This window comes from Melopsittacus undulatus, chromosome 1 (assembly GCF_012275295.1).
Source record: "Melopsittacus undulatus isolate bMelUnd1 chromosome 1, bMelUnd1.mat.Z, whole genome shotgun sequence".
NCBI lineage: Eukaryota > Metazoa > Chordata > Aves > Psittaciformes > Psittaculidae > Melopsittacus > Melopsittacus undulatus.
The window spans coordinates 23987278-24058416 of record NC_047527.1 but is presented as its reverse complement, the minus strand read 5'-3'; the positions used below and the strand labels follow the sequence as shown (position 1 = coordinate 24058416).

The 71139-nt window shown below is 41.3% G+C and overlaps 2 protein-coding genes across 4 annotated transcripts; both read left to right on the top strand.

Moving 5' to 3' along the window:
- Positions 1-18140: 18140 nt before the first annotated feature.
- Positions 18141-36133, top strand: NDUFAF6 (NADH:ubiquinone oxidoreductase complex assembly factor 6). Of its 3 annotated transcripts, none has more exons than XM_031050575.2 (9): positions 18141-18277; positions 21657-21760; positions 22988-23110; positions 27362-27418; positions 28890-28992; positions 30517-30650; positions 32340-32441; positions 35427-35483; positions 35987-36133. In XM_031050575.2, exons 2-9 carry the CDS (start codon positions 21740-21742, stop codon positions 36113-36115), a joined length of 726 nt encoding a protein of 241 aa, XP_030906435.2. In that variant the 5' UTR covers positions 18141-18277; positions 21657-21739; the 3' UTR covers positions 36116-36133. The 3 variants fall into 3 exon arrangements, with proteins under 3 accessions (XP_030906435.2, XP_033922183.1, XP_033922187.1); XM_034066296.1 differs by having other exon boundaries at positions 18232-18251; positions 21657-21756; XM_034066292.1 differs by lacking the exon at positions 35427-35483.
- Positions 36134-45294: 9161 nt separating this feature from the next.
- On the top strand, positions 45295-67630 carry PLEKHF2 (pleckstrin homology and FYVE domain containing 2). Its single transcript, XM_005150873.3, has 3 exons — positions 45295-45365; positions 52839-52936; positions 64271-67630. The coding sequence occupies exon 3, from the start codon at positions 64285-64287 to the stop codon at positions 65032-65034; it is 750 nt and encodes a 249-aa protein (XP_005150930.1). The 5' UTR covers positions 45295-45365; positions 52839-52936; positions 64271-64284; the 3' UTR covers positions 65035-67630.
- Positions 67631-71139: the final 3509 nt, after the last annotated feature.

Below are 71139 nucleotides of genomic sequence, written 5' to 3'. Positions count from 1 at the left end.
AGCCACTCTCCAGATTTCTTCTAGGCCCCCCTTAGGCACTGGAAGGTGCTATGAGGTCTTCCCAGAGCCTTCTTTTCTCCAGGCTGAACAACCCCAGCTCTCTAAGCCTGTCTTCATAAGTAAAGTTGCAGCTCCTCTGATCATCCTTGTGGCCTCCTCTGGGCTCACTCCTACAGGTCAATGTCGTTCTTGTGTTGGCTCCCTAGAGCTGGTCTCAGGACTGCAGGTCCAGTAGACTGTAGCCTGTTAGCTGACCTGTAAAGATTCCAAGTCAGACGTCTGAAGTCCTAGAAGACTTGTGCATTAGGTCACTTACCCCATCCACTCCCTGTTTTTCTTTAAGGAAAAGACAACAGGCAATGAACAATGAACATAAATGCAGCACTCTTTGGAGTGTTGAGCAGCTAATAAGGAAGGAATTTCCAGGCAGTGAAATTACAGTCCAGAAGAGCTGGTGTAGCTGTGCTGCACACTTTCAGTTGCTTAATATAACTCTGAATACATCAGAATGTTAATATTGTTGCTTCAGACTGCAGTAAATGCTGTTTGGGAAAATATCTGTGTCCTCTGGAACAAATGGGTGCTGTGTAGCCAAACAGCAGTTTACATGCAACACATCTTAACAATTTAGGAATTTTCGTGGTTTCAGTAGTGCTGAGTAACATGATTTGTAAAAGGCAAGAACATTTTCTACTAAAATACAAGGTGTACAGCCTGAATGTGTTGTAGCTGTGGGAGTCCAGATAAACTTCTTGACCTTTTATCCTCAGTGTTTAATAACATCTTCTTTTGTACACTTTTTTTCCCTCCCTTGTAAGGACAAAGCTTTTCTATGTAAAATAAAATTGAGAAAGTACACTTTGGGAGAACGCTCCAAAGTGGCTTCCTGTGCTTGGGAACAGGCTGTGGAACTCGGCTGACAAACTGCCCAGCTGGACAACTTGCAGTATTTTTGCAAAGCCTTTCAAATGTCTGGTGTTTGGTGATACTTCTTTAGGCTGAGCTGACCCTTCCTGAATGATGAGATACATAACCGGCACTATCAGTGGGTGTAAACTGACTGAATGTCTGATTGAACTTTCAGTTTATAAGTTGAAGCAACTCATAAAAGAGCCTACAAAGTCTTTTTGATTTTCAGTGATAGCAGCTCCACGGCTGGAGGGGGCTGGGAGATGGCAGAGGCAGCACGTCTGCGAATTCAAGATAGGCAAGACAGAAAATTAAATGTACAGAATAAATGCCCCAAAGGATTTCTCTGTATTGCAGAATTACACTGTGTTAGAACACGTTAATTAAGGCGATACAAAGCAATTAGTGCAGACAAGAACTGTCATGTTTGGCAGCTGTGTTAGCTTGGGTCAACAACAACAACTAGTGTTAAACATAGTAATCTTTGTTTATGTTGACTGTTATATTAAGCACTACGTGTTAATCAATTAACATAATGTACTTTTCCAGTGTAGGCAAGCCCTGTGAAGGCTCGGGTTGTATTTGAGTCATAGCCTCCTAATGAAGTTAAAAAGCCAGTCTTTATATTTTTTAAAGTCCCCTGAGAAGGAAATAAAGGGACAGAAGCTATCCTCTTTCTGTGGCATCTATTTCTGTTGTGCTGTTGATTGCATTCCTCTTCATTTCACTTATCTTATGCCTTAATTCCCTTTTATTACAAAATGGTGGGAACAATGGACTTCCTTACTTTTTCCTCCAAATCACATCACTGTTGGCAGGAGAGGGGCAGATCTAAAAGCTGCTCCTCTGCCCCTGGAAACCAGCGTGCTTTTGTTCCAGATCTGACAAGTATTTAGGAATATGAATGGTTTAAAATGAAATAAATTACATATGTGGACTTAAATACCTGCTGACCAAGAGTGTGTTTCATCATGCACTCACTGAGGTCAACGACAAATTTTCTGGTGATTGCAGTGGTGCAGGTTGTGACCTTAGCTGCTTTATCCAAGGTCTTTCAAATCAATTAGCCTTTCTATTGATTCTAGTGGTTGTTACATCAGGCCCTCAGACAGCAAAAGAAATACAGTCACTTTGGTCTGAGGCTTGCTGGACACGAAGGCTGACTGAGAGACTGGCCTTCCGTTGAGGATTCTGACTTTTAGATTTGTATTACAGGACAAAAAGAAGATTAAGAGATCTCTGGAGCAAGGGAACCATTCGAAGGGAACCATTTGTGTTTCCAACAATGTGTGCCCTTGCACGATTCTGAATTACTGTTAGGAGTTAGCAGAGAGTCTGTTGTACTGTGTGCTCAGTGGCAGCTTAATGGCACATTAAGCTCTGTGCATCCAGAGTGCTCTGAGTGTCACAGGGATAGTAAGCCCCTGGGCAGCAGTCCTCTGTTATTTGAACTGTATTGATTTTTCAACATCCTATACATTAATGCAAGGCATGACCTATTGTCTGGGTTCCCACTGCGATGAAATACTACAGCAGCATTTAGCAGGCACAATGTATGTCTAGCCATGGAGTACAGAAACACTGACCTTCCTATGACAAGACCTGCGAGTTACAATGAGCACATTGAACTTATAACAAAGCACTGCCATGTGTTGTGCCTCTTGAAGAGGCCCTACTCTGCAGACATGCCTGTTTAAATGGTAGGTGAGAATGCAGATCTTTGCATTAGAAACACTGAGTAGCAGGAGGGAGAATGATGTCAAACAGAGCTTGCACAGACTGAAAAAATAATCTCCTAGTAAACTTTGGAGAAGAACGATCTCCAGACAAAGATAAATACAAATTCTTTCCAAACTATGTGTAACAAATCACTTGCTATCACCCTGAGTTATTTACATGAACAAATCCACCGTTTCCACTCAGCATGAACCTGGTATATCTGTACAGGAACCTCCACACCATTCACCTTTTCTGATAAGCGTGTCATTAGTTTAAGGTCACTGAAAACCAAAGTTTCAGTTTCATGTTCAAGTAAAACCTGATGTCCTGAACCTAACTGTGATGAAGACCAAGTCTGATGCCTTTTGCCCCATGGCTTCCATCTGGCTGTGGCAGAAAGTCCAGTGCTGCATGGGAAGAGACTGAACAAGGTCACTACTGTCAGATAGGTTTTGGTCTGTCCTCCTCAATGCAATATGCAGAAATGGGGGGGGTTGGAGGGTATAATTTAAAAAATATCTGAAGTTTATGATTAACCACAATGAAACAGTTTTGGCTTTTGTTTGGTTTTTTTTTGTTTGTTTGGTTTTTTTCTCCTATGGAAAAGATACTAACTGCTGTTTGAAAGTGTCCAAGCTTTTCTGCCCAAATTTAGGTACAAACACTTGAAACCTGTTGTTTAAAGCACAAGCAGTCGCAACAGACCCAAGCTTAAAAAAGCACAGTCTCACATTTGTGTCGCTGCACAAATGTCAGTCCCTTTTCTGAAGTGGACTTCTACATTTAAACATCAGTCTCAATGAAAACAGGCACTTCCTTTTCTGCTCTTCTTCCCCTTACTGTAGTTAGTGCAAAGGTTTCTGCAACATTGGCTTAAAGATACCAGATTGATTGTTCCTGCTGTGAGTCACAAGTTTCTAGTGCTGTTTTCCCAAACAGCAAGTTAAGATTTTGAGTAAGAGCAGGTCTTTCCAGACTTTTATGCAAAACAAGTGTTTGAGACCTGATGCTTTATTTCTAGAGCATGAGCTCAGCAAATTCAAGATTCCAATTTTGACATGACTAGGAGCCTCATGATTTGGCTGAGCGAGATCCAAGGAGTCAGACATTACTGGATATGATCCTCCAAACCAGACTGAAAAAGTTGAGGGATTTGGTTTTCTGTGGAAGAGCTATTATCTTAAAAGATTCAACCTGTTGTCCTTTTCAGCAGAGTCCTTGTTAGGAAAAAAACCCTCTTTTTCCTAGAAGCTGTCAAAATGCAATCCCTGCTTTTCATATTGTTCAACAACAAAACCAGGTATAACTCTGTCTTCAAACTGTAATTGGCGAGAAGCCATTGTAAATCATAGCCAGATTTAAAAAATAATGGTAAGCTTTAGCCACAGTTTGAGCTCTTTTCCTTCACTCTGTCAAAATATAAATCCTCTTGGAAGCCAGCAGAGATTTCTGTGTTCTGAACAACTCTGCTTTTCACCAGAGCACCTTCAGTGACAGCACCTGGACCGTTAGCTTGGTCTGCAGTGTGTCGGGTGACTCAGCCCACCGTGCCAGCCAGGAGAGAGGCAGATGCCTCTTCTTGTGTTATTACATGAACGATTTTTCTCCTGAGCCCAAAGGCACTTGTCAGACATTTTCCATTGGGATTGCCTGTCCTTGCTCATATTTTTCCCTTGCGCTAGAAAAAGTCTGGCATATTATCACCACTCTTGCCTGAACCTGTCCTCTCCTTTGGCACCTGGTAATAAAAGACCCTATTGTACCTCTTGGTACAACCAAGAATCATGCTTTTCTGCTGTTTTCTTCTTTGCCTTGAGATTACAGAGGCTTTCCAAAGGCACATCTCCCACCTAAGAAAGTTAAATGTTCTTATCATTCAAAGGAGTAATGACCTGTGATTTTTTGACTATGGCATTGAACATGCATTTGTTACATTTATGACATTCCTACATGCTTAGGATGTTTAATGGGTTATTACCATGGTCCTTAACCCCTCAAGTTTTTTGTTCTTTATTTCAGTGGTGACGTTAGCATGATGGGCACCCTACAAAGCATAGGCAAGTCTGCTTGATCAACTACTACAGGCTGAGTTTAGGAGGAACTTACCTTGGTGCCATAATTTATTTTCCTATGCTGGATTTATCTTTGTAATGACTGTCAGTTAACGTTGAGTGAAGTAAGTGGGGTTTTCTGTCTGTAGCTAATCTGTGGTTTACCCCATGTGGGAATTATAGTGTGCAAGGCAGCTTCTTCCTTAAATTGTCAGCCCAAAGTGTGCTTTGTTGTGTGGCTAGCCATGCTTAAAACTCCACCTTGAATTTTGCTGCACAACAGCAGAGTCAGCAGTTCACATCTCTGAAACATTTTTAGTCTCAGCAGCGATCCATTTGTTTCCATTCAGCTCTGCCACTGATTCATCTGCTTCCTCAAATAGCACTATCTTTGTTCTGTTATGAGGAGTTACAAAAGAAACGGCATCAGAACTTTAGCACCAAGAAATATGAATCACATCATATGCTTGGATGTGCTTAGATTTCAGCTCTAAGACTCCATCCAATTCCAAATTACTATTATTTTTCAAAGGCCTCTTAGTCTTCGCAGAGTACAAAGCTACACACCATGATTCTGTGTTATTTTTTAGCCATGGATGTTTCTTGCAAACACTGAGTCCAGCATTTCTCAGCATAACATAGATCAGTCCCAATACATTAAAAAACATAGCCAAGTACTTCTGAGAAGACCAAACAACATCTACAGCAGTAGAGACTGAGGTGATCACAGTGGATAAAAAAAGATTCCTGTTCTTAGGTCTCAGGCACTGCATTAGTAACAAAGCAAATCAATACTTCAAAATGGCTTTAGCTTGCATATTCAACCCTAATTTTAGCATGGTATATATACAAGTATACATGGGGTGTTTCTGTATATTTTATAAATTATTTATACAGTGTATTACAGTATCTATGTGTGTATATGTAGTTCATATATGGAGGAATTGACTTGGGATCCCAAGAACTTACTGATAGGTTTCCTTTCTTGCTTAGGCTGGGTGTGATGAACACCAGCACTCTGTGCCAGCTGAGCTCTGCTGAATGAATAAATCCTGTGGGAGGACTCCCTTCTTCTGTGGGCTGAGCATTTCATAGAAGCCAGGTGCAAGCATCATCCTAGTGTTCTGAATTGCTGCAACTCATAATCTGGCATTACAGACATCTGAAGAGTTCTTTTCAGATAGCATTTTAAGACTGGCTCTGTGCAATAATGAATTAATGAGGTCTCAGTCTCTGCAAGACTTGTGCTAATGAAGCCTCCAGGCAAGAGGCAGATCCTGCCACATGCCCTTCTAGTCTGGGAAAGTTCACAACAAGGATTAGCTTCCCTGCATAACAATATAACTCCCCAGATGACAGCAAAGATTTTAGTAAAACCTGCCACCAAGATTGTCTTGTCCAGCCATTAAAGCAGGAGACCTGTAGTTCCAGATTTAGTAGTTAACCTGTTGCATGGTTGTGGGCAGACTACATAACTCTGCCTAAGTTCCTCATAGGTAGGATGTGGTCAGGTAGTCAGGCACTCCACTGGGATGATGCAAGAGAGTTGTTTGTGCTTAACCCTTTTTACTATAGGCTGTCTAAGAACTTTCCAAATAGCTGTAAGCTGTTGGAAAGGTGCTTGGATAAGGTGAAGCAGAGCTGCTCCCAGGGTATTCTTCCAGCTGATGGTTCAGCTGGTTTGAAGGCCAAAACAAAGTAACTTAGTATGCTTCAATTCCTAAACGTATACAACAAACCAGCACTTTCTTGGCTGTGAGTGACAGTGCGAGAGAATGTGACAGCTTGACAGTGATGCCCTCAGTATCCAAGCACATGGTATCCCCCAGGGCTCAAACCCAACAGCTGATGTACTAACAGCTATTTGCCTCACCCGTGCTAGTGCTCCAAAACACGCTACCTGAGGTATTTTAAAGATACATCTTTCATTCTGTTGTGGTGGAAGTGCTCACGTATTAGAAATGTTTTTCATAAAAGAATTCCTGGCAGAAGAAGGGCCTTAGAGTGTCTTCCAGGGGCTTTGGAAAAACATAATGACTGGTTGTGACATAGTGAGGAATGTGTTGTGAGAGAACAGGCAGCTCAAGAGAAGAGCTAAATAAAAGACACTGAAGTTGAAAGAACTGTTTTTCTCTGTGCCTGAATTTTAGACACATTATCACTCAAATGTCAGTTCCTGAATAATTAAGCTGTTGTAATGAGATGTAATTGCAGAGCTGCAAGGACAGTAAACATAGCTGCAGTATTATCAGGACAAGCTGAGCTTCCAATGGTGCAACAGGTCAAACAGCTATAATCATACCACTGTACCTGGAATAGGATAAGTGAAGGGGCCACATGCAGCCTGCACATGAACATACTGTACCTGGGCTCCAAAACTATAATTAGAGCAAAGCTGAAGGTTTATAGATCCCAGGCACAAAACAGCATGATGCAACTTACAGAAATTTGAAAGTAGGATGAAAGATAAGCTCAATACTGAAGCGGGCAATGTCATGTCACGTTCATTAACTACACAGCTGGGATTGCTAGTGAAGAAAAAAAGAAGATGCTATTCAAGAATAGGAAATCCAAGATTTCATGTCTGGTCAATAATCCGCTGCAAAAATACAGACTGAGGAGCAAATGAGTAGGGAGCAGCCCTGCAGAAATAATCTGGAGGTTGCATACTCCTACAAAAAAAGCAAACTACATACTGAAAGGTTAAAATATAAATAGAGGCTATAAAATACATGAAGTAATTCTTCCACTTTTCTCAGTACTGGCAAAGCTCAGCAGGCCTGGCTTGGGGCGCCATGCTCCAGAGAGATAAAACACACATCAGGCTACAGAGGAGAGGAATGTGTACGATCCAAGCTCTAGAAAAACACAAGAAGATCGGAGAAATACAGCGTGCTGGCTCTAGTGAAGAGAAACCTGACAGAAATTTGAGAGCAGTCTTCAAAAATAAAGATATTGCAGATTAATAAGACATTCCATTGCAACAGAAATAGACTTCGGTTAGACATGAGGAAAAACTTTCTAAAAATAAGGCTAGTGCTGCATTAAGCTAGATTGCCTGGGGATTAGAAATCTTTTTAAAAAGAGATCAGATAAAATTTAGTCAGGAATGACAGAGATAAAATTCATCCATCTATGGAGAGTGGGATGGTACAGATAACTTCTTGAGATCCCTTTTCATCTGTATATTCCATGATCATCCAGAAGATGAGTGTTTGTTTTGTTTCAGACTTGTTTGTTTATTCATGCTGTTCACTTGCTTCTTCACCTTGAAAATGGAAATCCTTTTATTCAGTCCTAGTCAGCACCAACTTCAGGTTTTTCTTGTACTCTGTAGCAACACAATGTGACTGTTCAAAGTGCAAAGAGATCAAGACAAATTTTAAAATGGTATTAGTTAAAATAATAACTTTGAAGGCACAATCATACCAGTCAAAATACTTATCATTGGCTTCAAATCAAAGAACTTCATGAGAACAAGTCCTAGGTTGTGAGTCTTGGGCAATTCGTGTGGTCCCTTTGCCACTTCAAAGAGACCATGCTGTTTGGATGAAATGTGCAGGTTCACCGAGACCCGCAACACAGAGTCAGGAACAGATCCACTTGGATCTATTCTGCAAAGCAGCTATTCCCTCTTTGATGTACTATAGGGGGAACAGGAGACATGTCACCATTCCACCATGCTGCTGGTACCCATCAACACTTGCATGCATTTCAACATCACCAAGACCATAGACTGACTTGGAGTCTCTCAACACAAAGGAGGTGGCATGTGGATTTAAAGTCTGCCCACATTGCTCTCACTGGATGACTGGGCCCTTCAGCATGACAAGCCTGAGACAAGCTCAGCAATTTAGGCCTTCTCCTGCTCCTACGGATGACTTTGGTGTTTTATTTCTCCCAGTGTTCCTATGGTGGCAGAATCAAAGCCTTGAACAGCTAAGCTTCCTGCCTAAGTCCTGGGAGATTTGGGCACCATTTGACTGTGTTTCAGTCTCCATGCAATTTTGGTTATTACTGAGAGAGTTTTAGCTTGTCTTCAAATTATTTCAACTCCATTTCAGTGATCCTTGTTGCATCATGCTAAGCCCCTTGGCTCCTGAGCAAGTGCCTTACAAAATGGATAAAGTGCTTCTACCTATTATGATTAATATTATTTTGCTAAATATGGAGGGCATTTTGGCTGCCCTCCTCCCAGGTTGCTACAGCAACACACATCTGTAAGGAGTCATTCTTCTAATTGTGTCAATTAGGCTTAAATAAGAGTATTTCAACTACCCAAACTCTGTGAGAAGCACGGTCTGAGGTCTGGCTGAAGATGAACCTCAAGCTCCAAACCCTAACAAAATTATATTAAGCTTCCTTCTGGTGTAGCTGCGTTAGTCATGGCAAGCAGGAAGCAGTGCAGTGGCTCTCTGAGCTGGGCTGGGCAGGCTTGCTTGCTTCTCTGATAGAAAAAAGCACAACAGGCAGCTCCTGAAATGCATCTCTGGAACAAAGGACTCAAAAAGTGAGCTTGCATTTTGCTTGCAATACATTATTTTATGATCAAGCAAAGGAAATTAGAATGCGAACCATCTGATGCCAGATTAATGATTAATACTTTACACCTAAATGGTGCCAGATCAACTGCTAATGCTTTACAGCTATATATTGCTTTTCAAATAAAGCCAATCTGTGAAATACATATAGACATACAAATCACAACAGTGAAAGTGTAGCAAATGTCTGACTGACACCTTTGACTGGAGCAATCTGAAAGCTGCAGGGCCATATGGAAGCTTTCCAGACAACAGCAGTGCCTTGCTCATGCGAGAACACTGTGCTGCTTCCCACACAATAAAATTAAATGAAGTTTGTACTAACTAGCTGCTTATTTTATTAGTTCTATCCTCCAACAGTGGTTTTGCAACCCGGATCATTATGTGTGAATAACAAACACTTTCTGAAAACTCGGTCTACTTGAGACCTCTGTCATTAAAATATTAGCAGAAGACACCAACTTGCTGTTACATGACATTACACCACCACACTTGCCATGTTCTGCCAGTTCTGTGAATCATCATGGGAGTTTGCTAGAGTGGCTACTGAAATGCCATCCAATATGCAATAATTGCTGGCTGAAATCTCTTGAAACAAAGAAAATGGTATCTTTAAAGTAAAACAACTATGTTTAATTGCAGCCTGTGATGGCCATAAAATAACTGTCCAAACATAACAGGATGGTTGGTCACGTATGTAACTCCATTCATCCAAAAGAAATTTAAAAGCTTCAAAAATCAACACACTAACTCTTCCCAGATTCTCATCCTGTGTTGCAATGGAATTACCCATTGAGCTGGAATATTATGTCTTGTGTAGAATAGGGAGTGACAGTCTTTTCACACAATGTTTTCAGATTATGGGGAAGTGTAAAAACGGCACCTTGAATAAAAGTTTATTCTCACTTTGTTTTTAACAGTTACTGGGGGGCCATGAAGTAACTCCCAGTTGTATGTGTATGAGATTGACCTTGAAATGTTTTTATGTTAAAAGATGATAATGGCTTATACAGGATAAAAAATGAGAAAAAAAATCCTACACTCAGAGATACCACATCCCAGTGCTAGCCACATTTAATAGCTTGATAACTTTAGGCTAGTGTAAGAATCACCACAGTCAGAGCAACCTATTTTGTCTTTGCATGAGGATGCATAGCACTGGAGTCTTTGGTTAGGAATTAGACCATGTTGCTGAACGCTCAGTGTGTGAAATCTCAACACTGAAATGCACTGGCTTCCTTTTGTCAAAGAGGGGGTGGGGAGGAGGCAACATGGGAGAAGGAGGTGATTAGAGAAGTTCCCCAGCTCAGCATTTCCAGTGCAAGCATTGACCTACACTGACCTGCCTCCCAGGCTTCCAGAACTGAAACTTTGCCATACTGATGCAGAAAGGATTACTTCCCCATGGTTTCTAGCCGTCAATCTTCCAACCTAAAGCTCCTTTCTCCTTAAGGTTCTCAGTAATTCTTCTGTTTCGGAGAATTGCCATAAATCACTTTTCTGCATCAGCACTTTTCCCCTTTCTGTGCTCTCTAAGGGTGTTTTGTCATTGATTTCATCTGACCTGCAACCCTTTTCACTATCTTAGCTGCATTTAATTAGCATGACCATTTATAATGCTCAGAGCTGAACTCTGGACTGTTAGTGGATTTGAAAACAGTTGGTTTTTAAAAGGTGTTTTAGAAATGCTTTGAGATCCCACAGCACCAAAATGCTGTGGGGAAGTGAAAAGCAGGGCAGGAGGCATCGCATTTTTTCCCAACAACTGCTGTACTTCACTAGTTATTACGGTTGGCTGATAAGGGGCACTTTTCAGGGAGTGTTTCTACCTAACACTGCAGATTTCAGTATCAAAATTCCTACATGTGTTTGTGCCCTGAAGTCCTCTGCAGAGATCCTCCCAGTTCCTGCCTAAGTGTGTCCCCTCTTCTAGGCCCCCTGGATCTGAGAAACCACTCTGGCCAAGCAGAGCAGGGAGGGATTCTCTTCAGGGAGTAAGAACGCCATCTGTGAACCAACACAGATGCTAACTGCTGAACCATGTGAAGCTTCTCTACCTGTGATGGCTCTGCTTTGCAGATTCCTCGCATGCTCAGGGCCACAGGGTGAAAAAAACCCAACAACCTGAAAATAAATTTGACATTATTCCAGGATACATGGATATTTTACTATCTGTCCACTTCCCTGAAGCACTTCCTCCTTGTTTCAGGTTTCTTTAGTACTTTCAATTTCTACTACACTGTACATACTCTTCCCAAGAATACTCAAGTGCTTTCTGTTGACCCACTGAGGTCTGGTACTATTTACATTTTTCCCAGTCACAGAATGACAGAACCAGTGGATTCTGTCAGAGCTTGGGAGGTGTCTCTGGAGACCATTGAGTCCACCTTCCTGCTCAAAGCAGAGCCAACTAGAGCTATTCTCTGCCCCATGCTTGGGATTCCTTTTGTCAGGTAAGGGGAAAGGTGCAATCATGAATGCTCATGTGCACAGCTACCGTAGCAGGATCCTGATGTGAGATGGAGTAAACCAGTGTGACAGGGTAGAAGCACTCTGTGACCTCTGAGGAAATAATGCCTGACTTTCAGAAGGGGACATGATTGCCTAAAGACTAGGCAGAAAGCAGTTTGACTGGACACTCAGGTCTTGCTCACTGATCTGAGAAGCTCTAAGTGCCCAAGATTTTGTCAGAAAAATATTTAGACACCCTAGATCCTATTTCTGCATATGGCTATAGGTGCTATTATCTTGATAGAGCCGGCTGGCACAGCACCCCTTGCACAGCAGCATCCCTTATTCACTGCCGGGACCGACCTTGCATCCTCTCAACAACCATTTTAAAATTAGCATAAAAAACAACTGCTGCAGTGTTTCAGGGGCCTACACAGGTGTCTCTACACTGTATTCTGCAGTCCTTTTCCTACAAATGTTCCCTGTGTTCTGAGCTGTCATATCATTTAAGGATTTTTTTCTTTTTGAACCCCTCACAATGGGCTTCAAAAAGAAACTTTTTTCAAAATGAAGCTTGTAGGGATTTGGGCTGCAAAGCTCACTGCTCATTCTGCTCTCACTGGGACTGGCTGGCACCTGCCGTGAGTGGTTGGGATGAAGGAAGGAGACAGGAGAAGAAGCTAGTTTCATACCATGAGCAGGGAAGGAGGCTGCCACTGGGAGACAGAGCAAAAGTCAAGCGGAGTAAATCCATGCCTGTGTCCTTTCAGCTCTATAACTTTCGGACATGTTGCTGTCAGCCATTGGTTACAGGTGAGTTTCCCAAAGCATTGTCTCATCCCTGGCGACTGGCAGACTGCCTGGCCTACAACACCCTAGGAGTGCCTGTTCTGCACAGAAAGTTTTCTCTGAGTCCTTTTACAAGCTGTCAGAAGGGCCTTGGGGGCAGTGAGGGTGCCTGGGATGCTGTAGCACTGCCAGCAGATCTGTAATGTTTTGCTCAGCTGCCTGGCAGCACGTTCAACCCTGCAAGAGTCTGGAGCCTGGCTGAAGTTCCTGGACAGGTCACAGGTCAGGGTGAATTAACCATAATGAAGAGGGATCCCCTCAGGCCACCATTTTTTTAAATAGCAGGAGAGAGCAGAAGTTCCTGGCTTGTGTCTGGTGGAATGTAACCAAGGGCCAGAAGAGGCTGTCATCTTGAACTCTGCCAGGGTAACCAGTATGAATTATCCTCATTGACTGACAAGGCTTGGGCAGAGCAGGGTGCAGTATCCTTCCTAGTTTGTGCTCATACAGACCCCACATGGCAGGCAGTGAAAGGCACATGGGTCCTTCTGTCTCTTATGTTGGTGAAATGGCATTGGGCAAACTCCCTTACAGCTTGAGGTTTAGGACAAGCACTCCCAGCACCAAGTTCTACCCTTTACCTTGCTCCAACACACAAAAGCAGCAAGCAGCAGCATGCCTTCCAGGAAGCACAAGGCAGAGGATGAACAGCAGAAAAGGGAGTGGTCTATACCCAGCACAGTGAGTGATACCAGGCTCATCCCCTCCATCTCAGGTAGCAAAGCTGTGGATGTTTCCCCAGTGAGACAGGGCTGGTAACACCCCGTGTCCCCACCAGTACAGGGTAGTGATGTGTCCTGTGCACCCAGAAGGCCTTGAGATGGGAACACTAAAGATGTAAGTCACGTAAAATGACTTGGTCTGCGGACCAAGAAGTGTCAGCCACTCTCAGATGTGACCACTGCAGACAGTGCATGTGTTGCCACAGGAACTCAATGACAGGATTTCAGAAGCCAAGCTGCCAGCCTTGTGCTTTACTCAATAATGCTCCCTCCTGCAAGTCCCTAAAAAAAGAAAACAGGAAAATGTAGAGATCTCGGCAGAACATGATAAGGTTCTGGAACAAGTTGCTCTCTCCTACCTAGTTCTCTCTTTGCCAAAATGCCTGAGGGCTCTCTCACCTTGCACTATCTGTTGCTGCTTCTTTCCAGACTTGTCAGGGATAAGTCCTAGTGATGCAGTTTCCTATTATTCACCTTCTCTCCTTCTGAGTGCTAGTCTGCTCTGCAGGGATCAAAAAAAAAAGATATAAGCAAGAGCAACATTCACAACAAACACACTTGTCTCCAACACAACATTTAGCTCTATATTTTGGCTCTGGTAAAAAACATTCACTTGGTGGATTACATTGAAATCCTTGTTATATTTCCAGTTGACTTCACCCACATGCCAAAACCCAGTTTGCACACCCCCACCTTTCTCCCAACAACTTCATAAGAATTTCAAACAAGAAAAGGTTGGCAACTTGTTGAAAGAGCACAAAGACCTTGTCCTTACTAGCCAGAGAAAAAGCGCTGGTACCTGTCCGTCAAGAACTTGTGGCTTCTCAGTTTGCATGTTTCTTGCTAACACTGTTTATCCAGGTAGCACAGATGAGGTGTATCATCTGGCAAGCTTAACCCTAAGCTTTTTACAACAAAGATGATAACAGTGCAAGATAAGGGGTACATACAAAACCAAGAGTTCATTATAAATGCATTTGCATCCAAAGCAGCAGCAGAAGGACTTAGCTCTATGTTATCTTAAAAGCATACACTTTCTGATTTCCACTCAAATACTCACTGTGTTTGCATCTGATACTGTATGAGTGTCACCCCAGGCAACAACATGGAACTAAACTGTTTGCATGGGCCTGCGCTTCTGTGCAAGGGCAGCCAGATAGGTCATCTCATGACAGTATGGAGGTTTTAGGATGGCTCTTGAAAAACTACAAACAAAATTCTGAGGTGAATTCATTGTCCCTACAGAAAGCTGGATTTTCAAAGGAACTCCTTAGATTAACAGTGAAGGCTTCTAATTCTGGAGTTCTTATTTTGACCTCAGAGTGGAAGCTGGGCAGTTAGGATTTTTAAGGCCTCAAAAACTTAGTTCCAAGTTCTGCTTCTGCCTGTTCAAGTGTTCAAGGGATGTGGCATAGTTGTGGAGAGGCTCCTAGTCAGAGAGGGTCAGTAACCTACAACCAGTAGACAGATTAAGGTTAATTGGCATGATCTGAGTGCCAAAGCTATGTCCTTATTCTGAATTACTCTCTGTAGAAGTCCTATTTTAATCCACTTGCTAAAAAGAGGTAAGAGACTATCCTAACAAAAGATAGGCATCAAGAGGTATCATGCCATAGAAGCAGCATGACCTGAATACCCACTGTTTCACTCGCGAGTTGCCAGTCTGAATCAGAAGAAATTAAAAGTTGTTAATACCTGGCCTTTATGGGGTGGTGCATGTTAAGTGTGTTGATAGACCACCCCTTTCATGGGAGTAAAATCTGAATCTCAGGTAAAACCACAGGAGGCTTGAGAATATCAGATGAGCTGCAATTCCTGTTGAGTGCAGTGGTTTATGCCCATGGTTGCCAAAGTTGCCAGTGGAGAATGAAAAATTACTGTTTCCCTTTACTTGGAAGGATAGTCACTCCAGGTCAGTCCTGCAGCATGCAGCCAAGGAAGTATGCAGTGGTCCTCATCCTCCATAAACCACTGAGAACTTTGTTTCCTTCTGCTGTCTCAGCAGCTTTTACAACCTTGGTGCTCGAAACTGGTGAGTGAAAGAGCACAATGGTAACAAGAAATAAACAAAAGTTTACCAGCTATTTATCTACAGAGAAACCCACATAAAATAAACAAATGCAGCAGCAACAAAGATGAAACCCCTTTACTGCAACATCACTTGGGAGCTTTCCATCTATTTTGTAATTAAAGACCTAGCTGTTTAAACTAAGGAAAATGGGAAAATGGGAGTTTTAAAGTGGCCCAGTGCTTGTTACCACATGCATTAATGTATTATTCTGTAGCTAGGGCTCAAACAACCGCAGTTAAACATTTTTTTTTTGTGTACTCCTTTAAACAAAGATTACTGGTTGAATATTTTTAGTAGTCCAGGTAAAAATAACTGTATATGCCTGTTCACTGTGGCATGGAACTGGACAGGAAACACTATTGTTTCTACACAGATTTTTCCTTAACTCTGATACTGGACTTAATCCAGGATTATTCAAAAGAGGCAAAGGAGAGAAAGGGATAATATATTCTTGCTTATGTGAGTGCAGAGGACAGACCTGTCACATCACTGCTCATATTCCTGCTCTCATGACAAGGGATCGCAGTGCCAGTCCCCCAGAATCCAGTGAACTCCTCAGCCTCTAGTCAGTGGATATTCTGAGGTGGGACTCTCTCTCCCCCATTGTCTTCTGCATTGAGACTTTTTGGTACAAGCACATGAATATATGTAGTCCTCCAGAACTTCAGCCTCTGTTTAGCCATCATGGGTCAGCTGAGAGTCTTTTTTTTCCTCATTTATATGTTGTCAAATAATACCTGGATGTTATTTTAACAAGGATCAGCTATAACTGATCAGTGTTTCCTGGCACAAAACTTGTTTTTTTTTTTTCCCCAGAAATTCCAGGTTGGAGCAATAACTGAGTTATCTCAACTTAAGCCAGCCATTGCCTCCACTGGCATGGCTGCCCAAGGATTTCAGTTTCATCTGAGGAGTCAGAGGGACAAAATACTTTGGCAATAATACACATCAGAAAGACAGGCAATCATCTTTCAGCTTCTGAGAAAAATAGTGAACAAGGTGATGAAACGTGCTCTTTAACACAATGCAATCATTAAAAAAAGTGTTTCTAGATGTCCCTTACTAAGCCTAGATTTTCATATACAGTGTTAAAAACTCACTAAAACTTTAAGCCAAATCATTATTCCTACTGTGCATCAGCACAAAAGGCTAACTTACTACAATACAGACTTAAGAAGCTTTTCAATAACTACACATGATATGTGAAATATGAGTCTACAGAAAAAACCCTGTAATTTAGTGAGAACAGTAAAGGTAGAGAACAATAAGAAACAAATGTCAGCACAAGTTGACAGAGGTCAGAATTATTGGTTTTTATATGACACCTGGTTTATTCTTTTCTAAGGGTTTAAATCAGTTTAATACCATTTTAGTTCATTCAGTGATTAACAAAAGTTAATATTTTATAAGATTTATTTACAATACCCTTGAGGTTTAGAGTCTGTTTATGTAACCCTTCTGCCAGGAACTGGCAGCCACTGAAAGAAGTGGATTCGTTTATCTAGGGGTTCTCTCTGAAAACTTAAAACAACAGCAGTTTCAGCCTCCACCCAAAGCTGAATGACCTCCTTTGGGTGCCCTGACAAACAATAAATCCTGCTCAAGGCATAGCAAGGGTTTGAAACGAGGTCCAAAGACAAAGAGAACCTTAGAGACGGGGGAAAGGGAATAAGAAAGGCACAGGATAAACCCACAACAGCCACTAATCAACCCCTAACACTCCAGTGAGATCCCTAACCTCCCTCTCCAACTTTGTGACACAAAACAAAGGCTTGCTCTCATTTCCAAGCAGATGCCTTGTCACTTGAACATCACTACCCACTTAAAACTCTCCCCATACTGTTTGTGGGTTCACTTTACAGTTAAGCTAATGAACCTGTGCACTACTGTCCACAAAGAGGGAGGGACATCCTGTCCTCTCTTCAGCCCACAGCCCCTTGCTCGTGCTGATACCCACCTAACCATGCAGTGCACTGATTCAAGGCACCAAACTGGCACAAAATCAGCTCAGGAAACCCAAAAGTGAGCAGTGGATGGGTTTCTGCTGGTTCAACTCTCTCAAATCAACTTTCTGTACTATAAAATGAAAGTCAAAGCTGGTATCAGGGAAGAAGATGGCAAAGCTGGGAACAGAAAGCCAGACTGCTGTTGCTTCTAAAAACTGGGCTGGTGTAGTTTTAAGATGAAACTGCTCTTAAGCACTTTTGTATGAATGTTCTGACCTATCCCCATAAAGGCCAACCTTTGAGGCAGCATGGCCACTCTGTAGCTACAGGACTAACAGGACCATTGTGTCTCTAAGTAAACTCCACCCAGCCTGTACAGCTGGCCTGTACAGCCACCCAGCCAACAGGAGGAAACTGGGCCTTCCTGCAAAACATATTTTAGTGAGGACTAAGCCCTAGGGTGAGCTTTGCAGAGCTGCTGTCCTCCGCTCCCTCAAGCAGCAAACCAGCCCTGAGGCTTTCCCCAGTGCCACGGCCGCTCCTGCACACCTCCTGTGCCCATAGCTAGGCGATTTTTACAGCTCAACTTCCTCAGTTTCTCAGGGCACCCGGTTTAAAAGTGCCTGGTTTACTGGGGAGCGCAGAAATTCACCTCGAACCGCCCGCCTCGGGGGCTTGATGGGGGAAAACTGAGGCACAGAGGGCACATCGGGCGCCATTTGCAGGACAACAAAAGGCTTCCACCGCTCCACGGGCCGTACCCGGCCATTCTCGGGTGCCATCTACCGGTGCCTCCGCCGTGAGGCGCTGACAGCGCCCGGGTGGCTGCCGGGAGAGGCGGCGCGGCGGGCAGCATGGCGGCCGTAGCCATGGCGCGGAGCGGGCAGCGGCTGCCGCGGGGAGCGGGTTTCCGCAGGGGGGCCCCGCGGCCGGGGCTTGTCGGCGGGCGGGCAGCGGCGGCGGGCTGGAGCCGGCCGGAGCCCGGCGGAGAGGTGCAGTATTGCGCCGAGCTGGTGCGGTGAGTGCGGGGGGAGGCCTCAGGCGCGGGGGTTCCGCTCGGCGCAGGGGCCTTCCCGTGCTTCCTCCTGCGGAGATGGTGCCGAGTTCCCTGGAGCCTTGTCAGGAGTTTCCCCCGGCTGCCCTCGGGCACACGTAGCCGCGAAAATAACCCCTGCGGTTCCCATGTGCGTGGGGGCCGCGGTGGGTCCTGCCCGTACCTCGCCCCCTCCGTGGGGGGAGCAGCGGAGAGTACCCAAATGTGAAAGCAGCATGGATGATATAACCTGCAAACGGAGATCTCCTTCCCGCACCTGCCTTCGCAGCTGCTGTTACGGAATAACGTTTCCATTTCATTGTCTTGGCTTTTTGGAGAGAAAGATCACCGGTGATGGGTGTTTTCAGAGCCTGGCTACTGGGCAGTAGCCGGGCTCCCAAAGTGCTCCTTGGAAAAGTGAGCCAAAGCAGAGGAAATCCTCTGGACAGCTGGACAGACAGCTCATGTAGTTTCGCTGACCCGAATGCAGGACGGGGAGAAGTCTGTGTTGTCAAAAGCATACATTTTTTGTCAAATCCAAAATGCTTCAAGAGAAGCTAGAGTGCAGCTCAGACGTTCCCAAGGCAGGCAATGTTACCTGCTTGGCTTTGAGGCTGCAAACAACATACAAGGCCCCTTAGCTGCTTTCTAGTCCACAGTTCAGAGGTACAGAGTAAACAATTAAACAAGTCTATTTGTAAAGACTGGAGTAATTTATCTTTAGATACAGTTGTTCTATGTGGCCAACCAAAGCAGGCAGGAGGCTTCCAAGCGTGGGACAGGATTATCTTCTCCAAGCTGATGCTTGTAAAAGATATAAAGATGATCAGCAGTAGTGTTTGAAGTAGGAAAACCAATGGAAGAAATGGGACAATCTCAAATTTCCTGTGCAGCACCAAGCAGTAGGCCTTTACTGATGCATCTGAATGCATAGCCAGGTTGCATTTGCCATGATAAAACTTGAGATTACAGCTTTGTTTTCATTGTTACACTACCCTGTATTTGTTTACCTGTTACTGGGGAGATGAGAAGCTGTGTGTACAGTTAATACACAGGTAAAGTTAGTATGTACAGGTGAAATGTTTTCACAAACTGAGCAGAATAGTTAGGTTCCAAGGCACAGGAGCTGAGAATGGTTGAATTTGAACATTGTTATTGTTGTTATTTTTGTTAGATCACTACTTATAAAATACGTCTGCTTTCAAAAATAATACTATGAAAGGTGGTTATGCTTTTGGCATCATTTAATTAAAACTGCTGTTCAGAGTAGCTGATATATTGCATGGGAATCAAGTTATTAAAAGTAAGAGGAAGGACTTAACTATTCAAGCAGAAATAAACCACTTGAGGCTATGCAAGCATCAGTAACTCACCAGTCCTGAATCTGAGTCTCCCACATGTTAGGAGGGGCAACTGAGTTACAATTTAATGATGTAGATTTGAGCAACTTTTTTTCAATATGCAAGGTGTCCTTTCTCTTTGGTTTTCCTTTTTCTGCTGAACAATGCTTTTGGTGTAGCTTTAAGCTAGTTGGTTAAAAATACATTCCTCTGATAGGTAAGTTTTCTGTCTCTTGCTGCTTATGATGTCTGCTCTGGAAGACAAGCTTGTGGCATGATGGTACTGTGGAGTTTATAACATGGAAGAAACCAGTTACACTGGAAGTCCAGTAACGGTCATAGCCAACTTTTCTTCAACCTGTAGGTTTGTGTGTAAACTTGTGCTTTCTTGAGGGGAAAACTGAAAAATACTCGGAACCAGATTTAAGGTCTTTCTGTCGTTTCTTCATTTCTTACACAAAGAGATTTGGCATGAGCATGATCTGTGGTCATACCAATTCTATTTTACAGGCTGAGTCTTTAATGGATTTATTTTTCTGCTGTTATATCCAGGAGTGCAGTGTCAGCATTAAATTCATTTTTCTTTTTGCCTTTTTTTCTTAAGTATTTTTTGGCTATGTTTGATTTTTAAGCTTATAGTGATTGCAAACCAAAACAACAAACCAACATGCCAACATCATTACTAGAAGGAAGACAAATTTCTCTATTGTTCTGCTGTTTCTTTGTGTAATGTGTTCCTTTGTTTCCTTTCTGGAAGTAGTGGTGTTTTTGTGTTTGAACAACCCAGACAAAACAGACAGACAGAACAACCCAGACAGAACAACCCAGTTTGAACAAACTGGGACTTGGAGAATGTGGCAGTAAATGTTGCAGCTGTGCCCAGGGTGGTCAATACTGGGCATTACCGCAATCAGCCCTGAAAATACCACTAGGTTTGAGTTGATAATGCTTTTCAGAAAGTGTCTCGAGGAAGGTTTGATGTATGTGTTCTTTAATGAAGGTGACCTTTACAGCCTGCTAAAATTCACAAATGTTATGGTTTTGTTGATGCTTCTGTATTTGCATCAAGCTCTAAAAGAAGTTTCACAACTGTTGTGAAAACTCTAAAGCGTTTGCTGCTTGTCAGCTGCTGCATGTTGTAGGGGTAAGAACTTCTGTTAAATCTCAGATGCTTTTTATTTGATGCTAAAAGTAGCAACCCTAATAACCTGTGGTTTTAGTTTGGCCTTGCTATTTTAAGATCACGTTCAAAAGAAATATGAGTACATGCAAGAACAGCAGAAAACAAGTTTCATGAAAACAAGTAAATGTCTTTTACGTGGCACCTGCTTCTGCACTCTCAAAGTGAAACTTGGAGTTGCTGGTCTTGTTCTAATGATGAATCAGATTACAGGCTTATCAGAGTACACCAAAATGTTGTTCACAACAAGCAGTTCAGCTTTCCAGAGGTGACCAAGTGTCTTTGTTAGCTATGGTTATGATGATTTCACAATTTATGAGCTGTGCACTGTGATTGTTTTTAATTTAATGGCACACCCAAGTGGCCGAGCAAAGGCATACCACCCTCTACTGGCAACAATTTACCTGTGGTGAATCTGGCAAGACCTAGAGTTCTTATGCTTCGAATGTAGTTACCAATATATAAAACCTTACCGGTTAAGCAAATGCTCTTCTACCAAGCTCCAAAGCACAATCTTAAAGAAATGTGGTTTCATGCTTGGAACAGAAGTCTGGGAGTTGGGTAGTCTGGGTTCTGTTTGCAGATATGCCACAGCCTTGTTCCATGCCTTTAGCCAAATAGCTTGAGATCTGGATTTGAGAGATGCAGTGGGAGTTCAGGCAGCATCCCCTCCCTCTTGGAGTTTGTCTTATTTTAAAATAAGCTTAAAAGCTGCCACTTTTGCACAGTCAGAGTTTTGAACTGTAACTTTTTGCTACTATTTTAGGAGTTCAGTGCCAAGCCACAGCACACCCGATTTACACAGAGCTATAAATAATACATGTATTTTTTCATCCTTTCACAGAAAGCGTGACTATGAAGGGTTTCTGTGTTCTCTGCTGTTGCCTGCGGAATCTCGAACCTCTGCTTTTGCCTTGAGAGCCTTCAATGTGGAACTGGCCCAGGCAGGTATTAAAATAAATTTGTGAACTCTGGAAGTGTAAAATAAAGTTTCAATAGTGCAATACAAACCTCTAATTTTGAATGGCCCATGGAAAGTAGCCAGTCTCCCACAGTTTATTTTGCTTATGTACATGGTTTTGCTGACTTTCCTCTTCATTGTGCATTTTAAAATTGAATGACAATAAACAGGCTGTGATCCTTGATGCTGTTACATGATTGCATCTATGTCCTGGCTTCAAGTGCAGTGACTGAATCAATTAAGTGCAGCTAAATCCTATCTGTTGAAGGTCTGTAAAAAAAGTTGGATGATATAATCAGTTGGCAAAATCAGGTGATGCAAAGGCTGTGGGGAGGGATGTTTGTCATTAGGGAGTTGTGGGAGGGAGGTGGCTGCAGTCTTTCCCCTTTGCTAGGTGGCCAGAAACTGCCAGTGCAACCAGGAAAGTTGGTAATGCTTGCCAGAAAGGAGTGGTCCAAGAAATGTGCTGAACAAACAAAACCCTGAACAACTTCTACAGGCTGTGCTGGCAACCAGTTGCTCTGCCTGCCCTCACTGCTTTTATCACTGTTTCTTTTCCCTCTGGGAAAACAGCTAAGGTAAGGGTCACACAGGGCTTAATCTCCATGGATTTCAAAGTTAGGTAGAGTGAAGACTTTTTTGTATGCTTTATGAGGAAGACAGGGCCACAAGCATCATCAGAGGTCTGGAGCATCTCTTATAAGAAGAGATTGTGGGAGCCAGGCCTGTTTAGAGAAGACTGAGAGGGGATCTCATTAATGCATATAAATATCTCAAAGGTGGGTGCTAAGAAGATGGTGCCAGACTCCTCTCAGTGATGCCCAGCGACAGGATGAGGAGCAATGGCTGTGAACTAAAACACAAAAGGTTTTGCCTCAACATGAGGAAGAACTTCTCTATGTTGAGGGTGGCAGAGGACTGGAACAGGCTACCCAGGGAGGTTGTGGAGTCTCCCTTTCTGGAGACATTCACAACCCTCCTGGAAGCATTCCTGTGTAACCTGCTCTGGGTAGCCCTGCCTTGGCAGGGGGCTGGACTGGGTGATCTCCAGAAGTCTCTTCCAGACCTAATGATTCTGTGATTCTGTGGATAACTGAATTCAGAACTGATCACTTTCCCTACTGAGTTTGGCTATGTCCTGTGTCCGTCTTTTTGTGTAATTAGACCAAGTGTCTTAAAGACACTGAATTTCACTCCGAATGTATCCTTTCCAGATCAAAGACTCCGTAACTCAGAAGACTACAGGTCTGATGCGAATGCAGTTCTGGAGGGATGCTGTGGAAGGCATATACTGTGATAACCCGCCACATCAGCCGATTGCTACAGAACTGTGGAGGGTAAAATACATCTTTATTGCCCTACAGTTAACTGAAATATTACTGCAGAACATGATGACATCGTTTTGTGTGTGCCATGTTGTATCATTAATAGCATTATTTTATCTAAAACAGATAGTGTAAATTATTCGTGTGTCTGTGTCCGATATTGTAAGTTGCTGACAACCAAAGAGCAGAGTTGAAGAAGGATATTTAAGACCTAGTTGGAGGGTCAGACTTCTGTGAACCATCTGCTTTTTTCTCTTCTGTTTAGGTGAAAGTCAGAGTAAATTGTTGTAGGCTGTAAACTGATACAAAGTGAAGTGCATAAGTATACTGTCCTGAGCTAGTGCTAGTCCTGCCTGAAGAGATTAAGCTGTACAGAAGACAGGAGGCTAAGCACAGAGGTCTGCCTGAAGAGATTAAGCTGTATAAAAAGAAAGGAGGCTAAGCACAGAGGTTGAAATAGCAAGTAGGGTATGAGGAAAAGCTCAAGACCTTCATACACACTTACTGGGTAGTAGGGAGAATCTTAATACAGCCTTCTCCCATCAAGAGTTGCTTGATGACTTCTATTTGTGTACTGTGTTTTGCGCAGATCCTTTTGTATGCATTGTGTGACAGAGAATGTACTTGAGAACTTAACAATGCATTGAGTAACAGAATGTACTTGTGAACTGAACAGTTTGTTTTTACCAAGATGCCTGGGTTTTGCAGGCACTAGAAGAAGTTCATAAAGTACACTTGCAGATCTGTTCCTCTGCTGCTCATGACCAAAGAAAGAGAGTCTTTCTTCCAAAATTTTTGCTTCTAGTTAGTACCGTCATTGGTAAGTTTGATGAATGATTGAAGGTCTGATGGCAGTGTAAGTGGATTTTCCCTTGATGCTGATACAGAGCCACATAATAATGTAATTGGTTGGGTTCTCGTCATCTAGTCAAACTTGTCACTCAAAGGTAACATCAAACTTAGATCAGGTTGTCAGGGTCACATTGATTTAAGTTTTTAATTTCCTCATGGATGGAAATTCCATACATTGCTAACTTGTCATCTTGGTGCCCTGCAAGTCTTAGAATTTTCAAAATGAGCAGGTACCATAAGGCCTCTATAAGACCAGAACTTGCATCTAAACAAAGATCTGTGAGCTCCTGAACAGGAAAAGCTGCCTTTGTCTAGATCTCAATAGCTGAATACAGTTAACATAAATTTTGTAGGTAGGTTTATGAGCCTGCTGAAAAACAGGCAGTGAAATATCTAGTCTTCACCCAAGTATTCATCTGCATTGTTCCTGTTAAAATCCTGTGAAAAGCAGGACACTTACTGTAATGCTGGATTAGAACAACGCAGTTCCTGTGGGATTAGAACATTTCACATCCACTCTGCTGCACTTCTGAGACCACAAAAATGAAGCCTTTTCAAATCCTCTTTCAATGATTTTGGCAGTGCTGAAACTGTGGCCTCTCCCTGACTCTTCCGCCTTCAAATGTGAAATAAAGCATAAGTGAGCATTTGTTCCTGTCTGTCAACACACACGTTTAGATTAAATTGGGATTTAAACAAGATACACTTTGTTTGATTAAGAGAAAACCTCAGTAAAGCCAAGAAGTAAAATAAAACACCTGTTACAGTCACTTTTAGGAGGACCAGACCTATTCATAGGTGACTCCAGCTCATACAGTTAGAATGAAGACTCACAAATGTGAATGTTTTTATGGGATTATGGGAGTTGAAGATGCACCTAGGGTGATATTTTAATGCAGGCATTAAAATGCAGATTTGGTCATTTGGCATGTCAATCTTTCTGTGCCTTCGCTTTTTATTTCCTTCTTTCTGTCTCTCTTCCAGCATATGGCAAGCTTCCCAGGAAAAAGAATATTTTCTCCCAAAATGCTTTTGTCTTCTTTCCAAGGAGGAACTTGCTTTACTGTAGCTTAATTTAGTTTTATTTCTGAAGATATCTTGTCTTGTAGTTGTCTGATTGAGTGGATTAGGTACAAGTTAGTTTTGGATATGATTGTATATATTCTTTGGACCAGTTTTAATTTCAGGCTGCTTGTGTGTATATCCATGTTGGGGGGGTGTTTTTATGCCCACTCTCTGAGCAGACCATGACCAACCTCCCTCTGAGTTTAATTGCTGAGCATGATGTCATATGGTGTGGAATATACCTTTAGTCAGTCAGGATCAGCTGTCCCAACCGTGTTGCCTCCCAGATCCTTGTGCACCCCCAGCCTGCTCACTGATGGGGTGGTGTGAGCAACCCAAAAGGCCTTGAAGCTGTGTAAACGCTAACAAAAGCAGCAGTAACAAAAACGTCAGTGTGTTATCAACACCATTTTCAGCACAAATCCAGAACATTGCCCCATATAAGCTAGTATGAAGAAATGTAGTTCTATCCCAGCCAAAACCAGTACAAAATTTAGATAGGAACCATTCATATATTGAGGTATCAGCTGCAGCCCTTTCTAACAACTGACTGCCAGTCATATTCCTTTCTCACAACACAGAAAATTGATTTTGAAGTGGAAGAAAGAATTGGCCTATCTCTGGTAAGATTTCACTTCACATATGATTTCCCTAAAGGAAGACCAATATAAGGCAATCCAAACAGAACTGGTTGTGAAAGGAGATACTGGAAAATAATTCAGAAAGTGTTTCTAGGAGCTCTGGTAGCTTTGAATGCTGCAGTGCTGGACTGAACTAACAGTCCAACCTGAACTGATGACCTTTGCATTCTGGATGTGATTTTATTTCTACATATCAGCAAATACCCCAGGAATGACCGATTTGAAGAGTGTGGCTTTCCAAATGTTCCAGAGTGTTATTGCAGTTCTTAGAAAGAAGGGTTTGGAAAGACACCTGAGCTCACAAGTATTGCAGAGCTGTTAATAGAATTTAGCATGTCTTTTGCACAGCAGATTTTGTGTACACTGTTCTCATACTGTTGAGTTTGTGTGAGGATAATTTTGAATTTCCAGAATAAATACTGATTTATCACCTTAAGTATGTTCCTGAAGTTTTGTGTATATCAGAATACTCACATTCAGATTCCAAGAGTTTAATGCACTAGTAAAGTATATAAATAGTCTTCAATAGTATTTCTAGGATTATTAATAGTTCATCTCTCAATTACTTTAATATAAACTTACATAACAGCTGTATGATACTTGTTCTTACTTATCTGTCCATTTTTAACATACAAAGAATGAGGCCTAATTCTCCCATTTCTGTGGAAGAAGCCAATTTCCGAAACTTGAAAAATGAGGACCAGTGTGTTTGAATGAAGGTGACTCAAAATAGATGTAATGTACAAATCAGACAATTTAGGAGAACTCAGTCTGGTGCTTTAAGTCTTGACCTGTGACTGTTTCAAGGATTTCATTTACAAAATAATACTCAGGATGAACAAATGAGAAGCACAACTGACGTTTGTAGTGGCAACTTAGAATTTGCCTTTTCACCAAGTGCTTCTTCAGGCAGATTTTCTGGAATCAACAAGAAGATCTGTTCTGGATAAATCTTGAAAAAATATTTACAAACATAACGGATGTAAAGAAACAGTTGAAAGTGACATAAAGGCTGAGATTGTGAGAAATCTGCTTCATAAGTTTTGTTTATAAATACCGTGTGTGTGATTGCAGCCTTTCTGACAATGTGGTCTGCAAAATTCAGCCTGTGTAAGTAAGAGGATTGAAGGTGAATTGGATAGAATGAAGTGGTATAGGAAGAAAGTCAAATACAAGATAAGAGCTAGAAGAAGAGTGTGGAAATATGAGATGCTGTGGGATAGCTTTTTAATAAGCCCATAATATTGAATATTGTATGACTTGATTGAATGCTGTCTTTACAGTACATATTGGTACGTTGTACTGATGTTTTCTTGAACATTTACAAGGGAAGTCCTTTTATTGCTTGTCTCTCAAGGAACCTGTGTTCTCTTTGGAAAGTGAATGTAGTTATCTGCAAATATTTTGTGGGAATGTATGACTCCATAAAAGGATAAATTACTTTAAAAAAATATTTGAAAATGGATGCTCTCACTGCACTGGCTTGATGTCCAACATTGCGTTTTTTGTGTGCAACAGCTTGTAACAAAGCCAGTTGAAAATTTTTGTATCTGAAGAAGCTTCTAATTTTCCACTTGATCTAACCCAGTAAATATAATCCTGGTAAGAAAAGGCTTCTCTAAAATATATTTCAGCCTTCATTAAGAATGCAGTACTGCCATCATATTGTGTACATTAATACGGATGTTTTATTGGTAATTTTCAGGCTGTCAAGAGGCATAACTTGACTAAAATGTGGTTGATGAAGATCATTGATGAAAGAGTAAGTATTTACCATTCAAAGTGTGATTCTGGTTTTAGTCATAATAGGGGTTTTCCACCTTATTTTTGTTTGCTTGTGTGTAAAACAAAGGCTTAAATAATTACTCTTGTCCAGACAGTAGTGTTTCTCTTTAAGAATGGTACTGCTGTATTTCCTTTTTGATGCTTCCACTCATAATTTCTGTTTGTTTTTTTTTTTTTTCTGGCCAAAATGGCTAATAAAATCCTTTGTTTATTTTTTGCTTTAAAATAGATGTAGTTTTTGAGTCCACATTTTCTCGTCCTCTGGTCTGGTAACACCTGTGCTCATGTTTTCTGTTTGCTGGTCTCTGTTCCTGATTTGAAATGGTTACCCCTAGAAGTAATCCATTGGGAATTATACTTAGATACCTTTCTGTATGTAAGTGAGGGGAGTTCCATCCTATAGGATTAAGTAGGAAGGTCTCCACACAACTGTTAAGAATTTTGGAAAGTTACACTGCATTCACATTACCTTACTCTTCCTCACCTCTTTTCTCACCATGTCAATATTGCCCCTGAGTAGCCTTCTGTAGTGGTGAGCCATGGGTGTAAAACCCCACAGATTAAATGACCCATCTGCATCCTTCTGCCACACATTGCTGCTTCTCCTTAGTGTGGCTGTGGAAATTTTTCTAAGCAATGCTGTAAAGGAGATCATTCCAATCACATTCATTTTAAAATGTCCACCCTTTTTCTAGGAAAAAACTAAGAGGAACAGTTTCACTGGTACAGTGGTGCTTGCAAGGACAAGATTGAATAGCTGAGGGCAGGGATTTCTTAAGCTAGCTTTTCTGCTAAAGTTAGTGTCTCATGAAGATACACCTTGAGTCAGTTACTTGTGGAGTGTTGTTCCTATTTCAGAGGGGTTTTTTAATTGTAAGACTGGTGTGATTTAACAACAAAAGCCACTAGGGCAGGAAAAATGAGGGAGGATGTTATGGTTTTGGATGTATTTGCATATGACTTTGAAACGTGTATGTATTCTATGATTTATTTTAGTGCATGTTTTAAAAAATGAATCCCTACTTATCTACATTTCTTTGTGCTTCTCATGAAAATTAAGTATTAAAATTAGCAACCCCATAGTGTAAGAATATCATATGATGCTTTCTTCTGACTGTATCCTTTTTTATGAAGAATTCTGATTTCTTCTTATTGCAAAAAGTTAAATTTGTTCTAGTAACCAGACTTGGCTGCAGTTGCATGTAGTTACTAGTTATTTGATTATGTTAGACTCGCTATAACTACTTCTGTCTGTGTTTATGCTCTCTTTCTATCTCTTACTTCTGTCCTTTTATTTTTCTGATAGTGAATTAGGCTGACACGACTGTATTAATAAACTTGTGCAAACAGCAGTTCTGTTTACATTTCACTGAAGTTCTGTATTACAGAATGTAATATTAGCAAATATAATAATGTAATAACAATATGTAATATTGTTCATATTATAGGAGAAGAATTTGGATGACAGGGCATACCATAACATCCAGGAGCTTGAAAAGTATGCTGAGAACACTCAGAGTGCTCTCTTGTACCTCACCTTGGAAATGCTGGGTAGGCTTTTTTCCCTTTTAAATTTTGTTGGTGACTCTTGAGTACAGGTACAATATTTACTGGTTTTTACAAAACGCCCACTCCTTTTCCATTGGAGTTTAATTTCAGAAGTTGTTTTAGTTGATACTTCAGTTATCTTTTGAATGCTCAACCATAAATCTGGAATCGTACCACACCTGTCCTAGAACTCTATACTTTCCTTAGGAGCTGCACAGTGGAAAGTTCATTGAATTGCAACTTCCTACTGCTGTGTTGTTACTTTGTTTTCTCTTTTCTTGCTCCCTGTGGTAAATTCAGCCCCTCACTGTACTTTCTGATTGTCCCACTTGTCAGAACACCAAGTGCTGCGGTTTATTCTGCAGCTTTTCTTCTGTATTGCAGTGATATACACTAGTTATCTTGAAATGGCTGACTTCCCAACTTTCCTTGCTTATGATGTACATTTGGGTCTGAATCCTCTCCTCTTCCTGAAAGTAGGTTAACTCTTAATGAGTGAATAGCTAGGAAAAATGCAACAAAGATGATAGGACCCTTGTGATTAAGAGCTACTATTTCTGTCATGTCTAATAGTAGAGTCACAGAATGGGAAAGAACTGTTCATTTGCAGTGGGGAAAAGGATATTCTTTTAGGTGTCTGTTGCATTGTGGAAGTATTCTCTGTATGACTTCAGATGTAAAAGAAGGGTGAGAATTACTATTATTTAGTAGTATTTAGTATTGTAGTAGCAATATATTCCTCTTCCTTACCACACTAGTCTGATGGAAGGCCAATGCTGTGGTTAAAACAGCTTAAAAAGAAAAAAAGAGAGACAGAGATACAATGAGCACATTCTTCTTTGGAAGAAATGAGGAACCTCTCTCTTAATGTCTGATGTTCACTCAGTATGAAATCAGTTAAATGTTGCGTTTTTCTGAACATCTGACAGAAAAATGTTAATTTTCCGTTGCTTTGGAGATCCGATTAAATTTGCCATGCTACTGCCTCATTGCCCGTGACAGCACAAGGGAGACAGCAGAAATACAATATTGGGGCAGGGGACATAGCTGTAGGACCATTCTCTTGGGCTTCAGTATACTGCTGAATTGACTGCAGCTAATCATGAAACCATGCTGTAAGCATTAATGCTTGTCAGGAATCTTACACTTGAATTATTTTTCTGGCAGGAAAAGCAGTTCTTGGAATACTGTTATCCCAGGAAAACACATTACAATGTCTTTTCAATACATCAGTACGTGTACTGATGTATTGTATCTGAGTAGGTGCTACCCTGCTAACTATACCCTTTGCAGAAACTGCAACAAGCTAAGAGATAACTTGCTCCTGAATGTGGAATTCAGTGAATTTGCCTGCTGCTTTGCAACTCTGAGATGAGATCTCAAGGCATTTTATGAACATAGACAGTTTTAGCACAGACCAATGTGCTTAGCTTTCCTTAAATATGACTGTGATACACATCAGGAAAGACTATACTCCTCAGAAGTCCTGGCAGTATGTTTCTAAATATATTATTTCTGCAATTTCAGGTGTGAGGGACGTCCATGCTGACCACGCAGCCAGTCACATTGGGAAAGCACAAGGCATAGTTACCTGTTTAAGAGCAACTCCATATCACTGTACAAGACAAAAGGTCTTTCTTCCCATGGACATTTGTATGTTGGTAAGAGAAGCAAGTTGCCTGGAATTGCACAGGATAGTGTTTCTGACTGTGTCTCTCAATGCTAGATATGAGATCATAGATTATAAGGCCAGAAACAAGATGTGTAGAAAATTAATGTGTAGAAATGCGCATATGGAATGGTGCCTTTTTTTGTTGTTGCTGCTTTGCTTTAATTTGGATTTTTTACATTTTTTTCTTTTCCTATCTCCATGAAGGAAGCACTGTGAGAAATCTTACTTCTGAAACACATCCTTGGGTTTCTCTTTGCTATCTTTTCATAAATGTGCTGATGAATTTGGGGAGTTTTGGGGCTTGTTTTGTTTTTTTTTGTTACATATTTGAGAGCTTGAAGCATACATTCCATATATTGCTGTATGAGATGGTGTAGTCCTGTAAATTCTGCAGTTCAAACTGTATACTTAATTTGCATTGGAATTTGGCAGATCTTGCAATTTGGGTAAAATGGGATTAAAGATTAAAATGTTTAATTAACATTCTCTAGCTAGATCTGTAGGTATCTTAGCTGTTACTCCTTCATCCCCAGTCTTTAAACATTAATGCTGTTCTTTTTATTTTTAACCAAAATTTATATAATTATGGTGATGCTTAAGGCTGCTTAAGGCAGTTGTGTTAGTATTTTCTGACTATCGTTTCAATATTGAAAGTTTTAATTTGAAGTTTAGTAGTTTAGGCCACTGAAAAAACATAGATACTAATATGGGCCAGAGTTACAAGGCTGCAATAAGGACTCACACCCTGCTTTCAGCCCTTCTGGAGCTGGATGGTATGGAAGGCCTTCCAAGTATTTAGCTTTTCAAGCATAGCCTGAAAATTCAGTCATTGCTTGCCACGGAAGGTGTTTTACAGTGAAACTGTAAAACCAGCTTGCATCCCTTCTGTGCAGACCAAGCATCCTGCAAGCATTTCAGCTGCTGGCAAGTGTCACAGAGTTCTGCTGGAGTCACTACTTCCTTTGAGGCCTACGTATCTGCCTCTATACAGCTTTCATATGTCTGAGTGTGGTTGGGAACAGGCAACTGGTGCAGTTCTGATATACCAGATTATATCTTATATTGGTCAAAGATTGTGATCAAAGAATAAGTCTGGGGTTGGTTATTTTTTTGGGGGGGTGGGGTTTTTGGTGGTTCTGTTTTTTTGGTTTGGTTTTGACAGTGGGTTTGTTTGGATTTAGTCTTGGTTGGTTGGTTTTGTTCGGGTTTTTTGGGTTGGGTTTTTTTTGGCAGGCTTGGAGGTGCAGTGATCCCAAGATAATGACTTACCTCATAAGCCAGCATGGCTTCTGTGTTAGCTGTTACTTGCTTTTTCTGCCTAATACTAATTCTTGGATTCTGGTTTTAAATATTGAGCATCTAAACTGATCTAAATTCCTGAAACTTTAAAATCTGACTTGGTATTTGACTGACCACAGAGTCTTCAGGGGACGAACTCATGCAGAGAGAGTCTGTACCAACTGTTGTTCTCTTTGTTAACTTGATATTTTTTTCCCAAGTGACTGGCCAAAAAAAGCCTCATGGAATTAAAAAGGAAAGGGCAGTGGTAAAGCATTTAGGCTGTTTCAGTCTTGTGTCATTACTGCAGTTGCTGGGACAGGATTTTGAAAAACTAAAATGGAAACTTGGATATTTATCAAGGGGTTTTAATCTTTCTGATTTTCCTTCCTATGTCTAGCATGGAGTTTCACAAGAGGATTTCATAAGAGGCAAGCAAGAGAAAAATGTGAGAGATGTAATTTATGACATTGCCAGCCAGGCCCATATTCATCTAGAACATGTGAGCTTCTTTCCCTTTTATTTATTTAAGCACAATTGATGCTAGGCTTCACAAAGCATTGTGCATGTGGTGTTTGAAGACTTAGAGCTGCATATTGGACTTCAGATATTTTACTTTTAATTACTTTGAGGGTTTAAGTAAAAAAACCAAATCAAACCAGCAGAAACCACCACACAAACCCTTTAAATATTACAGCTACTTCTTGTTGGAATATCATACTTCTGTATGTACAGGAGGCAGTTTACTTACAGCCAGGTCCAGTTGCATGTGTATAAATAGTGCTTAGAAGCCTTATTACTGGGAGGTGAACTTCAAGCAGACTTCTCTAAATGCAGCTATGTGCCAGCAAGGAATCAGCACCATAGAAAGCACTTCTGAATATGGTGTTTCACAGCACAGGGGAATGGCTGCCAGGAAAGCGGAGCATGTTGCCTTTAACTGCTGGTTAGTGTCTGTGGGAGCAGGGATTTATTCTCTAACATGACCAGCCATGCTTCAAGCTATGCTGGGAAAGGTACTTTCTGTTTATTTCTTTCCTGGCTCACATCCATATGAATTAAGGAAAACTTTATTTGCTTGGAACAGTGGATAATGGTTCCTGGAGAACTGCAGAGTCCTGTTCTATTTTTCTTTTATGCTCTTATTTTAGCTATATTCTGAATTGCTTGTTGGTACATAATACAAAAGCAAAAGAATGTTGTGTCAGCAATCCTGTGTCTACTTTTATATGGAAAACTTGCAAGAAGTACTGTAGAGAGTTTATGTCTACAACTACATGTGCGCTTGATGCTTCCATTATGAAAAGATACCACTTCAAAGTAAAGAAATACCAGATTTATGTCTCCATTTACAGATTCAGTATAATCCTCAATTATAGGATTAAGCTGTGATCACAGTATTTTATGCAGTAGAGATGGAAGGGCCCTTCTTGATTTTTCTGAAGGTAAGATGAGGCAGGCATGGTTTCTTCAGTCAGCGATTAGTTAGTTGATGAATGTTTTTATTTTTTGATAATAATATGTAGCCTTGGGCTTTATTTTTAATGCAGATTATTTATAATTTGCATTTAATACATTCCTGTTCATGTAATTTCACTCGATGCCTCAGTTTTTGTTGTCACATGCTCAAGGAAACTGTTTATTCCACTTAGAAGCAGTGAACAGAGTTGAGAAAAATGCAGTGTCAGAACTGTCCACTATGTGTCTTTTCTTGCCCAGCCCTCAACCTGTAATGCACAGTGTATAAAACCCATTGACTTTGGCTGCAACTGCAGCTTTCAGAAATTCCAGTGCTTTGCCTGAAATACCTCATATCAGGGATAGGAGGCATGGAAAATGAGCCATGTGTATTTCTTGTCCAGATGTTTAAGATTTGGTTGATGGTACTGCATGGAAACTTTGGGCAGAAGCAGGGAGAGAATTTGGCTCTTCAGAGCCTTTCAGCTAATTTGATAATTCCTAGTGCGCTGGTGCCCTGGCTCCCAACATGCCAAACCAGCTTCTGAAGGGAACAGGCAGAGCCTTGCCCCCCTTTCTTCCCACTCCATTCCTACAGCCCTGCCCATGTTATGCACTGGGAGGGTCCCATGGAAAATATGCAGTGTGATCATGTAATTAGAGACTACACAGAAAAAGTATAAACACAAGGAAGGCAGATTAGGGCAGCATTAGCATTTTATTCAGCTGAATGTTGATCTTGGCAATCCCCCCCTTTCTTTTTTAATGGATGGGTTCTATCATCTTAGTTAGGGTTAGGGTTAGTTCTTAGTTAAAGTATGAAAACTTGTGTATGAATACATGCTTCCAGCCTCCAGCATCATCAGCGAAGAATAATTGACAGTGCAAGATCTCTAGAGTGTTCAAACCACTTGAACTGGCAGTAACTGGCAGTAATAACAGGGTATTAACCTCCTTGATAATCGGATGGTCTTTGTTAATGCAAGGATAAAGATACTTTCTCCCCTAATGGATGAAATAGGCTTTTGCTGGCGACATTTGCTGGGTATTTCAGGACTTTAGGTAAAGGTAATGGGCTGCTGCCTCTAAATGCATCTATTCTGTATAAATTCACTGTCTTGTTTTGCCTGAAGGTCTTTTCAGCCATTTACCCTCTGTCTTTGTTGGAATTTCAGGGTAGGGTAAAGTTTAAGCTTGCAGAGAGGTTTCAGCAATCTCAGCATTTGTTTCACAGACCACATAGTTTGGAGGTTGAGGGTAACAGTTACCAGCCCAATTTCACAGTCAGAAGAAATATAATCCTCACATGCTAAGTTAAGTCTCAGCAATATTATATGAAGTACATTGTAGTAATGTGGCACTAAGTGGAGGGAGGTAAGTTTCTGACGTATGGTCAGCTTTTCTTGATACTGCGACTGATGACCAGCAGAGGGCAAAGTAAGGTAAGGAAGATTGCCGCTTTCTTTAGGAAGTGTGTGGTTTATTAGAATAAAAGCATATAATAAAAGTGCTCTGTCAGTCCCACAGTGATCCCTTCAGAAGCCTGCATATACATTTACATGTTCCACCTCTTTCTTTTAAGCATCCCTCCTTTTGGCTTTTTACATTTATCTCAATTATATTCTAGACCATTATGGACTCAATTTACCAAGGGGGGGAGGGTTAAACTGTATTTATTAAATCAGATGCAACTTGGAACTTTGTTGGAATAAGGGATGCTAATTTACATTGGTTTATTATATGTAAACTGTAAGATTGGCAAACCATACAAGAATTTTAGCAGGCCTCTCCCAGTATTGCATATATTTGTAATTCCTTTTGTATGCAGTGAGGGATGGCGCTGGCTTGCACATAATGAAAAATTATAGTTTCAGTATGTCAAAATAAAGAGGGACAGAGCCTGTAATGCAGTCTGTTGCCTCTAACCATTATATATAGTACTTGATGTTTAATGTAACATGTTAAATTCTCCTTATAAGTATGTTTGGTTTTGTTTTTCTTTCTCCCACCTTACCCCATTTACCTCCAGGCTAGATCTTTCAGTAAGAAAGTTCCTGTGAAGGCATATCCTGCTTTTTTCTGTACGGTGGGTGTGATACAATGCACTCTTTAAGTGATGGACTCCTTTCTGTGCTAATATGTTTGTGAAGAGTATGAAATTGAGCATGGTTAACTAATGCTTTCTGTGTCTGGTCTGGGGGAGGATGTAATCCTTAAGACTTGTGAAAATTGTAATGCCTGCTTGAGGAACCTCATGGTTTTGATCAACACTTCTAATCCTTCTGTAACTACATCATTGCACCCAAGATGTCAGCATATTCATAGATCATTGTTCTGATGCAGGGGCCCAAAAATCTTGTCTATTTTTAGAATTTGCTGTTTGGTTTAATAAAGGATAATGCTTCTCTTCACAAAACCTGCTTTTTATATATCCTGTAAATGTGATGGTTATGCTACCGCTTAATAAAACAGGCAGATCATCAGGCCTTATTGCATTTCCTCATTTGGTTTCATGTACTGCTTTTTAAACTTAATGCCCATTTTGTTGTGTGCACCATATGGATCAAGTTTTTTTTTTTTCTTTTCTAGGTTGCTTTAGATGATTATTTATGTAATGTGCGAAAAGTGGACTTCAATATATTTCATCCAAGCTTACAAAGGAAGAGTGCATTATTACCATTGCATTTATATATTAGATCTTGGAAAAAAACATATTAAAGGTTTGGGTTTTTTTAATATGGGTTCAGAGTGCTGCGTTTTTTCTTTAATGCCTTAACTTTATAGAATTGTTAAATGTGTAACTTCACACTTCCACAAAGTGGAGTTCATGGGAAACAGCAGATGCACATGAACTGTAGCTGTCAGCTTGCTGGCACTAGTTAAGTTTGTTCTTGGAATATTAGGCTGATATCTCTGCTTCACATGTCTGCCAAGTCATATGTCCCTGTCTGAGATTACTTTTCTTGTCTTTCCTGTAGTAACAGCAATATGACAGAATTCTTCTTGGACAAATTGTGTGCTAATGGGTACTTCTGACAGTTCTGACACTTTACTGAGGAAAAAATAAAAAGACTGCTTTGTTTGTGCCCAAAAGCAGTTACAGTGAATGCTTTATAATCAGTTAAGCAATTCTGTTTAGTGCAAGGAGCAGACTTCTTGCAAGTATTAATGATGCTTTATAGTTGGAGGAATGAGCACATATATTTGAATGCAAGAAAACTATCAGAAAAAGCTTAAGCTTTTTCAATTATGTAGAATTTCAGACTGGTGAAGTAGAGCTGTAGTACAGAAATCAGTTAACTGTGTGTTGAGATTGAGTGTTAAAATGACTATAGGTAGTGGGAGGATAGCTTTGCAGCATAGGAAGAGAACCCTAACACTGTTTATCTGCAGCTCAGCCAAAGGGTTGTTAACTTTGCTCTTGGCTTGGCTGTATCTTCCTCCTGGTTTCTTGTCTCCATGTTGTTGCCCACAGCTACCATTTCAGTGTGGGTTTGACTGCCTCTTTGTTCATATTCACCATGCTGCTCAGGACACTCTCCTACATGGCTTCTGTGAATTCGTTTCCTTCAGTACTGTGAAGAAACATACGTGAGTGTTCCAGGTCATTTGAGTCCTCACTCTGTAAAGATACTTCTCTGTATCTTTGGTGGGAAATTAGTGGGAGCTTTGTACTCTGTACCTCTTAGGATCAAGGTAAATGTTTCTGTTTGAATTGTTTTTTGGTAAAGTAATACTTCCAAACATCCAACTTGATTCAGCTGCACAAATCTGGTAGCTTATTCTGCCGTCATCCTTGTTCTAGTAAATAGCTGCTTTTCCCAAAGAATTGTTTCTTTAATCGGGGTCAATCTCCCCAGATGCTTGGTTGTATAACAGCATCCTGTGTTTAAGTGTACAGTGCCTCATCATGAACTTCTGAGAACAAAAATCATGGCTTCTTTTTAATCACAGAAACTGTCAGCATGGTAGAAATCTTAGGAACCCAACATTAAATCCTTCATTTGGTGATTTTATTTTACATGTTTGAAGTTAGTTTGTGATACTGGTTAATTCTGCAGTTTCCTATTTCCAAGTAAGACGTCTCTCTTTGAATTTGTTCAACTCAGGGTCTTGGTTTCTGTATTACTGGAAGTGTAATAATCAGGGTTGTTAGGAACCTTGAAAAACATGCGTATACTATACTCGGAGAATCCTGGCTGTTTCCTAAAAGTAAAATCTCAACAGGCTCCATCCATTCTCAGGTCATCTCCTGTATCTTATCATTGGGGTTCTTGGATGTGGCAGAGACTGGTAAAAAGAAATCATTTCCTTCCCAGGCAGGCATGGCAGCTATTCCTGTCAAGTGAAGAGCAAAGGCCTGGGCTGTGTTGCTACTACCAGGCCAGCTGCACATTCACTCTGTTTGTGTTCTGCAGAAAGCATTACAGATGTCTCTTTCTGTGTTTGGTCCTTGTTTTGTTCCGAGTGTGATGAGTCAGGACAGTAGTGGCAGCCCTCTGTCCTCTCAAAAGGAATTGCTCTTCTGTAAAGTGAACTTTTGGCAGGAGCACAGTACAATAAGGAGAAGGAGAAGAGTGTAGTATCTCCAGTGCGTCGAGTTGCTACAGTGGTATCTTGCTTGCAGGCCACAGGGTCAGTGCTTAGCTTTGGTGTTGAAGTGGAACAAATCTTGACAATGTGCTTAATAAAACGTAAGTAGAAGGGCTGATTTGTTGTAGTGTAGAAAAGAAGCCATGTGATGCAATGAAAGGTTAGCAGAATGACTCAGTAAACAGGATATAGAATAAATAAATTCAAGTTATGACTTCAGTCACAAGAGAGTTTTGAGTGACCTCAGAAAGTAAAGCAGCACTTTGAATTGCAAGTGACAGGAGGCTGGTTGAATAAGCAATCTGTCTCCTTTGCATCCTTCAGGGAGCAGCTCTCTCTTGGATGGCTGTGCCTGATTCTGCCTTAAGGACAATGTTGTGAGCAGAGGCATTAAATACCTGTCAAACAAGGTAGTCTTTATTTGTCTGCTTTCACTAGTATCATCTCCTTTTATTTCTTTATAGCAGTTCTGATAATTTGTAATTCTACATCTTACAAAAATTCATCTTATTTTTCCTTTTTGTTGTTGGTTTTGGTTTGTTGTTTTTTTTTTTTTTGTTTGTTTGCCTGTTGGACCTAACAAAGCACTTTCTCATATTGGTGCAAACTTACTGGTTATTGCTGTCACAAAAACAAGTGTTGCTAGATGCTAATTGCATGCTTGAAAAAAAATCCACATCTGGTTAGCCTGGCCCATGTAAAGCAGCTGTCTAGCAGGAGTCCTCCTCAGTGACCTTATGTGTTTTGTATATCTTTGATCTATATGGTCTTGCTTGCTTTTGGTTAAGCACAGAATTGTATCTCTGTCTTTCTCTTCAGAGCACTTCACTGGAGTCTGTTCTAGAATTTTTACACTTAGACATGCAAGTGTAAGGTAGCAAAACATAGGAGTGGTATTAAATCCTATAACAGATTTTCATGGTAGGTAACAACTACAGGATCAAAAGTCCTGGATTAATAGAAACACATCAGACGTCACTTACCTAGTGATCTAGCAGTTTCGTTGGTTTCCCACTTAGGCACATAATAGTCTTAGTAAAAACAAGCCAAATGAAAGATTAATTTTCAAGTAAAAATGCAAATATCTTAATCATCACTTATGAGAAATGTGTCCTCCACATTGTCCCCGTTTCCCTCACAGCTCAGCATCTCAGTATCTGCATCTTATTTTGGTCCTCTCTAGTGTCAAAATGTTCCAACAGTACCAGAAAATGCTTTCCAAGCCTAAACACAGGAACTGCTATGCTGCAGGAGGGGGAGGGTCATGCACGTTAGTGTTTTACAAAGGAAGACACAAGAGGAACCACTGAGACTATTAATAAGCAGTCTCCAAATCCAAAAGTGAGGATTTTTTTCCTTGCTGCTCTAATGCCAGGTTAAGAACTATAAAGTTTTAATTATAAAAGGATTTAGAAGGGGATACAGTGTTATGCTGAATGTGCTCAGAACCTGTTTTCCATTGTGTTTGCTGATAGCAGTGTACTGAAAAATTACGTTTCAGTTGTTAAAACATCTCTGTCTTTCTTCAGCTTTCAGGATTCTTCTAAGTCTACAGATTATTTTTTTTAACGTGGCTCAAAGTGGTAATCATCAACCACTTTGAATCCACTGAAGTTGATCCAGTAAAAAAATTGTGATAAATAACATCCATGGATACATAAATAATAAGAAAATACACAAGCAGTCCTTTATGCTTCAGACCATACATTGATTGGTATTTGCCTTTATAGAGGCAACAATCCACAGGCTTATGTTCTCTGCCAAAGCAAATAGAGTTCAGTATTCTGCTCCCGTAGGGGCAAATTATATATGCAGTGGGTTGACCTATGGATATTGGAGATTCCCTGTTCTAGGTCAGGCCCCTCTGTATCTGCACAAAGTCAGAAAGGCAGGATAGATGTGCATTTCTGGTTTGTGGATAAAAACTGCCAGGAGTCTTTAGAGGAGGATGCTGGTTTTCTTTTTTCATAGTGGGGGGAAGTTCAGAAACCTTCAACTGTGCAGTACTAAGTGGTTGAGGGGTTTTGGTCAAGTTAGCAGTAGAAGACCACTTTTAAGTGGTAGCTACTCCTGTAGAACCTGCTGTAAGGCCTAGGAGCAGCTACCCAAGCACTGCTGTCTGGAGCTGAGGAATATTTTGCTCTTTGCACATGAAGCTGAGCACACTTCCTTCTTACTCAGGCCATTCAAACTTTCTATGTTATTAATCTGAAGACTCCAAAGGAATAAAAAAATCAAAATTTAAAGCTCTATCAGTCACTGCCCAGAAGGCTGGAATTTGCCTAAAAACAGAAGTCCTTTTTGTCATTATTGTGCATAACGCACAAAATCCGCAGCTTATTTTAAGCTACAGGTTGGCAGTGTGTGACAGGACAGGGCAGTTTTGTTAGTTTAGCTCCAACTGATTTCTCCTTTTATCAAATCAGATCAGTTGTAGTTCATCAGCCTATGACATCATTCATTCTATGACAGAATCACAGTGCTCTGGAGAATCAAAGCCATGGTGCTGTGGCTGGGATGGGAGATTTAGACTTCCTCAGTCTTCAAGCTTCAAACACTTACAAATTCAGAGGGCATGTTTAGTTTTGCCAGAGTGTGTCTAGATGCTGTTCCTTGCCCTATTACTGCATGTAATCAGTTAAAGCTGAAGCCTGAAAGCTTAGATTTTGTAATTTCACACCTTCAGTTGCCCTAGGCAGAGCAAAACATTGTGGTCTAGGAGATCCATGCCTGCTTAGATTGTCACTCTTAAATAAGCATAAAATTAAATTAAGGGGAAAGAAAAATAGTTAAGATATAACTCTTGGGCTTCTTCTGTGTTGGAAAGGCCACATTCCTTCAACATAGTCTTTGAATATGGCATTCTGTTTTAGAAGTCTGGTCTCTGTTCTAACCAAAATGCCCAAGCAAAGGTTGGCTGCTGTTTTAATTCTGTACAAATCTCAAACCCTCCACAAAGCCAGATTAATATGATTTGTATATTTAACAAACCCTATAGTCTAAACTTTTAGTAAGGTAATATGCTTTGAACTGCAAAAGCACTATGTCTGCGTGGCAGTCGGAAAGCCAGAAGGTTCAAAACCTAGCACTTTCTGAAGTTTTTGCTTAAAAAAAAATCAGATTAGTTTCTATTAATGAGTAAAGAATAATCTTTTTCTTTCAACAGCACAAGTTTAGAATTCCACATTATTCATTATTTAATGAATGCTGAAGTTAAAAATGGCATGAACGTTTACAGGGACAGAATGAGACACATCCATCCCTAGGAAATGAAGAGTTATTTCTGGTTCAGCCTCTGAGCCCTTTCTTCTCAGGCTGCTGGCCAGCAGTTTGGCTGTGGAAACTGAGGAAAAAGAATGCTCTTTGGAAGAGAAATGGGGTTCTGCAATGAAATGGGATGAATACTAAATAAAGGCTGTTCTATGTTTATATGAATTTCTAGTATAAACATTATTTCTAGGGAAAGGCCATGCTTCTTGTGGTTACTCCTTTGCCAAATTCTTTCGTACCTTAGGTGTACAATGAGTGCAGCCTCTTGGTTATGATGAATTCTCATCATATGAAAACTCAGAGCACAAATGATGGATTTTGTTAGTTTTCCCTTGGCTGATCCAGAACTGCCCTCTAGTAGTTCCAAAGAGATTTTGAATATACAGATGGTGAGCAGAAATCCTTGCTGTGTCAAAGCCAGCAATCCTTTTGTGTCAGTATCAGAGAAGTGATCCATCAGAAAATTAGTTTGGCTTGAGCTTTCCTGGCTCTGTTGTTCATTATGATATGGTGTGAAAGGGTTATTGCCGGATCTCGTCTGTATGGTGTGTACAGCAGAGGGGCAGAAAGAAAAAGCAGTGCATTGTATTCTATCTTGATCTCACTTCAAAAGTCACCTATTTGCAATTTAGCTTTTAAGGTATGTTAAAATGTTAAACTCTGGTAATAGTTGTAGATGGACAGAGCTCAACTGAAAACTGAGACAAAGCCTACAGGTAACCTATAATAACCATCTGAAGTCAAGTTCACAGCTTGGGGCTAAATTGACAGAACACACAGTTTTAACCCAGAGAGGTTGGGAATCAGTCTGCGCTCTTGAATTTGAGTCCCTGGGTTTGGATTCTGTTGTATGTGCACAGATACTGGCTCTCATAATAATATATCAGTGAAAGCCATTATGCAACAGTAGATGTGAATTTAGTGCGACTCTCAAACCTTTGCAACAGATTTGGATGATATCTGACAGCCAGAGATTCATGTTACTAACATAAGCTTGACAAAATATTTTAGAATGACATAAAATTGCAGATGGTCCTGTTTTACTGGACATGTTGTTTATAATACATGAGATAGACAAATGTGCTTTTTCCTTGCAAAAGTGCCCATACACTTACATGTTTTTATTTTAAAGGGAAATGCTTAAAGCTGATTACTGAATTATGTTCCTTTGGCTGCCTCTTCTTATTCATGTTACATAGAAAATAAGAACCATAATACATCAGTTTTACAAATGTTAAATGCAATTCCATAAAAATGGTGTGAGAATCCTTATTTGTCACTTGGCTGCCTCCCAAGTGTGGTCTGGTTGCTGCTAACAATTTTTTTTTCTTATGCCAAGAGTAAAATTCTAACCCCACAATGACACAACTGAAGTTAAGTCACTTGCAGACCCGAGTTCAGTTTAGAGAACTGTGGTGATCAGTAATTATTAACAGCAAGTTTCCGTGGTTCATCTTAGGCTCTGATCAGCTGGTTAGTTGGCTGTGGTGGGTTTGCCAAGAGCTAACTGCTCAAAGGTTAGCAAGCAGGTGTAATAATTTTTCAAATACAAAGTATACTTTTTATTCATAAAATGAATAGAAATAGATGACGGAAAATTTTAGTAACATATATTTATACCTAATATATATTTTAATTTATTTTGAAATTATCACAGAATCACAGAATGGTTTGGGTTGGAAAGGACCTTCAAGCTCATCCAGTTCCAAACCCTTGCCACAGGCACAGACACCTTCACTAGACCAGGTTGCTCCAAGCCCCGTCCAGCCTGGCCTTGAACACTGCCAGGGATGGGGCAGCCACAGCTTCCCTGGGCACCCTCTGCCAGTGCCTCACCACCCTCACAGTAAAGAGCTTCTTCCTAATATCTAATGTACATCTGCCCTCTTCTAGTTTAAATCCATCATTAATTCAATCATTCAGTCATTGAATAACACATTTATAAAAAATAAAATAAGTCAACATGGTATGATGGTGAAAAAAGGAATTAGATACATTTAGGGATTTGTTATCAGCCGGTGCCTATTAAGGAACATATGAATTGCCATCTCTATCACATGAAGAACACATTCCTCCCTCCCTCCCAAAAAAGAAGCCTTAATAGAAGCTTAGTTAATGGGATAAATACGTAATTGCTCTATTTTTACTTGGTTTTCTTAAGCCTCCACTAGTGGTCACTGTTGGGGAAAGAGCTCAAAGTCCAACGCCACTCAGGGCTGCTGCTGATTTTGCACAAGAGAGTCACCTCTTTTGAGTATTATGGAGCTTTTCTTTGTTGGGTTTTCGTTTTTTTTCCTTCTATTTTTGTCTATAACAAAATGAACGGATTCCCAAAAGGAGCGAGGAAGTGATAGGAATGAAAAAGAAAACTTGCAGAAATGCTCTAAAAAAATAAATTTGTTGACAGGCAGCATGTATGTGTCTATACCAGGGCTTAAAAAGCTACCACAGTATTGTTTAGAGAAATAAAAAACATTGATATAAAATGCTTCGTATTATAGCTATTGCTTGCTTTGTGCATAGAATCCATGTGGCCTGCATGGGTGAGAGATTTGCTCTCCTTCACCTGTGCAGTCTTAGTTTGTTGGCTCTTCATCAGGGTCCACTGGAAGGAACCATATCTGTTGCAGAAGAGATGTGGGTTCAAGCAGCCCTGCTTGCTTTGGTCACTCATGGCGCTGGGAAGATATCTGAATGTGTGTTAGTAGTCTTTTACAGCTCTATGCAGAAGCTTTTGAATGTACTCCTCATCCAGAAGCTATGTCTGTTACAAGAGTGACAGCACCGGTCCTCCATTTCTGTCCTTCAGTAAAACCCTTAGGGCAGCATTCAGCTCAGGCTGAACACTGGCTGGATTTCAGGGGAGAAGCAGATGACCTGGTTGCTGTTCTGTACGGTGGGAGGACGTGTGCTCAGCCCTCCATGTCCCTCTCTCTTCCTCATGTCCTTCTCTCACAGCAGGAGAGACCCAGCTTGGTGATGCGGCTGTTGTCTATCCATGTCCCTGTCTGAGCTGGGGTAAAAAATTAGGATTAAATTCATAAACTCCCTTGGGTTCATTATCACCATTGGAAAGCCCCCCAGACTAAATACTCTTATTTTTTCCCCACAGAAACCAACCACATTGCTCAATATGTGGAATGTGGGAAATGAAACCCTGCTATATTGCATGTAAGTGAAACTGTCTTAAGAAAAAGCACCTCAGGCCATTTTCCAGAGCACAAACTTTGGCACTAGAGCAGTACAGAGCAGTGCATGGTGCTAACACTGAAACAGGGGAGCTGTGCCTCCTTCCCTCCTGCTCCACAGCTCCCCAAACACCCCAGCCATGCTCCCGCTCCGGTAGCAGCCATCAGGGCCTGGGAATCTTAGAAGGGCCATATCAGCTACTGATCAACCAGACAGATCTGGAAAACTCTACTCTGGATGACTTGATGCATAGATGCTAAAAACTGTAATGGAAAGTAGGGAAGGGGCTCCTTGTGTTGATGGTTCCAGCAGCTTCTAGTGGGAGCTGTGCTGGCAGACCTGCCATGGTTTCTCCAAGCTGATCAGAAACTATTAAAACTGAAACACTGACATGGTTCAGTGGTGGTCTTTGCAGTCCTGGGGTAAAGACTGAGCTCCATGATCTTAAAGGTTTTTTCCAACCCAGATGATTCTGTGATTCAATGTTAACAACTCACTTATGTGTTCTGTGTAGAAATAGGTAATGGAAAACATGACCATCCTTATTTACTTCTGGGAGAGAGTGCTTGGAGCCATGGACACAAACCATGGAACCGGGATGGTATAGAAAGAATTGGAATGTGGGGATTTCAACAAAAACCCTGAGGTAACTCTCTCGTGTCCTCACAGTTCCTCAACCACGAGGTGCCACTCACGGGCCGGGCAGCTCCTCAGGCCCGGATCACCGCTCAACCGCCCGCTGTGGAACCACCTCAGCCCTTCCCGCCGCCCGGCTCCTCCCAAGATGGCGGCGGCCCCGCCCCGCGCGGGCGGTATCCCGGAGCCCGTCCCCCGCCGGTGGGGTGTATGACCGTGGTGGGGTGGGGAGAGGGTGGCGGCCGGGCGCTGGTGCGACAGCCGGAGTGGAGGGCGCTGGGTGAGCAGTGCGGTATCGGTTGTGTCCCGGCTGGTTCGGCAGCTGGGGCCGGTCGGGAACGGAGAGGGAAACTTTCCACGCGGAGCAATTCCCCGCCGGGCTCCGGCCGATTTTTCGCGGCCATGTTGGGAGCCGGGGATTGCCTGGTGGGGAATGAGCTCCCCCGGCGGGAGGCGGCGCCGAGCTCCGCTGGCGGCTGTCGTGCGGGGCTGTCCCGTTGGGGCGCTCCCAGCCGCCCACCCGCGGTGGTATTGCTGCTTCCCGCCGCCGGGAGGGAGGATCCGTGGAGGAGAGGGGCGGCGGTTGGCGCTGGGGTGTCCCAGGGTGTTGGGGAGTTTCGGGGTCTGGGGAAGGACCTCGGGGGGAAACAACAGCGGCCCCGCCGTGTTACGTAAGTGCCCGAAACTGCCCAACTCGTGACCGGCGCTGAGGCCCGGGCGGCGGCCGTTTGCTGGGGTGGAGGGACGGGACGCGTCGGGCTGGGGCGGAGGGCGCTTCCTTCCCTGGCGGCCCCGCGGCGCAGCCCTCCGACGGGAGAGCTCTGCTCGCCGTGCCCTACTCGGAGCGAAACCCCTGCACAGTCTTGGTGCTGTTGTGCAAAGAGAGCAGCGGAACCGCGAGTGGAGCGGCTGCGAGCGGCGTGAGGTGCTGGGGTGTTTTTCTGTGAAACTCGGTTATTTTGGAGAGGAGCGTGACTGCTCTGCTGAGGACATATGTGGCTGTTGCCTGAAAGCGGCTCAGGAAAACACAGCCACATGGTTTTCCTCTCGCCTCTTTTGAAGTCCTGTGTGCACAGACAGCGATGTTTATAAATGGCAAAACTGCTTGTCTTGGCAAGGGAGCGCTGGGAGAGCGGGCGGAGCAGCGCGGTCGGGTACCGGCTTTGTCCCCGCGCAGTGGAACTGCTGCCGCGCAAGTTTTGACGTCGAGCGGTAGTGCAGTGAGTGCTGATAACCAAACCGACCTGTTATATCTCAGAGGACTCTTTTGTCTGGATTTGGGTTGAATTGAGTGGTTCCAGAAGCATCGTGAAGTCCTAACTTGGGGTCCAGTGTGCTGAGTAGTTACTGTAGGTTTTGATGCTTCTTTGACATACTTTACATCCAAGGCTGCAGTGTGCGTAACAGCTTAAGTTTGGATGAGGTTAATGCAGTAGGCAAAGTGCGTCTAAAATCAAACCCACAGCACTAGGATCGGTTTCAGAACTGAGATTGCCGTTTCCTCTTTCCAGAACTAGAGAGCTTCCAAGACTTGTATATTAAGTTGTTTTAGGGATGGCTACCTGAAAGAAGTTTTTAAAGATGACAGTGTAATCAGTGCTTAAGCCCTATGAATTATTTGCTTTGTAAGCAGTCATCAACATGCAGAAAGGAATTGGTTCTTTATACCAGAAAGCAATGTTCTTGCTTTTAACCTATATAATCTAAATAGTGTTGATTAATTGAATGAGAAATAAGAATCCTGTGTAGTTAATGTCATGTGTATCAGCTCAGTTTGTTAAATAACATTTTCCTAAGTGTTTTAGTGCTGTGCTGCTAATGCTAAAACAGCAGTGAAAGTGGAGTGTTGTGAGCCTGAGTCCTGGATTCTCGCTTCTGAATGCAAATCAGCCACGTGCCTTTTGGAGTGAGCTTTGCTCTGCATAGAAACACACATAAAGAGTCTTAAATGCTAAATGAAAATGGGTGAGTAGGAATTTGGAGCTGGAGAAGCTGGATCAGCTTTCTCTTATTCTCTAGAAGAAGACAGAGTAGTGTCTTTTCACCTAGAAGCAAGTTTTCCCTAGATAAAGTGATGAAATAATTCTTTAGCAAGAGCTGTGTTCTGTTTCCTTTACATTGTGGTCTAAGGCTTAACTCTGGTATTATGTACATCCCTGGACCTAATAGAAGATCTGCCCTGTAATATCCTGAAGTGCTTTAGTTTGCAGAAAATATAATCAGTAAAATGGTTGTTTAATTCAAACAACACAGTGACTTAGGTTTCACTCTTAGGATTAGTGGATGGGGGAAGATTTCAGAGCAGTAAAGAGAGATGGAACTGCAGTTTCAGGTGAGGCATGATATGACAGAGCTTGGCACATCTCATTTTCCTTTCCAAGAGCCAAGTGAGTGCAGGGTACAAACACTGCCTTTCTTAACACTTGCAGCATTTTTGGTGACTTGTCTTCACCAGAAAGGGCTAGAGGTGTTACAGTGAAAGCTGAGGGTCAAAGTGTGGCATATAGGTGAGGGAGAGTTAAAGTTTTTCATACTTGAACATATAATGTTAAAATGTGTGTCTATTAGATAAAATGTTGGAAGTAGTGGTCAAGAAAAAAAACGGCATGCAAGTTTTTGTTCCTAAAAACGATTTGTTAGCAGTGATGTCAAGTAAGGAAACCCCATTGTTAGCGATGGATACATTTCTTAGATGTTGGTAGGTAAGAAAGTTGACTTCTTGATTTTTATTAAGAAATTAAATCTTATTCTGTACTGCTTAAAGTTCTAAAGGTACATTTGTGGCTTATTCCAAACTCTGTTAATGCAAAACTTACTTTTCTATTTATGTAATTTTTAAAAATTATAGATGATGCCTGTATATTTTACTGCTTTCAGGGATTAATTCAGTAATTTGATAGAAGTTTGATTATCTGTACATTATTCTGAAAGAAAATATATAAGGTAAAAAAAACAGGCTTTTGAAATAGAACTGTATAGGTAAAACTTTCTCCCTATCCAGGTTTGTAGAATACCTTTGGTTGTCATGATTTATCAGAGGACTTGCCTTTACGGTTGAGGGGAGTAAAAAGCTACTCTGTAGGTAGGTGTGGTGGAACATGTTTACCATGCTACAGATAATATTGTTGTTGTCATAAGCTGTAAGATGTGATGAAAGCTGTATTGGCAAGTAGAGTCCTGCAAACTGAGCCACATGAGTAGTAGTGTTGAAATAAACGAGCTTGCTCACATGAGAAGTGGCTTGATGGAGAGTTACAGGACTGAGATTCTCCGTTTAGGAAAACAAACATTGTTGTGCAGAAGTGTTATTGAACAGAAGAGTACTTCATGTTTTTCAGGCTACCACTTTAATACTACATAGTCAAAAATGTGCTCATATGTTTACTTTAGATTTTAAAGTTACAGGCAAGAGTGCAGCCACCTTGGACATAATGATGCTTTATGTGTTGTTTTTTTTTTTTACCCTGTTAGTGATTGTAAGTAATTTAAGGATTCAAATAATATTTGGGAGTGGCTTTTTTTTTTCCTCTTTGCATTATTATGTTTTACAGCAAAACAGTGTTAAGCATATTGTGTATGTAATATACCAGGATTTGGGCATTTTTTACAAGTGTAAATGGAGAAAAAACAATCGAAAATAAAGGATTTCAAATAGAGGAATATTCTCTCTATATCTCCTCCATCTCCTGTTCCTGAATGTAAGACAGCATGCAAGCAGTTAGTTACTGTGGTGAGATGCAATGCGTTGAGAAGCTATACTGATTCAAACAGATTCAGGGAGGTTGCTAGATGTATCCGATCTTGCCGTCAGCAGCTTTAGTTTTCACTAGGTACCTCTTGTACCTTTAGTATATATTATCTACAGGTAATTGTTTTACTTTTAAGTACTTAGCATGCCTTCTGCAAAAGGAAAAGCTACAGCATGTTCTTTGACATTTACATTTCTAAAGTTTATGCATAATTTGTTAATGCAAATAAATATTAAAGAGTGCACCATGCACACTGCTGTTTAGGTTGTCAGACAGGATCTTTCTCAAAACAGTTTGCTATGCAGGTTAACTCAAGTGCAGACCTTTGTGCAGTTCTCAAGGTTTCATCTAGATCGTGTCATCTTTGCTATACAGTAAGGGCCTGGGAGCAAAGGAAAATGGCCTTTTGGATGGGACTCAGGTGGAGCACGAGCCCCTGCGGTATTCCGGATGCTGTTTATTGCACTCGGAGGACTGGGTTGTGCTGAGTGCTCTAATGTCTGTACTCCAAGTGCTTTCTCTGTAACTTTAAAATGCATCAAACACATTTGACAAGCAGTAAAAGGCAAAAAGGCCAGTGAGTGCATTTCCCAGGAAGGCCACCTACAGTAAGCTGCTCTGATTATGGGGTTGTTTCAGGAAATGACTCCTTTGGTTTTTTTTCCCTCCCCTCTTCTGCTTTAAATCTCTCCTAACTTAGCTGTGAATTCTCAGTAATGTAAAACTTCTGAGGCTGATTTTTAGTGCACTTTTGTTCTGAAAGCTGTCTGTGACAGTGAGATTTTGGTTTTGTTATTTTTTTTTATCTCTCCCCTCTTCCCCCCCTCCCATTCTGATCTAGGTTATTAGCACCATGGAGGCACATGAACTGCCCTTTTAACACACAGGTTCAGGATGAAAAGCTGGTTATACTGGAGATTGACAAAGTTTACTATTGTTAAAGCTTTCCTTTTAGCTGTTGACAATGGCTGTCAGATGTTGGGTTTTTTTGACCTTTGTCTTTCACTAGGCATTTATTATAAAAAGGGCTTATGTCCCTTTCTCAAGAAGGAGCAATTCAACACTTGGCTTATTGGCTTATGTATTTTAAATTGCTGGATAAATGCATTTTAAATATTGCTGCGGGTGACAGTGACAGGTCCATGATTGCAGCACTTCAGTGTTGTCAAGCTTCCTGAAAATCACAACATGTGGTTTGATTCCAAGCCCCAAGCTGTGTGTCAGCCCCTCGTTTCTGCTGTGCTGGAGGTTGCAGCCTGATGGCAGTCCTGCTGTGCACATGGCTACTGGGGCCCGAGACGTTTTTTTGGTACTGATTTAAGCAACTTGTTTCAGGAGGTTTAAATGGTAGCAAAAAGAATCCCTGCAGCCTGCCATATGTGCCCTTAGTCTGTTCGTGCTGGTAAACTAGTGGTAGAAATTGCTTGACTCTTTTTTTTTTTTTGTAAGGGGTTAGAAACTTAAGGAGCTAAGTATGTCTGAATATTCTGGTTTTCCTGCTGTAATACAGAAAATGTGCTTGCAGCAGTGCTTTGCCTGACCATGTTAGGTAGTGGCCAGCTGCCTCGCCTCCTGAAAGGGTTTCTGCAGTGTAAAGCAGCATTAGGTTTGCCCCCCGAAGTGGAGATTTCTGAACTTACTTAAGAGCGGCAGCAAGTTGAGGTGACTGCACCTGGTCAGAAGAGAAGTTTGGGTGTTATTACTTGGCTTGTGTTTTGTTTAGTTTTGTGGAAATGCTTGGAAATAGTGAGCTGGTAAAAGAAACCTCTTCATTGTGAATCTTCTCTTCCTATAACAACAGGATATGTGAACTTAAAGGACACATGCATGGGGAAATAATACTGATGTGATAAAAATGAGATAGTGCTGATGTGGTTATGCTGCTGTGCTTGTAAACTGAGACCGCATGGGAAAACTTTGCATTTAGCTAGCTGTATTTTAAAACAGCAAATTCCTTTTGTGTTGCAAATATTTGTAGGTAATTAATAGCTCTTGCCTAGCGTTGACTACTTGGTGACTCATAGCTTGTTCATGCTATAATCAGTTACCTATAGTCTGGTCCTTATTAGAGTGTTGATGTTCAGTATATGGTTATAGTAGTGAACTAAAGACAATTTAAAACAGAAAACTTTTTTTCTTTTTTTTTTCCCTAACACTGGCTGGTTTAGGTACCTGTGCACCGTAAAAAGACATAATCCAGTGAATGAATTCAGGCATGTCATTAGTATGCATTAATGAAGAAAGGGAAAATAGAATTCTGTTAACTTCATGAAGCTTTTTTGAACATGGAGATGTTCTGGTAGCTTTCAAGTGTGAAAATATGAAGGTGTTCTGAAATCTGGGTGGTGCTGGTTTTAGTGTATATTTGTGAATAATGATGCCAGGCTGAGTGGTGCAGGTGACACGCCTGAGGGATAGGAAGCTATCCAGAAAGACTTGGACAGGCTCAAGGGGTGGGCCTAGGCAAACCTCATGAGGTTCAGGGGGGCCAAGTGCAAGGTCCTACACCTGGGTTGAGGCAACCCTGGTATCAGTACAGACTGAGGGATGAAGGGATTGAGAGCAGTCCTGAAGAGAAGGACTTGGGGGTACCAGTGGATGAAAGTTTGGATATGAACATGGCAGTGTGCACTTGCAGCCCAGAAAGCCAAGTGCATCTTGGGCTATATCTAAAGGAGCATGGTCAGCAGGTCAAGGGATGTGATTCTGCCCTTCTGCTCTGCTGGGACCTGACCTGGAGTACTACATCCAGCTCTGGAGTCCTCAGCACAGGAAAGAAATGGACCTGTTGGAGCTGGTCCAGAGAAGGGCCACAAAAATCGGAGGGGTGGATCACCTTTCCTGTGAGAAAAGGCTAAGAAAGTTCAGCCTGGAGAAGACTCCAGGGAGACCTTATTGTGGCTTTTAGTTCTTAAAAGGGGCATATAAGAAAGATGGAGAGACTTTTTAGCTGGGCCTGTTGCAATAGGATGAGGGCTGATGGTTTTAAAATAAAAGAGGAGGAGGCTCAGGCTGGATGTGTGGGGAAAACTCTTTACAATGAAGATGGTAAAAATACTGGAACAGGTTGCCTTGTTCATTTCAGGATGCACCATCCCTGGAGACATTCAAGGCCAGGCTGGATGTGGTACTGGGCAACCTGATCTAGCTGAAGCTGTCCGTGCTCTTTTCAGAGGGGTTGGACTAGATGATCTTTGACCAAATTATTCTATGATTCTATAAGAGATACTCATTTGTAATGCTTCTATAAGCGTTCTCTACTTGTAGGTTAAAGATTCTGCAAGAGGGATCCTGGCAAATACTATTGAAGACTAAATCTTCTTTTTCATGCTGATGGGGAGATGGTCTAGCTAGCTGTTGGCAAGTTACCTTCATGTGTGCTCTAAATGCAATAATCCGTAACAACAAACCACACAACCGGTCTCGTTTTGGAGAGCCTGCTTGCAAGATGGATTTAGCAATGCTTTGTTTTTGTTTTTTATTTAGGACAGCTGTATCTGGATCTAATGATGCTGTGTCCCTTCCCTGAAAGAATTAAATTAAGTCTGTTTCAAGATTTAAAGAGTATGTTGATGCTGTGGATTCTCTTCACTATGCTGCGTTGGCAAGAATGAAAGTAGTATCTAGCTTGCTCTAAAATTGGTTAGATCTCTTTGGGTTTTCATGTCCCTCACCCCATGTCCATTTCATGTCAAGTGTAGTAGTATTTGTGCATGTTACATTATTTGCAAGCCCAGATGGGTGCCCAGTGCTGCTGAAATGGGCTGTCAGCAGTGAAGCTGTTCCTTTGCAGGCAGCATATCGGATGGGAAGGGCATACGCAATGCCTGTCAGGCCTGGAAGGGAGGGGTAGGAAAGTGCTGCCAAACTGGAAACTAACATTGGCTAGGGGAGACTCTTCAAACAGCTAAATAATTGGAGTAGAAAACATAAACTGTAAACAGAAAAATGTGTTCCAGTGTTTGGTATTGCAGCCTGATTGAGTGATGTATTTTTTTTTTTAGGCACTGACTTGGCATGTGGGATTCGTGTCTGCTGGAGCTTCTTGAGCTGGAGCAGGGTCCCAGGCCTCTGCCCTTGACTCTTCTGGCACATTTCTAAGGTGTTGGTTTGTTGTCTGCTATTCTTCTGATGGCCTTTAGCTACTCGGAGCTGTGGAGAGCTTCGTATGGAACCTCAACTCTTTTGGGCTCAAGATCTGCAGAAGCTGGTTTTGAAACCACATTCTGGTGTATGTTCCCAGTGCTTTGGCTAAGGTGAAAGATGCAGTTTGCTAACACCAGAGGCTAAGCTAACCACTGGTAATGCTCCTAATACATGCAAATGGCAGGTCAAAATGCTAGGGTGTATTTTCCCATGACAGCAAAGATTTGATCTGAGTATTGGGCTTTTTTCAGTTCATTGTTTGTTGATTAATTTAAAATTGCTCGTGTGTGTTTATAGTTTATAAATATATAGTTTGTATATATGCAAGCATACAAAACCTGTCTTTCTACTTCTGGCTATTTGAGTATGCTGACAGCTGGGAGTACTTGATATACCCATAGTTGCCTGGATCTTGCTCTATGTGCTTTGGCAGATTGGTGTCAAATCGGAAGCACTGTCTGTGGTGGGTCAGGCCTGCCTGTTCACCTCAGTTTGCAGAGCTCAAGCTTTCAGGGTTGTGTGGCTGTGTGCTGTGGGGTTTTGTGCTGTTTTTTAAATTCCTTTAATCCTAGTCATTACCTGCTTTCCACATGCACATGCTGGCTACCTCCCCTTTCACATCTTGAAAGGTAGTCAGAATTTTCTTATTTAAATGGCACCAGTTGCACTGGCAGTACTGTTCAGAGCTATGTAAGCCTGTATCAGTGCTTGGGGAGTGCTCAGATTGTCCGTAGATGGGTAAGGAGGTGGAGATGAAACAAGTTAAGGAAGTTACTTTGTTGCTCCAGCCCTTGATTACCAGGTGGGAGAAGAACTTCTTTCCAGCAGCAGCTCTGTCCCTCTCATGCCAGCAGACAAAACCAGTATCTGTCACTATGGTTTATTATAAATAGAAGCTTGACAGTGGTAATAAGCAGCTGATTTAATATAAAAGCTGGATCTCTTACAAGAGTGCTGCACCTAGGGTTCTGTAGTGAAGCCTCTTCTCTCCTAAGATGCATTTGGGGACTTCTTCCAGTGAAACTGGGAACAGGAGATAAAAATAACCACTTTCAGCTGGTATAGTAGATTGTGACTCTCGTGGTAACATACTTCCTTGTGGTGCCAAGCCTTTAGTGCTGCATGAGTTTCCATCCTCCATGTATTCTATTACTGCCAAGCAGGAGGGAACAGCTTTGAAACTTGACAGTTCTGGATCTCTGTGTCTCATTAATGGGTGCCACGTTCTTTGCTTAGAGCAGGGGTGCTGGCATTGCTGCATGTGGCATTACAGCCAAGGTGGTTTCTCTTACCCTTGGTGCAGGGCTGGCTGTGAACTGGCCCAGCTTGTCTGGTGGGGCAGCCTGCTTCCGCATGTCTTTGTTTGTCTTTGGCCTCCTCTGTGATTATGGAGCATTACAACTCCTTCAGGATGTGGGAGCTTGTCTTTCTGTTTACAAGCAGGTTAAATTGGTACTCTCCTTCTAGCTGAGGTTTATTGTGTTAAATACCAAACGTTGTGAGACACTGATGTGCAGAACGTGGATGGTTTTGCCTACATACAGTAGCTCGGGCAGCATGCTAACTGCAGCAGAATGTCCTGGATGGTAAACTAGCATTGCTCTGCTCTTGCTGTGCTAATGCATATGCTGCTTGGCAAAACAGCTAGTCTTTTGCTAAAAATAGTTTTCTGTACCCAAACTAGCTTCTGTGTGGGTTGGGGAATACAAGGTCACACATCTTCAAAGATCTGCCTAGAAATGATCTCCATCCCCAACATGGAACTGGCCTTTCAAGGCATTCCTAGCTCAGTTTGGTAATGGCTATTGCAAATTTGGAAAGTAATGCACTTGCCATGCAGGTTCGATAATAAAGGCATTTTTGTGGGTTTTTTTTTTGTGTCTTTGTTCTTAATTTAGAATCATTTGTATTCTATGAGTGATTCTTACATAACTAGTCAATTAAGATGGGATGGCAATTCTTCCTTGTAAGTAGGAAATGAGAGTATACAAAAATTAACTGTAATGTATTGAAAGAATTACTAAACTGTAAGGTGGTAGGCAGTTAAAATAGGGGTGTCAATCTTGTAGCTTCAAGAAGAGGGGGGACTAGACTTGGTGACAGTTGTTTGTAGCAGTTTAGAAACAAAACCTGAACAGATCTGTCTGGGTTGTTATGGTAATTGTAGGTTTATGATGACATCTGACATTTGCTATTGTGATGGATTTGCACATGACTAAATTCTGGACTGAGAAATAATATAAAGATTTCTGAAGTACTGGCAAGGCAGAGTATTCACAGGTCCTGCAGCACAAAGGAAGATTGATGCTGTTAACATATTTCCATCATGATTTCTGCCAGTCTCTGGCTGATGCCAGAACATTAGCCAACAGGCTGAAACAAATGAAAGGTTAAGACTGCTGGTCTGTACTGGATATACCAGTAAAGGAGTGAGCTCATCTGTGTTTCCCCACACCACAGCCATTGCTCCACAGCCTTGTGAAATGCAGGAAGCCATGTCTTCACAATGGAGGAAGAAAAAACAAAAATCATATTCATGTAGAAAACATTGCACTGAGAATCATAGAAATGAGACTTGAGAGAGGTCCACAATATCATCTGTTCTGCTTTCCTCCTAGTGTAGTATTAATAGATGCTTATAGTGTTTTCTCTATAGTGTTTGACAACAGAGATACCACAAGCATTTTTGCTTCCTTAGAATGGTACAAAGCAGCCTTGGTATTGCCACCATCCTTTTCCTGGTGTTTTATCTTGCTGCCTTTTTGACTTTAATAAATGTCAGTAATCAATAAGGGTGTGAAAAATGGTGCAAAGAGGCAATAGAATATGTTGCCTCGAGGAAAAGGTAATTTTTTGATTTATTTTTTGTGTCTGTAAATCAAATTGGTTTCTGTCCTGTTGCTGGTACCTTTTTGAATGCTTCAGCCAGTAGCCACCTTAGTCAAAAGTAATTGTGGATAAAGACTATGTTGAAAAACTTCAAAAGAATCTTCTTGCCTCCTTTCCTGTTGTCATTTCTACCTTGATACAGTCTCTTTAATCTCTTGGTCCTTATTATTTCTTTACAGTATTGTGATGTAGCTTTTTGTCATTCTTGATACTTGTATCTTTTAGATACCATCAGGGTTATCCTCTGTGTCTTCCTCACCAGCTCACTCCAGTACTGACAGCAAGACAGTTTGTTAAATACAGCACTTGGGGAAATACTTTCTGTGAAGAGGATTCTTGGAGAGCTGCTTGTTAGAAGGCTGTATTTCTCTTTAACTGGCAGTTGTTGTCATCTGATGTTTTAAATAGCATCCAGGCCAGCCAGCTCCAGCACACTATTGGCATTTATTTGCTGTGTCATGTCAGCTTTTAGCAGTAGTAAAGACCTTTAGAAAACATTTGTCAAACTCTTATCTCCTCTCAACATAACATATTTTTGGGGTGAAATTTCTTTTAATTTCATTTAACTTTATGGTCAAATTTGTCTTTTCACCAGTTTGTAAAAAGCAACTGGTGAATGTTGGATATATATGATAAAAATAATAAATAAAACCCTTACAGTTAATTATAACAGATGTATTTAACTGTAATGGAATGAAATATAAATGAATTTATAAATGCATTAATGGATACTAACAACTTAATTTTCCTCAATATTTTATTCTACATGTTGTATGATAGACATAAGATTCAATTAAATATCTCTTGCTACTATTTCTGTGTCATCTTTAATCCAGCTCTTGTTATTGCCTTTGTGGTCCTTGACAGGTAGTGCTGACTTGTGTGCTTGGGTTCTGATTACAACTAATCAGATCTAAGTGTATAGAAAACTTAATTTTGCCAACAAAGATGACACAGTGAAGCATCCAGGACAAGTGATGGCATCATCCTTCTCTGTATGTGTTGAAGGAGGCTGTGTAGGAGGTGAATCTAGTGAGGCTATAGTAAGATTTAAAATTTATGTTGGTTTCTCTTCTGACCTGTATTGGAAACTGAAGTATATCTACTCTGTGTGTGTTTAGTTCTGCAATTTTACCACACTAAAGCTATTTTCAAAGCACTAGGCATTGATAAGCTTCCTTAAACAGATTGCACTTCAGAAATTTACACTGTTTTACTTGGCAATGGTGCAGAAAGTCAAGTGTTGCTCTTAAGAGCAATACATCTAATATTAATAGAGATTAGAGTACTATATTATGGTACTAAGATGCCTTCATAGCTGAAAGTTTGTCCACAAAAGGTGGTGATAATACCAGTTCAGACAAAACTTTAAATCAGAGGGATGTATGGGTGTTCTGGGTAACTGAATTGTTTGTGTTTATTCAACTGTAAGTTAAATTAGCTTGTCCTCCTTCCATAAACAAAGTGCAAGAGGAAAGCTGAATGAGTCTGTGATTATGTTTATCACTTACTTGAAGCCTATTAACTAAAAAAATACATAACTCTGTACTGAGTGACTGATTCTGCCTGATGAACTGTTTGTAAGGAGAGTTCCTCTGTAGATCCAAAAGATGAAGTATCTTACAAAGCAGTCATTGAGTTAATGTTAAACATCTGGTCTGCTGATAGTATTTGACTGTCCTAGATTTACAGTTTGTTTCTGTTCTGTAAAAGTTGTACTGATCTTCTGTACCTTTTGTGTATGTTTAACTTGTGTAATTAAATATAATAAACCAAGATTCAGTTCTACTTCAGCCATCATATAACCTTTGCCTTTTAAGTGACTCTAAACGGAGGTTTTTGTTGTGAAATGTACATTACCTTTAAGCAAGGAGGAAAATGGATTAATTTGAATGTACATGGTGGAACATAGTTGTTGATGTGCAGTCTGTATGTGCAAATGCAGGTGTAAGAACCAGTGTTCTGTACAACTGGATAATTATTTAGGAGCTTATTGCACGGCAGGATATCATGTGCTTTCGTTTAGAAAAATGTTCTATGTTTTCTTTCTTTATTCCTTTTGTATTCCTCTGTTTCTGAGTGTTCTTTTCTGTTCTCTACACTTGCTTCACTGTAACAGTATCTGCATCTCATTTCATCCAGTCTAATGGTGTGACCAGATCCTTTTTTATTTATTTTTTTTAACTGGACTCGTGTTACTAAATCTGGGTTGGAAGTGTCCAGGATCTGCTGCTGCTTTAGGGCTGGATGGGCCTCTGTGTGGTTGGTTCTGAGCTTTTACACTTTTTCCTTTAAAGCTGTCACCTTAATTGTGAATGTATGTAGTAATGGATGAGCTGCCTGCATCTTGATACCATGGCTCGGAGACACCTAGCCTGCCTGGTTTTTATTAATGCAGTATGTTAAATGTAATAGTTAGCAGCCTAATTGCTAATTGTACAGCTGCTGATAGATGAACTAGCAATTGCAGCAAGGCCAGTAGCACTTCCCTCCCTTGAAGGAGTGTTGAATTAAAATAATGCTAAAATTTAGGTGCTTGTTAATTAATATTTGTTAGCGGGGTCTGTGAACTGGACAGGATTTGTTCTTGCTCAGGTCAAAATGTAGTGGAGTGATGGTTCTGCTGTATTGCTGAAGAAACTTGGGAAGTCAGGTGTGTCCCTTGCCCCTTCTGTTTAGAACTTCTGTGCCTGTCCTACAGTCTAAAGGGAGTGCTGGTTGTGATGATAGCATGCACTGGGCTGGTGTGAGGAAGTGTACTTGTGCTGAGCTGTATACAGTCTGCCATCACTATGCTATAGTAGCTTTTTCTATCTGATTTCTCCCCTCCAGCACCTTTGTGTTATCTGTAGTTCTGCTCTGTGGTAATCATGCCATCTGCTACAGTGCTAATGTAGTAGTAGGAAACTTTTCTAGTGCTGAGTTAGGTGTAATGATGTCAGTCAGAGTTGCTTGAGTTTCAGTTGACTCCTTACTGTCTACATCTGCAGCTGTGCCGTTTAGTCTGGCCTTGTTATCAGAAGCAGAGCTAGCATTAAAAGAAACATTCACCTATTTTGAGAAAGACCTGTAAAACATTGAGTCCTGGGAGACTGTCAGTTTGGTGACCAGGATACAGTAGCAAAAAGAAACAATTATGTGGGAAATGACTTGTCAGTGCATAGCAACCATAACAGAATTATTTTCCTGCTGCAGAAGCCTGGAATGTTAACAACTATAGTAAATATGTGACTTCCTCAGCAGGGGTGGTGTTTTAGGTAAGTGGGTAACTTGTTAGCTCTGCAGAGGTTTCACTAACATCTACGTTTGCTCACTTTGAGGATGATGCTTCTCACCAACAGGTACAAATGTAAAACGAGTGAAAGAGGGGAACAAGAAGCTCTTGATAACTTGATAACAGAATTGTTACTTCTGTAGAAACTTCTTGTGGGTAAAACTAGAAATAGCTTAGTGTTAAAACAGTTCTGCATATGGTATGGGAGCTGGGGCTTTCTGTGTCATGAAATACTTTGTCGCCTTTAAATAGCATATTACACTGCAGAGATGAAAGTCTTTGACCATCATTTTCACCATGAAATGGGCTTAATGAGAGCATGTGTGTGGGGAGGAGGACAAACTGAAGTTATTGCAGCATTTTGAGAGTTGAGGTTTGTTTATTTGGAAAGGCTGCTAAACCCTGCTCACTGTGCAGCCCTGTGTAGCTAATTTTTCTTGCAAGGTGATTTATTTTTTGTGATGCTTTAACTAGCAGCTTGTACTACACTGCAGTCTGGACACAGAAAATGCATCTGATGTGATGGACTAATGCCCCCTATAGCCAAATGGAGTCTCTTTTTGCATAGGGGCCTGGGGACCTTTGTTAGTTTATATGCAAAAATTGTGAAACTGGAATCAAACCTGCTAAAAGTCTGAACAATAAGTTTGAGGGTTTTTACTTCATAACATCCATAAACCAAAAATATATATAAGGTGCTCCCACTTTCTCTGAAGTAAAACTGTGTAGTATGTAATTTTTGAAGACCATGGTTCTGCTTTATTCCTCACTCCACTCACTTCTGGGAAGATTTGAGGCATGTTTTCAGCAATGTGCCATCACTTGGGACTTGCTTTGTTTGATCAGGTCTTTAGATTCTGCATCTTGAGGACCGTAATCCAGTAACTGCTTCTTATAGTGGTCTACAGTAGAAACCTCAAAAAAGTTTTAGCTGGCTGAGAGGTGGATATTGCCACCCAGTTTGTCCCAGATCCTTTATCTTTTAGAATATATCTGAATGTGCTTTAAGAAAAGTTTGTAATTCTAAAAGACTTGTCACAGTCCAAAAGCTATGTAAGGTTATCAGTTACATCTTGGGCTTGACTGTTCCTTTGTGTGTCCAGACAGTATTTTAATGTAACAGCTCCTGATGAGAAGAGCTGCACCTCTTCTTGTAACTTTAGCTTTTTCTTGTGACTTAGGGATGGCTTCTCTTTTGTGTTCCTGATCTTTTTTCCATGTTTTATTATTATTTTTAATCATTATGCTTTTGAAGTAGTTTCTAATTATCTGTTTCTAGACATCCTTCTTTTCTCAGAATAGGCAGGTGAAAATGGATGAGCATTAGCGTGCATATAATTTCAGATGGATTTTTAATATTTAGTTCTCTAGAACCTTGAGAAAGATGTCAGAGTGCTCATTTTATAAAGTCTAATCTATTAGTGCAGGAAAATACAACTCATGCCCTGGAAAGGTGGAATAATCCATCAGCAGTCTGTGGCTTTTGCAACATTAATTGAGGCTGATAGGTGAGAGTTTGTTGGTTGTTCCAGACAAAAGTTTCAGTGTAGAAGAGATGTGATTATTTTGTCTTTCCTAATAGTCCTGTACTTGCCCCAGATTTTTGCTTTAAGTCCAGTAAGTGATCATTTTCCAGTAAGTGATCATTTTCAACAAGCTGGAAGTACAGTCTTCAGTACAAGCTCTGGAGTCATGTGTCTTGGTTTCAGGCCATTATGATTACTAAATGATCCTGGTTAGAGTTGTTTTCTCTTAGATCATCCTAGAGGACAGTTAATTAAAACCTTTTAGCCTTTTCTCCCCCTTTTTCTTCTCCCAGTGACTTGTATTTTGAAAGCGTTCATGGTGACCTTGAGCAGTTTGCTGTTTATTGGCAGGGAGTGAGTGCAGAGAGCTGAGTTGGAGTTGTGGAGCAGCCAGTGCTTCCTACAGGTTGCTGTAACTTCACACCAAGAACTTGCTTTGCTAAAAATGATCAGTATGACTGTGGGTAATTTTTTTTGGTGGAGGGGGAGGCAGGGGGAGTTCCTCCTTGTTGACAAGCAAAAGAATTGAACTTCTTGTCATTTGCAGATAATTCATATAAAAGTGTAAGCTTAGAAGTAGTGCATATTGATTTATACCTGCAGAAAAGTGTATTATTCTGGTCTGTCCCCTTTGCACTCTGCTGACTGGTTTCCTTCCCTACTTCGCAGGGAACATGGTATTACTAAATAACTTCAGTCTGACTCTGTCACAGATGCCTTGCTTTCCAAGTCCCAAGCAGCTGTAGGCTCAGCTTTGGCACTTGCAAAGGCTGTTTATTGTGAGTATGTTGTCAGATGGGAATGGTTATTTGGCAGTTAATGACAATAACCCTCAGTCCAAATCCTGGGCTTTGGCAGCCAAGCACCTGAAGTTTGAGTTTTGAGCCTAGGACTGTAATTACTTCTGTTTACTGATCAGTTTAAGCCAATGTCCTTTCTATTCAGGACCTATCTAAGCACCTTCCTTCCCATCCCTCCATGATGCCCCTCCACTGCGGCTATCTTGCCAACCTGAGCCCTAAAACTCAATTGATGAGTTCACTCAGAGCTCGTCAAAACTCAGCTGATGAGCAGCTCTGATTTAATTCACTGTGTAACTTCTGTACTGGCACAGGAGAGCAGGGAGGGAGGCTGATAGCTGATGTGGTTCTTTGTTTCCTTCTGTAATGATCCTGATTTATGCTGTTTGTTGTGGAAGGATTTAGGGTTTTAGTTTACTGTTCACTTGTGAGCCTCTTTCAAAGGGAGTGATGGACAAAGCTTCAAGAGCTTTGACAAGAGTAATGATTCAGAAAAGTAGAGCAGGTGAAAGAGATGGAAATAACAGGGTTTTGTTTATTTATTTAAATTCTACTTGGACTTCCAGTCTTATCTCTAGAGATAAATGAGAAGCATTTCAGTCCACAGGTGAATAATCAGTAGTAATTTTTGTTCTGATTAAAGAACAAAATATTTTGCAGCAAAGATGACTTAAGCTTACTGTTAAGAAAATATTTTGTAATTGATCAAGTGGCAAGCCACTGGACAGAGCAGTGGAGGTCAGACTGGTTTTATTTTGACTGATACCTGGTAGAAATAGCATAGGTGTACTTGTCTGTGTACCTTGATGCAGCACAATTAAATCTCTTGAACCATTTTTAGAAGACAGTTTGTGTTTTGTCTTGACTTTCTGCAGATCAAAATAATTTCCAATTTGGTGGTTTTGTAATTCCACTAAACATAAAACTGGTTTTATTTTTTTTCACTCACGCACAGTTAAGTAATACTGTAAGGCACAAAATTTGAAAGTAGTGCTGGATAATATGTAATGTCTTTAATAGATTCTCCTGTCTTCAGTGTCAGACTTTGATACAAGGTGATGTTGTGTGCAGAGCTTAAAAAAAGGTCAGTTTAGTTGTATCTGAGCAAGCCCTCATGTCAGACTGTTTTAGTGTGGAACTAATTAAACTCAGAGCAGTAACTGCCTTTTAGTCACACTTAACATTGGCCATGTGGATTTGTGTAAGCACGTTTAACATATTTATTTAGATAAAGCCTCATGAGAGGTTTTTCTGCCACCAGATTTCTATCCCTGTTTTGTAAGGGAGTATCTGAGCTGTGATTCAGAGAAAGATTGACTGGATCAGGCTATGGCAGAGCAGAGAGTCTTCAGCAGCATCAGTTCTGAGCCTTGTTTCAGCTCAGTTTCATCTCAGTTACAGACTGATGCTTTATTGGTGGGGCAGTGTGAATCTAAAAGAAAAGGTAGGTGGTTGTTGAGGACTTCTCAAACTGGGATTGTGTTGGGAAGCACAGGTAGTAGGCACTGGAGTATTTTCTACTTTGCTCTGCTTCAGGCCTGTTCAAAGCAGTGGCTGTACCAAATGGTGCTGTGAGCATCAGCCCTGCAGTAGCTGGAAAGGAAGGCACAGTGGAGCTGTCTTCTGTGTGCTGGGAGGTCTGTCCTTAGTATTTGTCTCTGCCAGCTGTCTCTTCGCTCTCTTAAGTTCGTGGTTCAGGTTCATGGCTGTACTCAGGAGTAGCTTGTGGACCAGATCTGGCAGGAGTTTCCTTTGCTTGACTTCTGCCTGGGAAGCCCTAGGGTAAAAGGCAAAAGAGTGGTTTGCTGAGGTGTGAATCACTATAGTGACTTCTTATTTTCAGTTCCCTGCTGGATGCCTTAGCAATCTTACCCTTGTAAGAGGAAAATCTTACTTGCTACTTAGGGAATGGTGAGGGGTGGTTTTAATCTGTAACTGGAGCATATGTACTCTTTGGTTCATCAGTACTTCCTAAAATGTGCCTAGACTTTCAGCTGGTGCAGATGGCTTAGTGTTTCTTGGGAGCAGTAGTGAGCTATGTGGGTTGTCCTGTGTGCTGGTCTACCTCTGTACATCACCTCCTCATAGTGGATGCAGATGTGGTTTGAGTATGTGGGGATTGAGAGACTGGGGCTCCTGCAAAAAGGCAGTAGTAGCAAGCGCATGATGGTCCACCAACCATGACATGCTCTCTGCTCAGAGAGTTTTTCATGAAAGGAGGTGGTGGGGGCTGCAGGCTGGGGCCTATGCTTTAAGGTTTGCATACTGAAAAAAGAGCAATACTGAGCTTGGCTCTGGTGGTTTCCTATGTGAGTACCAGTTGTACATTTTTTGTTTGTTGTGTCAATGCTAACATGAATCTCCAAACTACTCAGTTAAGTTGATGTTTTCGTCATTAGAATTTAGAATGATGGATGATACTTTCTTTTGCCATCCAGAGTAGGTGCAGAAGGATATATAGAACATATGGAGAAATATGACATTAAACCAGTAATGTTACAGGAGAGAAAACCTCTCATCTGTTGCCAGAGGCTCTCAAGTGCAGTGCTGTAGGTGCTGTCTGTGTGATAAAGATAGCTGTCAGCTGGATGGAACATTTTTGCTTTAAAGAATAAAAGACTAATCTGTTGCTAAAAATTCTTAGGTGTTAATACTGATTTAAATCCAGCCCAAGTCAGTGCTTCTGAGCCAGCAGGGTCTGTGAGGTATTTTAAGAAATGCAGGGTTGGTACCTTCCTTGGGGAAGGCGCTGTTGAATCTATCCTGTTCTAATTAACAAACTTCTGTTTTTCTGATTTTAGGATACTTGTGAAAGATGGTGGATCGCTTGGCAAACAGTGAGGCAAACACTAGAAGAATAAGTATAGTGGAAAACTGCTTTGGAGCAGCTGGTCAACCCCTGACTATTCCTGGTCGTGTTCTGATCGGAGAGGGAGTACTAACAAAGCTGTGTAGGAAGAAGCCGAAAGCAAGGCAGTTCTTCCTGTTCAATGACATTCTTGTTTATGGCAATATAGTCATCCAGAAGAAGAAATACAATAAACAGCACATAATCCCACTGGAAAATGTCACTATTGATTCCATCCAGGATGAGGGAGACTTACGGAATGGGTGGCTTATCAAAACACCAACAAAGTCTTTTGCGGTTTATGCTGCCACTGCTACGGAGAAGTCTGAGTGGATGAACCACATTAATAAGTGTGTTTCTGATCTGCTTTCCAAAAGTGGGAAGACTCCTAGCAATGAACATGCGGCTGTCTGGGTACCGGACTCGGAAGCCACTGTGTGCATGCGCTGTCAGAAAGCAAAATTCACACCCGTCAACCGTCGTCACCACTGTCGCAAGTGTGGCTTTGTTGTGTGTGGGCCTTGCTCTGAAAAGAGGTTCCTGCTCCCAAGCCAGTCCTCCAAGCCTGTGCGGATTTGCGACTTCTGCTATGATCTTCTTTCTACTGGGGAGATGACTGCTTGCCAGTCCACTAGATCAGACTCCTACAGCCAGTCACCTAAATCATCTCTGAATGATGTATCTGATGATGATGAGGATGAAGACAGTAGCGACTGAGGACCAGATGTTTTTTTCCCATGTGTTGCAATTTGTTTCAAACCATATGGAGCTGCTTTTGGGGAAGTCTGTTGTGAGGTTCCTCAGAAAAAAATCCTGTTCTAGCCATAAAACATGCCTGAATATCTTCAATTGCAATGTGCCTCAATCTATGAATTCTCTAGACAATAGGTTTTTCACTCCTCTGCAGGGATAGGCTGTTGCAAATGTTATCAGAATATTTTCCAACTTATACTTGAGCTGTGTCTAGGTTAGACTTTTGTGGAAGATTGGAGAATAAAATGTACGTTCTTAATTTAACAACCCATACTTCCTAATGCTTCATATTGCTGTGTTGTTAAGTGGGATTTTTTTTCCCCGATATGGAGAGGAAAACTAAGCATGCATGGAACAGTGATGTTTTGGTTGATCCCTTAGACCATCTTGTGTTTTTCTAACCACGGTATGTAATGAATTGAAATATGACATAACATACAATCTTAAATGTCACAAAACTTGGAAATTGTCTTGTTTTGCTCTTATTTATGACTTCCTATGCCAAGCAGTGCCTTGTACCAGTTGTGCTGATTCAGGAAGAAACACATTTATTGTCTTGTCTGTATTTGCCTGATGCTTATATCTGAGAGATTGTTGGTGCTATTGAAAATAACTGCTGTGTTCAAAGTGGAGCTTTGACAAGGTCATAACTGTACCCAGTGGTGGGTGATGAAGACTCAAATCACTCAGCCTCACCTGTGCAGGCAGACCCCAAGACTCCATTGATTCCCACAGGTTGCAGTGGGGTTCTCCTAACAGGAGTTGTATTGCAGGTCAGGATCTTGAGATGAGAAGCTTAGGGTGGCTCTTCATGGGGATTTCTATGTTTCATTTTCAGAGCAGTTTCTAAGTTTCAGATTTGGCAAATGCATTCTGAAATTTTAGCTGGGTGACAGAGCATTTGGATGTGATAGCCTATATATTTTTGGAAATAGCTCCCAAAATAATAATAAATTGTTTCTTAAAACATTGAGGAGAGGGTCAGGTTTCCCCCCATGCCCCAGGAATTTTATTGGCTTGTTTAGAAAGAGCCTTGTTATTTTGAACGAAAAGCCTGCAGGTATTCTTATAAAAATTGGCTTTCCTTTTTACACAGCTGACCTCAGGATAAATGTAAGATGCTTGTTATTTCATTCTAAATGTATACCCAGGACCAAGAAAGATGTATTTAAGAACTGTAATGAAGTCATCAGTGCAGAAAATATCTCTGTGATAATATTCATTTTTTATTTTTAATAAGTTCTTGTATACAGAAATGTCATGTTCCCATATAAATGTCAAAGTTAGATTTGCAAAGACATGTTAAACCCCCAAATACTATGTTCCTATATTTTTATAATGGTAGTGTCAATTTTGAAGCAGAAAGACCTCTTTGAAATAGTTGTATGAATGTACAACTGACTTTATAAAAAGTTACACTTTTATATCTCTGAATGACAATTTCTGCACTGTTTGCCTTGGTTGGCAATAATTGGGTTAAATATTTATTGAATAAACAATCAATGCTGCATATTGCACTAGTCTCCCTCTCTGTATGCTGTAAATCTCAGTCTATATATAAAAAAGAGCCGAGCACTTCAGAGCTGTATCTGTCTGAGATTTCTGGTAGCTGAAGATGCACTTAGCATCTTTAGGGAGGCACTCTGCAGGACATTGCTTCAGGTGAAAACTGCATTAGTATTTTTAGCTTGGGCAGTTTCTAAATGTAAGCTTTTTTAAAAGCACTGAAGAGTACTTGATCTACTTTGAAATAAACATAAAAAGGGGAAAGCTAGGGGTGGGGAAGACTGTAAAATTGCCAGAGAAGCAATAAACAATTGTATATACTGAAAAAAGTAGCTGAAATGAGGAGTTACCTTCACTTATTCCTTGAAAGATGAGGGAATGGTGACTTCCAGCAGGGGAAAATGGGCTATTCTGAGAAGGCACTTCCGGATAATAGTGCTTACTTTTTGTACCTCTCAATATTTATATTTCAGGAATTAGACTTGTAAGCCTAAGTTTTTATACAGAATCAAAGTACAAACCTCTCTGATACAGACCTTCTGATGACTAACAGTTATTTTCTTCAATGTGCAATTGTTTCTTAAGCTGTCAGATATTAACTTGTCTTGTTAAAGGGTCTATCTCTGTGTACTTTTCCTGTGTTTCTATATATTGGGCTTACTTTTCAGCACTTTCTAGGGGGTGGGAAGAGGGTTGCTGAGAGATCATATCCTATATTTTGCAGGATGTTCTTGTACCTACTTCAAATATCTTTTTATCTGTGAATGAAACTTGCACTGTGCCACACTGATCCCTGAAGCTGTAACCAAACCAACTTGTATGTGTGGGAGTTGACATCTGAAACTGATGTATGTGGTCCAAGCTTTTTGAGAAAGCATTAAAAAAGGTGTTTTATGGTATTGCTCCTATCCCTCAGTGATATTAGTTTAAAACTTTACAAAATGGACTTAACAGTGACTTCTCTTGTACTTAAATTCCTGAAAGGGCTTGTTTCATACTTTGTAATCTTGTTCTTTCAAATTATTTTATTTACAAATATATGGTATAGCCTCAAGCCTATGTGTTTAATTTTCTTCAACTGTGGGCTTTCAAGGGTGCCCAAATAGGGCGGCTGGTTTTTATCTTGTAAGTATTTTAGCAGCAAATTTATTCACTGTCTGGAGGGTTTAATTAATGGTGAGTGTGAGCATACACAAGGAGACTGGAGACCAAATTGGAAATAAATGTAGTTATGTATTTAGAAGCCACTTGCACACTTTGGTATCTGTTTAAAACAAGGGTGACCAAGCATGTTGTGGAGCTTGGCTTTTTTTGTAGTAGTGTCAGCTGGGCCATTGGAAGAGACTGGAAGACCCTTCACACAGGGCAGGGTGCTGAGCAACTCAGCCACAGTGCTGCAGGTCTCGGCTCTGGACCCTATCAAACCACTGCTGGAGGCAAGACTTCTCATGGTACCAAACTGAAGGCTAACTTAATACGTTTCTTGGAATTTGTGTTCTCCTAAGATCTTAAAATAGTGATTAAATGCGGTCAGTCTTGGTGTATGTGATGTACTTTCATTGGTTGTAGTAGGCCTAACCTGCCTTTTTTTTTATAAGCTTTCCAAATCTAATGGAATGAAACCAGCAGCAGTGTCTGCAGTGTCTCTCTTGCAAGGCTCTGCACTCAGCTTCTGCATTGTAGAAGATGCTATATTGGAGAAATAAGTTCACATTTGCTCACTTGTTACTAGTACTTTCTTTTGCTGGTAATATTAAAGGAAAGGGAAAAGTCTCTCTTCAGAAAGTTTAATTGAAACCTACTAATTTTAGCATCCGCACCTAAACTGCCATTGTTATCTTAAGATACAAATTAGACTGTTTTCAGGCTTCATGCAGTTGAATTTCCTGTAGCTAATGAGTAATTGGTGAGGGTCAAGCACTGTTACTCAGTTTCAGATAAAGTTGAATAAAAGGCGTGAGTGAATTAATGTGTGTTGAGTTTGCAGCAGGGCATTTAAGGTCTCTTCTCTGATGTGCAGATTATGAAAATGGCATGCAGAAAGGTTGTATTTATTTGGGGCTTTCACCCGAGGGATATACTTTAACTAATCTTTTAATGCAAGCGAAACAGTGGTTATCAGAGTTGTTGATGTTCAAGTGGAAGCAGATTATGGCTTGTATTGTGATTTTTATTTTCTTGTAGTCCCTGGACCTATAGAATGCCTGGTTCTGTTAGCAGATAGAGCTGGGAAGGAGCTGAAGTACTGATTTCTCCCATCCCCCCCTAGCAGCAAATTGTTGTAGTACATATTAGAAGGTCTCTTGGCTGTTTTCTGCCTTTCATTTGATGAAATCTGAGCTACTTGTTTGTGCTTGCAGCCGGCCTCTTGCCAGCACTGGCTCCCGTGACTCATCGGGTAGCCAGCGTGCTTGCCGCGAAGAATCTCTGTTCTGTTCCCTTGCTGTGATGGGGTTTGGAGCTGCTGCAGAGTGCAGCACAGCCACGATGGCTCTGCTGTACAGTGACAGACAGGTGTACTGCACTGCATGGGTCTGAGAATAGCCTTGAGCTCAATCAGGAGTAAGAACCTCAATCAGGACTCTGAACCTCAGAGTAGAGATTCATCGTGTTCTAATTTACTTTTTGTCTGATGTACTACCTGTGCCCAGAGTAACAGATGAAAACACTTCAACTGCATGTGGCCATGTTTAGGATAAAAACTAACAATATAAAGTGATTGAATGAACAATGTAATACTCTGCCAAGGAGCAGGAGGCATTTCAGAGTCACTTACTGCATCTGACTGCTGTTATGCCTGCCTAAGTGGAATAAGCTTTCCTCTGGGGTGAGATTAGAATCATAGAACCATAGAATAGTTAGGGTTGGAAAGGACCTTAAGATCATCTAGTTCCAACCCCCCTGCCAAGGACAGGGACACCTCACACTAAACCACCCTGGCCTTGAACACCACTAGGGATGGAACATTCACAACCTTCCTGGGCAACCCATTCCAGTGCCTCACCACCCTCACAGTAAAGAATTTTTTTCTTTAATCTAAACCTGTGCTGTTTAAGTCTGAACCCATTACCCTTTGTCCTGTCACTACAGTCCCTAATGAAGAATCCATCTCCAGCATCCCTATAGCCCCCTTCAGATACTGGAAGGCTGCTATGAGGTCTCCACGCAGCCTTCTCTTCTCCAGGCTGAACAGCCCCAACTTTCTCAGCCTGTTTTCATATGAGAGGTGCTCCAGTCCCCTGATCATCCTGGTGGCCTCCTCTGGACTTGTTCCAACAGTTCCATGTTCTTTTTATGCTGAGGACACCAGAACTGTACACAATACTCCAAGTGAGGTATCCCAAGAGCAGAGTAGAGGGGCAGGATCACCTCCTTTGACCTGCTGGTCACACTCCTTTTGATGCAGCCCAGGATGTGGTTGGCTTTCTGGGCTGTGAGCGCACACTGAAGCAGGCTCATATTCATTTTCTCATTGACTAACACCCCCAAGTCCTTCTCCGCAGGGCTGCTCTGAATCTCTTCTCTGCCCAACCTGTAGCTGTGCCTGGGATTGCTCTGACCCAGGTGTAGGACCTTGCACTTGTCATGGTTAAACTTCCTGAGGTTGGCATCAGCCCACCTCACAAGTGTGTCAAGGTCCCTCTGAATGGCATTCCTTCCCTCCAGCGTATCAACCGAACCACACAGCTTGGTGTCATCGGCAAACTTGCTGAGGGTGCACTCAATCCCACTGTCCGTGTCACCAACAAAGATGGTGAACAAGACCAGTCCCAACACTAATCCCTGAGGGACACCACTCGTTGCTGGTCTCCAGTTGAACATTGAGCCATTGACCACAACTCTTTGCATGCTGCCATCCAGCCAGTTCTTTATCCACCGAGTGGTCCACCTATCAAATTGATGACACTCCAATTTAGAGACAAGGATGTCGTGTGGGACAGTGTCAAACGCTTTGCACAAGTCCAGGTAGATGACATCAACTGCTCCACCCCGTCCATCAGTTCCGTAGCCCCATCATAGAAGGCCACCAAATTGGTCAGGCAGGATTTTCCCCTAGTAAAGCCATGTTGGCTGTCACCAAGCACCTTGTTGTTTTTCATGTGCCCTAGCATGCCTTCCAGGAGAATCTGCTCCCAGATTTTGCCAGGCACAGAGGTGAGACTGACTGGTCTGTAATTCCCCGGGTCATCCATTTTCCCCTTCTTGAAAATGGGGGTTATATTTCCCTTTTTCCAGTCATCGGGAACTTTATCTGACTGCCATGATTTTTCAAATATGATGGCCAGTGGCTTTGCAACTTCATTCGCCAGCTCCTTCAGGACCCGTGGATGGATTTCATCAAGTCCCATGCACTTGTGTCCATTCAGATTCTTAAGATGGTCTCAAACCAGATCCTCTTCTACAGTGGACCCAAGGTCTTCATTCTCACAGTCAACTGTACAATTATAAAACTTGCAGTTACTTGTATCTAGTATTGTAAGAAATTCTGTCCCAGTTAAATTTCTGCAAGCATAAAAAGCTGCCAAATAACAGCAACAGCAAAGCGTAAGGTTGTGCAGAGAG

What these genes read in the sequence shown, in the direction of transcription:
- PLEKHF2 (XM_005150873.3), top strand. Translation starts at nt 64,285, where the DNA reads ATGGTGGATCGCTTGGCAAACAGTGAGGCAAACACTAGAAGAATAAGT.
- NDUFAF6 (XM_031050575.2), top strand. Translation starts at nt 21,740, where the DNA reads ATGTGGAACTGGCCCAGGCAG. An exon ending in TGTGGAACTGGCCCAGGCAG is followed by an intron (nt 21,761 to 22,987) that starts GTATTAAAATAA and finishes TATCCTTTCCAG; the next exon opens with ATCAAAGACTCCGTAACTCA. An exon ending in ATCCTGCTTTTTTCTGTACG is followed by an intron (nt 35,484 to 35,986) that starts GTGGGTGTGATA and finishes TTTCTTTTCTAG; the next exon opens with GTTGCTTTAGATGATTATTT.